This window comes from Rutilus rutilus (assembly GCF_951802725.1).
Source record: "Rutilus rutilus genome assembly, chromosome: 5".
In the NCBI taxonomy this organism is placed as follows: Eukaryota; Metazoa; Chordata; class Actinopteri; order Cypriniformes; family Leuciscidae; genus Rutilus; species Rutilus rutilus.
The window spans coordinates 24,571,094-24,643,182 of NC_140213.1; the positions used below are offsets into that span (position 1 = coordinate 24,571,094).

General features: G+C 37.1%; 5 protein-coding genes across 5 annotated transcripts; 1 reads left to right on the forward strand and 4 right to left on the reverse strand.

Moving 5' to 3' along the window:
• Positions 1-15,678: 15,678 nt before the first annotated feature.
• LOC311291109 (extracellular calcium-sensing receptor-like) lies at positions 15,679-19,168 on the reverse strand (the record flags this gene model as incomplete). The annotated part of the gene is made up of 6 exons (XM_084409983.1): positions 15,679-16,592; positions 16,800-16,923; positions 17,010-17,231; positions 17,464-18,249; positions 18,415-18,709; positions 18,945-19,168. 6 exons carry the CDS (start codon positions 19,166-19,168, stop codon positions 15,679-15,681), a joined length of 2,565 nt encoding a protein of 854 aa, XP_084266109.1.
• A 1,633-nt stretch (positions 19,169-20,801) lies between these two features.
• olfcv3 (olfactory receptor C family, v3) lies at positions 20,802-24,266 on the reverse strand (the record flags this gene model as incomplete). Its single annotated transcript, XM_084408867.1, has 6 exons — positions 20,802-21,700; positions 21,781-21,904; positions 22,218-22,442; positions 22,534-23,349; positions 23,581-23,869; positions 24,040-24,266. 6 exons carry the CDS (start codon positions 24,264-24,266, stop codon positions 20,802-20,804), a joined length of 2,580 nt encoding a protein of 859 aa, XP_084264993.1.
• A 574-nt stretch (positions 24,267-24,840) lies between these two features.
• On the reverse strand, positions 24,841-36,560 carry LOC311290416 (extracellular calcium-sensing receptor-like; the record flags this gene model as incomplete). Its single annotated transcript, XM_084408870.1, has 6 exons — positions 36,390-36,560; positions 35,920-36,208; positions 26,587-27,396; positions 26,227-26,451; positions 25,934-26,057; positions 24,841-25,742 (listed from the first exon to the last, which is right to left on the reverse strand). Exons 1-6 carry the CDS (start codon positions 36,494-36,496, stop codon positions 24,841-24,843), a joined length of 2,457 nt encoding a protein of 818 aa, XP_084264996.1. The 5' UTR covers positions 36,497-36,560.
• Positions 36,561-37,808: 1,248 nt separating this feature from the next.
• LOC311291110 (extracellular calcium-sensing receptor-like) lies at positions 37,809-41,614 on the forward strand (the record flags this gene model as incomplete). The annotated part of the gene is made up of 6 exons (XM_084409984.1): positions 37,809-38,032; positions 38,160-38,457; positions 38,630-39,463; positions 39,641-39,862; positions 40,440-40,563; positions 40,719-41,614. 6 exons carry the CDS (start codon positions 37,809-37,811, stop codon positions 41,612-41,614), a joined length of 2,598 nt encoding a protein of 865 aa, XP_084266110.1.
• A 3,161-nt stretch (positions 41,615-44,775) lies between these two features.
• LOC311290411 (extracellular calcium-sensing receptor-like) lies at positions 44,776-49,386 on the reverse strand (the record flags this gene model as incomplete). The annotated part of the gene is made up of 6 exons (XM_084408866.1): positions 44,776-45,671; positions 45,767-45,890; positions 47,150-47,371; positions 47,582-48,415; positions 48,707-49,004; positions 49,160-49,386. The coding sequence occupies 6 exons, from the start codon at positions 49,384-49,386 to the stop codon at positions 44,776-44,778; spliced, it is 2,601 nt and encodes an 866-aa protein (XP_084264992.1).
• Positions 49,387-72,089: the final 22,703 nt, after the last annotated feature.

Sequence of the window (72,089 nt, forward strand, 5' to 3'; positions counted from 1 at the left end):
GCACCAACAAAGTACTACTGGGTGGCACGAATACTGGATATCTAGACGGTACGGGCGAGAGTGGCGCAGACACGGGTTTCTCGTCGACCTCCTTCGGCGTAGAAGCTTTTGTCTCTATACCACTCATTCCCGACTCATCAGGCAATATCCACAGCATGATCAATTCCTAGTGCAATACTTTTTTTACTTCTTTCTTATGGCGCTTTTCCATTACCAGTACCAGCTCGACTCGGCTCGGCTCGCTTTTCGCTCCGTTTTCCATTGCAGATAGTACCTCCACAATAGTACCTGGCCGTCATAGCGACGCCGCAGGAAACTGCCGTGACTTAATCATCTACGCAACACACACCCGCTACCCACACACACATGACAATGGAGGAAATCGAGTGTATGCTGTTTTTGGATGTTTTTGTTTTTGTTTTTGTTGTTTTTTATTCAGGATACTCCGTCTGGCGGAGTTCTCTGACCAATCAGCAGTCTGCCGTGTTTTCACGTCACATTTTAGTATCGCCTCAGCTCGCCTCAGCTCGCTTAGAACCTCGCCGGAGGTGATACGAAAAAAAGTACCTGGAAGCAGGTACAGGTACAACTTTTACACAGTGGAAAACCAAACAAAGGCGAGTCGAGGCGAGGCGAGCCGAGCCGAGGCGAGCTGGTACTGTGTAGTGGAAAAGCGTCATAAGAAGCACTATGCGGTACCACAATTAAAAAAAATATCTGATATTGATATCCTATCAAAGAAAAACCGTTTACAGAAAACTTTACAAAAGAAATGAGAAAAGAACAACAAACCAGGAAGGGTAAGGTGAGAGGAAAATAAAGAACACAGTAGGTCTATTTATAAAAGTCAGAGTTAATTCTCTTTCCAACAACAGTTTCAACGACAGCGCTATGAACAACATTCCTCTCTTCTTAATCCACGTCTCATCCTCTTTTTAAAAGACGCGCAGTCCCATCTTGACCAACCATGGGGCACATTACCGACACGTTCAATTATAATTACTGATATAATTGATATAATTATCAATTACTATATTATAATATAATATAATGGTAAACGTAGTGTAGAAATAAAATTGCAAAAACTACATGATATAAGGCATGAACATTTTCTCATATACACAAATTTACAGATGTAACATGAGGAACAATTTATAAGCTTTAAAGGGATAGTTCACCCAAAAATGAAAATTCTGTCAGTAATTACTCACCCTCATGTTGTTCCAACCCCGTAAGACCTTCGTTCATCTTCGGAACTCAAATTAAGATATTTTTGATTAAATCTGAGAGTTGTCTCACTCCTCCATAGGCTTCTAAGGGACTGAAACTTGAAAAGAAAATGTATTAAAGACATCGTTAATATAGTCCAAGTGACTCCAGTGGCTCAATCTTAAGTTTATAAAGCGACGAGAATACTTTTTGTGCGCAAAAACAAACAACTTTATTCCACTTTTCATTTCCTTCTCTCTGGGCCTCGGGTCTTTTCGCGTAGTGTTTAAGTGTAGCGCGTCTGTGTTGCACGTCACCACGTATCACACATGACCAGCGTCGGCCAATAAAATCGAAAATGTATTCCCAAAATCGTGCAGCCCTATAGTTTCTCTTGATATCAGCATGTTCACAGGTGTTTATTTTTATTTTTTTATACAGGGACCAGATGCCCCACTGATGAGTCCTGCTGACTTCAACATTCACATGAGTCTCTGTACATGAACATGGTAAATTAAAAATCAAACACCTTGGAAATGACAGGTATGTACTATGTTTCATGAATGGCACAAAGGTGTGTGACTGTTCAAGTCTCTGTCTTTAGATCAGTGTGTACAATAATGTGGGTTTTTTTGTCCTCTGTGTATTTTTGGATTATGTTATGTTGTAAATAAATCCAAACAATCAAAAAGCCATTCTTTTTTTAAATCTCCTCATTCTTTGTGCAAGGTTGCTCAGAATGATAGGGCCTGATAGCACCTGATAGGGCCATTATGGGATGGGTCTTTGTCTTTCTGGTGTGAAAGACATTAATATTCATGATAAAGCTCGCATAAAACTTTCTTACACAAAACATGTGTACACGATATATTGTTTTATCTGAATGAGTTGTCAGGATGATTTTCACATAGGTTTGGAGCAAATATTCTAGGCTATACGTGATACAATTTTCAAAAGATCTTGTGAAGAAATAATCAGTATGGGTTTCATAACCTTATTTCAGTGACAATATTTTTTTGTTTTTTCACAAACCACGCATAAACGTCATTATCTCAAACTACAAACTATTACATACACGCTGCTGACATATTATTGTAGCAGAGTTTGTGCTGAATACAGTGTAATCAGACTTTAGCCATGAAAATGTGACAAGTAACAGAAATAAGTACCAATGTCAGAGCATGTCAGAACACCTCCAGGGCCCAGAAAACACCTCAGACCCCAGAGGGTTAACCGCTAGAACGCTAAAAGTTACAGTGTACCTATAAATGCGTGTACCCTATTGATTGTACACTTTTGTTTTAAAGGCAGTGGTTATGTCTATTCTTTAAAAAAAACTGGGGTGCTTTTCCCAAAAGCATCGTTAGCCAACTATGTTCGTAAGTTCTGTCGTTATCAGCATAGTTCATCGAATCAGTGTTTCCCGAAACCTTCGTTCTAACGAACATTCGCAAACAGCATCGCAAAGTTGTGTAGTTGGAATGACAGCTCTCGACCTGTGGTTAGAAGCATAGTTTCTAGTTTGCATGACATGTGGACTTAATAAATCCTTATCTTGAGCAAAATAAGCAAGCTGACATTCAGTACAACCTGTGTCTTTTATTTAGAATACATACAAATATCATTTACGTCTTTTAGTTTGTCAAGAGATTTAAAGCACCGTTTTTGAAGAGTGCGCATGTGCGAACATGCTCTACTATGTAAGAAGAAGCCTATGATTGAATCTGGAAATAAAGCAAAATAACTGAGAAAAATGAGAAATAGTCCTCAGATGTCATGTCTGTAATTTATAGCAAAACATCTAGCATTAATTCGATCTCAAACAGATTCATTAAAGGACAAGTTCGGTATTTTACACTTAAAGCCCTGTTTACAGATTGTTTCTGATGAAATAGAACGGTTAAGATTAAAATTTGGACACATGCTGCTGTCCCGAGAATTTTAGGTTTATTTCGCTTTCCCCCCCACCTACACAATGGCAGCCTATGGGCACTGGAACAATCCTTCATAAAACGCATTAAACTTTCGTTTACAAAGACGTGAAACTCACCGAGTGGTCAGGGGTGTTCACTGATATGCTCACACAAAAATCGCTGCTAAAGATGCTTTCCAACAGGTTTTATCATAGTTTTTGTCCAACTCCATTGACTTGTATTGGACGAGCTGTGTGAGGTACGGTATTACTCCGCCGCTTCTTCTTCTGCTTCTTCTTCTGTGTATTCAATTCAATGCCAGTGGTTTGCTTGCAATTGGCAAAGGTGCATTATCGCCACCAACTTGGCTGGAGTGTCTATTATTCAAGCTCTCAACGGAAGAATCTACGGGTGTGAGACGTTTGGAAAAATAGATCCACAGTTTAACAACTAATGGTAAAACACCTGTTGGAAAGCATCTTTTGCAGCGAATTTTTTTTTTTATTTTTTTTATTTTTTTTTTTTTTTTGTGAGCATATCAGTGAACACCCCTGACCACTCGGTGAGTTTCACGTCTTTGTAAACGAAAGTTTAATGCGTTTTATGAAGGATTGTTCCAGTGCCCATAGGCTGCCATTGTGTAGGTGGGGGGAAAGCGAAATAAACCTAAAATTCTCGGGACAGCAGCATGTGTCCAAATTTTAATCTTAACCGTTCTATTTCATCAGAAACGATCTGTAAACAGGGCTTTAAGTGTAAAATACCGAACTTGTCCTTTAAAAGTTATTACTCCTGCACGTGCGTGACATCATAAACCAACGTGGTTGAATGACCACTTTGCGACAAATACAGTTTCGGGAAACAGTCCATAGTACATCAGGAAACTATGTATAAACAAATACATAGACAGTAAAATAAATGGACACAGCGGATTGGATTCAATGGAGAAAAGTGAAGTCAATTAGAAGCACTCACTTCCTGATGGCTGACCGTACTGCACAGACTCAAACTGAGCTTGACGACGTAGATGTGACGTGAGCAACTCGTCTGTCTTCTAGTAGCTGTGCCAAGAGAAATCTGAATCATTCCCTTCCGAAACTTGCAGAGACGGAGATCGTGAGTAGGAGGTGTCCATGAGCTAGGAGCAGGAGAAACTTTTGCTAAGTATTCTGATTAATTATTTTGTCATTTTGCCTCCACGTCCCCCCGATTGCCTGCGAGCTTCTCCTCCTGTCCATACGGTAATCTCTCTACTGTGCGACAGAGAGTCGCGTGGTTATGACGCAATTGTTAGCCTATTTTTACAAAAACGGCTTCTACGGGGCCATAACGTAAGATACAAGGTAATGGAGCCTTTTATACATTTTCGTGTTTCTTTAGAAATAAATAATGGACAAATGGAGTCTTTAAACGCCTCAGATGTAAAGTTATTCGCTGTCAAAGTGACGCCAAAATGAATGGGAGTCAATGGAATGCTAACAGCAGGTGATGGTCTGCTAATCAATGGCGGCGCCCGGGGAAGCTTCAATGTTTTCCGGATCATTGCCCCCCTGGTCGTGACTAGCTAGTTGATTTCTTCAACGATGCATCGTACTATGGTAGTTAAGCAGCGAGTTATGTCGTTGTTCGGGAAACGCACCCCTGGTAGCTTCAATGTGATTTAATGACATTTAATGAAAATCTGCTTGTGTATTACAGGTGCTGTTAGAAAGAGCCATCCCAGCAAACACATTTGCGTTGTGGCAACGTCTGTGGCACGTTGCATTTCTGCTATGGCAACGTCGCTGTCTACGTGTTCGCAACATTGTAACAACGTAGAATTGTAAGACGCGCCAGGGCTGTAGCAACGTTGCTGTAGCAAAAAAAAAAAAAAAAAAAAAATGGCCAGAACGTCGTCTCTCAGTTGCTGAATGTCACATTCTTTTCTTTTTTTTTTATGCTAGATATAGATATCCCCCATTTAGCATGTTTTGTGGTTCATTTTTAATTAGACACCCTAGGCACAACCTTAAGCAATGGCCCTCCCAGCAAACACAGAAAGCCCTCCCAGTTGGCACAACGTACCCAACCTTCTAACAACGTTTTAACAACATGGCCAAAAGGTTGCTATAACTACGTTGTGTGGTGAAGGTTGTTACAGCGTTGTCACAATGTTGACATTGAACCACCATTCAGGGCCATTGCTTAAGGTTGTGCCTAGGGTGTCGGGACAACTACTGGACGACATATGTACTCGTCACTGAACTGAAGCGCAAAAATCAGACTTTTCAACTGGCCATTGGGCCGTCTCTCATTCTTCAGCGAGCAATCCATACGTGAGAATTGCGTTTAATTTACCTCAGCTAAATAAGATACGTAATTATTCAAACACAACCTACAACTTCCCTTCCTTCCTTTCTAATGTGACATTTATCTGAACATCTTCTGGTCAGGTATGACAAATATTTAATAACTTTATGCCAAAAGTATGAAGCCAAAATGACTTAAATGATGAGTAATTGATTTCAGCGCGTAGCCTACTTGTTGCACGTTAATGCTTTTTTCCTTCTTTTTTTTTTTTTTTGAAAAATTTTTTTTAACTGCTCGCACAACTGTTTATTTTTTCCTTTCATTTGTCATCTCATTCGTTTCTTTGCTAAATTTTCTCATGTCTGCACATGCTAGTTAACGTTAATCCACTCCCTGTTTTGTTTTCTCACAAATGTATGACTTTTGGAAGTGCAATTTGATTATCATATGCAGTTTTAATAAAGTTGAATTAGGTAACCTTCTATGTCATTTTTACTCTTCAAAGTGTACACTTGCAGATGTTGATTATAATGAATTTACTGTTAGGCCCATAAATAATAATAGGGATAAACAATATTTAAAAAGTTTTTTTTATTTAATTTTTTTTACATATGACTAATTAAAAAGTAACCACAAAACATGCTAAATGGGGGATATAGCATAAAAAAAAAAAAAAATGGCCAGAACGTCGTCTCTCAGTTGTTGAATGTCGCGCAGCAACGTTGCTACAGCCCTGGCGCGGCTTACAATTCTACGTTGTTACAATGTTGCGAGCACGTAGACAGACAGCGACGTTGCCATAGCAGAAATGCAACGTGGCACAGACGTTCCCACAACGCAAATGTGTTTGCAGGGCTGAACGGTGGTTCAATGTCAACATTGTGACAATGCTGTAACAAACTTTATCACACAACGTAGTTATAGCAACCTTTTGGCCATGTTGTTAAAACGTTGTTAGAAGGTGTGCCAACGTTCTGTGTTTGCTGGGATATCTCCCCTGCCGCCACCGATGAAGAGATTACAAAGCATGTAATACGGTGGTTCAACAACCTGGCAACAGATAGGGGAAGCTCGAGGAGCCGTCGATAATATCCTGACGAATATATCAATATCCTGACCCAACAGTAGTGACTTTTTTTTTTTTAGTGAAATGTTTTTCATTAAATAAAACGATGTTCTTGGTACAATTTATGGTTGAATTTCATTTTTCTGTAATGCCTATTCAATGTATACATAAATAAAAATAGTAAAAAAAAAAAGTAAATACATTTATAGTCTGTAATTACCTATCTTTTATAGTTTTATTGTTACTGGCTAAAAATTATGGTTTTCAAGTGTTTAATGATTGCATGTTTTATTAATATTAATAAAGGCAGACACATTAATAACTATTCAAGATTTTATAGAGCAATCCAGTCTCTCTAATGTTGGTCCACCATTAGATTTGAAATATTTCTGTAGTTAGTTTTGGCCAGATTAGTATGAATGAGGAATCTGAAAGGTTTCCAGACCGAAATGAACAGGTCCAGATCGGATCCTCTCCAATAATAACCAACTGCAGAACCGCAGAACCATACGTCATAACAGTGTGAGTACGACAGCTCCAGCCTGACAGTCTGATGCCGGAAGTGGGCGGGGTCAAAGTCTGATGCCGGAAGTGGACGGAGTTCATGTTTAACACGGTAGAACAAGGAAAAGTAAAGTTAAAGTAAAGCTAAAAATAAGTTATATCTTTGTTGGATACAACATACTTAACATTACGCTTATACAAAACGGCTCTAAGTATTTTGTAAGTTAATATTCAACAATACTATTGATCTGTCATTGACACCATTATATGAGAACTGAACTAAGCTGGATGATAACATCACAGTTTTCTCCAGAATGGCTAACGTAATGTTATATAGATTAATTAACTGAATGAATAACTTTTTTACAACAGAAATGAATCAACACTGAACCTATTAAGCTGGATTATGACACTATTTTGTTCTAGATCTGCCGAGACAAACTTTGTTGCATTATTTTCCTATGATCCGTGTAAAGCTGCTTTGAAACAATCTGTATTGTAAAAAGTGCTATATAAATAAAGGTGACTTGACTTAATAAATGTGACTAAGTGAGAATTGTGACGATGGCACTGCATAACTTTTATAAGATTTATTTTCTTTGGTTTGATTTTATTTTGTATAACTTATTTATTATTTAGTTCGATTTTGTATTTTTATTTAATTACTATTATTTATTTGGAGCAATTAAATCAAATGTTCAAACGCTCAACCTTTGTTTTCATATCATAATTTTTTTGTTTTAACAAAATAATTTTATTTTGTATAACTTATTTATTATTTAGTTCGATTTTGTATTTTTATTTAATTACTATTATTTATTTGGAGCAATTAAATCAAATGTTCAAACGCTCAACCTTTGTTTTCATATCATAATTTTTTTGTTTTAAGCTTTGTTCAATTTATATCGTTAATCATTTGACTCAACAAAACAAATGGATAAAGTATAATTTTAACTTTTAAAAAACTAGTAACATTTGTTAATAGTAGTATATTGTATTTTGTTAATAGGACAAAACATAATTCTTATATTTGATCATATTTGAGATATAACATTTTCAATTAAATCGTTTAAATGCCTTGCTGCGCCCACTTCCGGCTTCAGACTGTCAGGCTGGCGCTGTTGTCCTCACACTGCTATGACGTATGGTTCTGCGGCTTTATCAGTGGATACGGGTAGGGTCTATACCTCGGATCTGGGGTGCGTTTCCCAAAAGCATCGTTAGTCAACTATGGTTGCAAGTTCCGTCGTTATCAGCATAGTTTAACGACTCAGTGTTTCCTGAAACCATTGTTCCAACGAACATGCGCAAACAGCATCGGAAAGTTGTGTGGTTGGAACGACAGCTTTGACCTGTGGTTAGAAGCATATTTTCATGACATGTGGACTTAATAAATCCTTGTCTTAAGCTAAATACGCAAGCAGCTGACATGCATTACAATCTGTATCTTTTATTTAGATTACCTACAAATGTAATTTATGTCTTTTAGTTTGTCAAGAGATTTAAAGCACCATTTTTGAAGAGTGGCATGTGTGAAAGAGCTCTGCTACGAAAGAACGAGCCTATGATTGAATCTGGAAATAAAGCAAAATAACTGAGAAAAATGAGAAATAGTTTTCAGATGCCATGTTCGTAATTTAGGCTATAGCAAAACAGGCTGAATTCGATTTCAAACAGATTCATTAAAATAAGTTATTACCCCACCACCTGTGTGACATCATTAACCAACTTGGTTGAACGACCAATTTGCGACAATACGGTTTCGGGAAACAGTCGTGACTGGCTAGTTGATTTCTTCAACGATGCATCGTACTATGGTAGTGAACTAGTTACGTCGTTGTACGGGAAACGTCGTTGACGTCTGGATCAGCAATCCTTATCTTTTCCGGATTCGTTGCGCTGTGCAAGTGGACTTTCCGTCTTTCATTTAACACAATTTGCTGTATCGCTGCCATAGTTTGAGCAATCATTCACAATCATTCGTTTTAAATAGACTCCTAAAAGCGTTACTGCCTAATGGTTTGCCAGCAATTGTATTCTGTGCATGAAAACACTTGAATTCGCCTTATTAACCCTCTGGGCTTCTTCGTAAATGGGTCACACTTAGCTTCCTCCCGGTCAAAAACGGACGAAGCCTTAAAATTTAACTTTATTTTTTCCCAGGATAACCAATCAAATATATTTTTGTTCTATAATATTTTCTGATTATTATTCAGAATTTTTAGAGTTTTTTATGATACTTTGCATTAATTATATAATTTTTATGAGCTATTTTTTCCATTAGAATTAATATATATATTTTTATTTTATATTTATTTATTTTTTTCAATAAATGCAACATTTCACATCAAAATAGAGTGTAGGCCTAAAAAAAAAAAAATTCAAGTGAGAAGAGCGCCATCTAGTGGCTTCAAAATATATAAATATGTGTCATGTCCTATAACCGCCTATAGGCTGCCTATAGCTTTTTTTTTTATATTTTTATTTTTATTTTTTTTATTCCCATTCGGAAAGAAAAAAAATAATTACTAAGCAACCACTGAATGGAACAACACAAATTATATATAATTTTAAAGCTTAGGATCTCAGCTTTTTAATGCATCTAATTACATTTATTAACTCCTAACGAGTGCTGAGTAATCCCTCTAAAACTGAGTGTACCGCCAGCAGGCGCCGCCTAGCTGCAAAAATATGAATTACCATATTTTTCAAAAATCTTGCCTTGAATAACACAAAGTTGATGTCATTTGAAAGCTTAGAGTCTGAACTTTACAGTGAATGTATCCACTTTGAAAAACGCTTAAGTATTGCTGAGTTATTTGCTGATAAATAGAATTTCTTTTTTTTCATAATCTATAAAATAATGTACTGCAATATGTCAAAAACATCATACAGCTCATAAAACATTCACAGATCATTGAAAATGGCACTTCATTTTTTACAGCATATTATTACAATTAAAATGAGCCCAAAATTAACAATCTATTGCTTTTATGACAAGATATTCTTCATGGAGAAAGAATTTCCCATGAGGGGCTGTCAAAGACTGTACAAAAAGGCTATCTCTTTTCCAAATGCTGTAACTTTTGATTCCTTTATCTTCACTAAAAAAGAATTTTCCTCCTACCTTATTTCCTTCCTGAGTTATTCCATGACAAATAAGAAAGATATGCAAAATCATAATACAAATTATATATATATTTTTGTCTTTTATCAGCCGTTTCTCGGCAGGACAATGTCCAAATGTAATCTAATTAATATTTCAATTTTTTTTAAAAGAGTTCTTTCAAATGATACCTACCTTTTGACTCTCCTTGCTACAGGTTTAGAGTTATGATTATATAGTTTTTATATAGTTTGGAGCATCATTTGTTGTGTGTTTGTGTGTGTGGGTGTGGGTGTGTGTGTGTGTCTGTGTGTGTGTGTGTGGGGGGGGGGTCATATTTGCACTCTTGATGTTTTAGAGTGTCACCCCTTTATTGCTGTGCACTTTTTTTCTGCACAGTGGCTGATTTGTAGTTTGTACCACCAAAAGTTTCTCTGCGTTTTCGTATTTTTTCGTATTTCCCATTCATTTCCTATGTCGCCCGTTTTTGACCGGGAGGAAGCTAAGTGTGACTATTTTTTTTACGACCCTTTAACATATCAGAATCATCTCCTTGATTTTTTTTGTGTGTTCATATAGGTAATACAACAAAAGTCACCAAGTTTCACCCCCATCCGATGAAGCAAAAAAATGTAACAATTCGAAACGTTCAAGTTTTCGGTCGTTTTCAGACGAAGAAGCCCAGAGGGTTAAACACTGGGTGTATTTACTTGTATTTACTTCGTATACTGAGATGTAAAGATGTTTTTTTTTTTTTTTTTTTTAACAGAAGGTTCTGGTATACGTTTCGGGAAACACGTATTAACGATAAGGTACAGCTTAAAGGTGCAATGTGTGATATTTCTGAGGATCTATTGACAGAAATGCAATATAAGATCCATAACTATGTTTTCAGTGGTGTATAAAGAGCATACTTAATGAACCGTTATGTTTTTATTACCTTAGAATGAGTCATTTATATACATAACCGCGGCCACTCCCTTCTATGAAGGTCGACATATCGCGACGTCATGTTTCTACCGTAGCCGACAGCGAACAAACAGCGCTACAGAGCGCGTTTCGTCACTAACTTGAATGAGAAGCAGCAGAAAAAGACGCAGCAGAATACTCAGGTTGTCCCTGACTCTGCAAACGTGGAAAAAAACATGCTGTCTGAACGACGACTCGGACATCGTAACGTTAGCTATTTCCCCTTACCTAGCTGCTTTGATGCTCTTATCCATAGCTCTTATCTTATACTAACTAGCATGGAAACAGGCTATGGTAAAGCCAGTGAACAAAAGACTAACACAATGATGAACAAGTAAAAATAACAATCGCAATAACATGTGGTTTTACTGAATAATTAAGTAAATATAATATAAAGAAACCTCATTGCTTGACTTGCTACTCTCTGCTGACTAAGACTCAGACGACGATCTTCCGATCCTACGTCGGCCGCCGTAGCTTCTCATTCGAGTTTTCAATTGGAGGGATACGCAGTGAGTAACTGACTGTTTGCAATTCGCAAATCTCACCACTAGATGCCGCTAAAAATCACACACTGCACCTTTAAGGTATAACTTAAGAATGACGTAGCGTCGGGAAACGCAGTCATGGAACATTTTGCTCAACTTACAGTTTTAATGACTACTTCAGTGAAAATGTGCCACCACCAAAACAAGATGATTGTGGACATTAATATAGCAAATCTTGAACAATGGTTGGGCATGGACACAATATGAAACTGTCATGACTGTTTTAAAAAATTCAGATTCACATTTATTAGTCCCCAAGGGGGCAATTCAGTTTTACAGCCAACCCATCCCTTAAAGGTAGGGTAGGTAATCCTGTTCAGAAATCCTGTTCTTTTTTTTATACTGGGTGAAATGGTCCTTCCATCCTGAGAGTAGTCAATACATTATGTGTTCAGAAAAAGGAATGAAAAAAATCAGACCTCTGTAGCAGCTGCAGGACAGTAAAAACTCTGACCAATCACTGCCATTCGGTGCGAATGTAAAGAACCAATCAGATGCCTTCATGTCTCGTGCCCGAGCCCCACTGCGTGCGCTGCCCTGCGTGCACTCATCACATGTCACCGTTCCCGGAAATATTCAGCTCAAAGCACCTGCATATGCAGTCAGCGAAGGCAAACAAGGCAAAAACTACTTCCTCGGACCCTGCCCGCACTCTTGAACAACCTCCTCTGCTTCGCCCTCAACCCCGGACCTGTCCTCGAACCGACGATGCGGTACTTGTCTCCGGACTCGGAGTGTACGTTAGTCTTCATTAGAGTCAACAATGTTTTCATCATGGAAACTCTTACATGCAAAACACCGTATATGTTATGAATCTTACACGAAATTCACCTTCATCACAGTGTAACTGATGGTAATGGAAAAACGTGTATCAATGCAACCTGTTTTTAGTTTTGCCTTATAAATATAGCTCGTTACCGAATTAAACTTTACCATTATCGATATGCTAGCTTGATAGTGAGTACTAAAAGAAATCTTATTTGTTTATATTCATAGTGATAAAGTTAGGTATTTTATTACATGTGATTCTGACATGATGTCACTGTATGTACTGCGCTCCTTCCTCTCCACTCGTCTCAGGTAATAAATGCGTCTTCCAGCTGAGCCTGAGCGTTTGGCGTCGCGCGTTCATGTGTTTTGGGGGCGTCGCTTTGGAAGGAGCTCAGAAGGGAGGGGGTGGGAGTGAATGGAAATAATGAGCTGTGTTTATTGCAGATTAAAAGGTCTACAGTCACTCGATTTTTATATTTTCTTTTTCAGAGTACTTACATTTTAATTATGTATTGGTATATAAAGACAGTTTAAACAAATTTGGAATGTTTTTTTTTTAGAAAAATCCTACCTACCCTGCCTTTAAGGGTTAAAGTTAAAAAGTGCATTAGCACACAATGTATATAATGTAATGTTAAAAATAAAACAAAATAAACAATAAATAATTAAGTACTACAGCTGTCATACATCCCCCTGTATACAGATGATTCTCTCTCTCCCATAACATCCACACATGTACACATAATCCAATCATTACACACACCCACACCCACACATACATTCACATTCACCTGCCAGTGACGGAATAGAGCAGCGGAGTGCAAGAACCAGTTTTGTTGTAGTTATGTGTTTTCATTTAACAGTCTTGTATGTTGTTCATTTAACAGTCTTATAGCAGAGGGAATGAATGAGTTGGCATAGCGGTTAGTTTTCTGAATTGGCACATAATACCGCCTACCTGACTGCATAATAACAAATCCATTACTGAGTACATGATCTGGTTGGCACAATATTCTGTCTGCTTTCTGGACAACTCGTGTTTTCCAGAGAGAACAGAGATCTCTTAACTAGGTACCAGCATAGGCGGAAATCGCGGGGGGGTCGGGGCCCCCCCTATCTGAGGGTTGTCCCCTCCTAAAAATAGAATTAAAATACGTGTATTGTAAATAATATAATGATATATACTTAAAATAATTGTTTAAGTAGTAAAACAATAAAAATGCAAACGGGGCAATAACAAAAAAAACTTTTTCAAATTTTGAGTCCCCCTCCCTTGCCTCACAGTGCTTTGGTCCACTGCCAGCTCCTCTTTTACCTCATCACAAACAAAGTGAAGTGGGAGAGAACAAGTTTTTTCAGTTGTGAAACTCCAGTAAGTCAAGGCTATTTTATTCAATTTAAACCTCGGATGAAGTGATTATTTTCTCTTTAATACAGATTATGCTGCGTCATTAATAAATCATGTCAAAAAAATTCATGATAACCAATGCACTTTTGTCACCGATGTAACTTAGTCCGCCTCGCTATGTTGGCGATTATAACCTTGTTTTATACAGTCTGTGCGTTTACCTAGATTGTTTAAAACCGTTCCCTCACACACACCCAGAGTGTACGCATACACTATGTGTCTTGTAGATTACACAAGGGTGCGCATTTAGATTTTCACACTTTCACTGTGTGATTTAGTCAGTTTATATAATTTAATATAGTTAATCTAATATAATATCACACAAAGAGTGCAGTTTTTCTCCAGATATTAACATGATAATAAATGTGATTTAATAAATTGATTATTGAAAAGTTTGTTTTTAGACACCATATTGCCTGTTTTAACTCTATTTTGCCAACGAAAATAGTTGAAAACTAAGCCAAAGCACTGTATTTGCGTCTCTGAGAAACACACGAGGTATTTCCTTACTGAATTATGAATCAGTTTTTTGAACGAATCAGTTGAATCTCAATGACTCACTCATTGACAATGAATTGCTGCCACCTACTGGCGGTTTTAATTTCACTAAAGTATCTTTTAATGTTTTAAAACATTTTTTATATATCAATATTCAACGTTTTATTTTTTAAACAAAACATTATGTCTGTGTAAAATCTAAATGCCATTTTTTGCCAATTTCGCACACCAATGAAGAATATTTTGGTCAATTTAGTCAGCTTTTTCAATGAACCAGAGAGAAACTTTGAGAAGAAGGATAATGGCACGGTCTCCATGCTAGCTACACTAATAATAGTAGTAAGGCTTTCCTCTGTGTACACATATCCATAGAAAGTACAATTTTGCCTGTATTATTGGTGTCCCCTTCAAAAATTGCTCTTGAGGAATGTTATGTTTATTGTCCCCCCCCAACATTTAGATGAAATTTACGCCCCTGCTTGCACCCTGCGTTAGATGTTAAAATAGGGCCCAAAGAATTGTGAGAAAATAGTAAGTGTTAGATCATTGTCATGTGTGTCAGTTCTTAAGGTGATAGCAGCCTAATAATCCTGCTGCTGTCCATATCATTAACGTTAATCAAAGAACACAAGACAAAGAGAAAATCACTCTCTGCTCTTGATTGAATAACTTTTGCAAATTTAATATTTAATTAAATTTAACTTTAATAAATCTGTATTCAATTTATAATTTATGCAGTGAAGACTGTTTGATTATTCAATTACTTTACCTGTTAGACCTAACTGAAAATCTTAAAAGGTTAGTAAATAAAAGATATCAAAAAGTTGCAAAAACAAATTTTACTGAAAATTAACTTGTGATCACAACAAGAGAACACTGAAAAAATAATGCATGACCTCATTGACTCCTTTCTATTTTTCTTTTATAAAAAAAAACAAAAAAGAAGCTTGTATTTACATTTTATGAAAGCTTATGGTATATGGCACAAAAGCCCGTTTCCATTTCTGTAATAATTTATTAGCTGATATTTCATATTAATAAATTTTTAGGTTACACAGTATAACTTCACAGATATTAGAATATTATAAAGCAATGTTTTATAAAATACTTTTTATTTGTATATCTGTATATTGTATAACTCAGAAACATGCTGAATCAAGTACACAAGATTATACATCTGTTCAGACAACAAGTGTAATTATAAAACTATATCAATGCAAATTTATCTTGAAATTCATTTTGATAAGTTTGCTGTTCTAAACTGTTTTTGTAACAATCATACAGTATAGCACAAACATGTGGAACAGTGATGTCAGTTGATGTCAAAGCTTACGCATTAAAATCACAGAATGTATTATATCTTATATTAAACAGTTGGTACGAGAGTTGTGTGTGTCTCAGAGGGCTTTTGATGGTACTTTACCCATTAAATGTTTTTTGGTATTCTGCTCTGGTCTAAAAATTATAATGAAACACTTAGGGGCAAAAATACAGAGAATCAGACCAAAGCTAGAAGCTAAAATTGCAAATATTTCCACAGCTACTGTAAATTTCCCTGGAGAACTGACATAAGCTGGAACAAATGTGATCCAAACAGCACAGAATATGAGCATACTGAATGTGATGAATTTAGCCTCATTAAAGTTATCAGGGAGCTTTCGGGCCAGAAAAGCTAAAATAAAGCAAAGGAAAGCTAGGAGGCCAATATAACCCAGTACAGCCCAGAAACCAATAGCTGATCCTAAACTGCATTCTAAAATGATCTTTTCTTTGTAGTGTTGCATATTGTTGTAAGGAAAAGGTGGAGATATTGTTAACCAAAGCACACATATAATGATCTGTACAAGAGTGAAACCAAAAACACTGAGTCTCTGTTGTGCAGGCCCAAACCATTTCATGACATTACTTCCTGGAAGTGTAGCCCTGAAGGCCATTAACACCACTATTGTTTTCCCCAGAACACAAGAGATACAGAGGACGAAAATGATCCCGAACGCTGTGTGACGCAACATACAGGACCACTCAGTGGGCTGACCAATAAAAGTAAGTGAACAGAGGAAACACAGAGCCAATGAGAAGAGCAGCAGAAAGCTCAGCTCTGAGTTGTTGGCTTTTACTATTGGAGATGTCCTGTTTTTATAAAACACTAAAGCCATGCTCAAAGCCACTAAAGCCCCGGCCATAGAAAAAACAGTGAGGATGATACCGAGGATCTCATCCCAAGACAGAAACTCCACTGGTTTAGGAAGACACTTGTCATTCTCATTGTTGGGCCAGGACTCCGGAGGGCATGGATAACAATCTACAGAATCTGGAAAATGAATTAATAGTTAAATTACACACAGATGTGTTGGCAATGCAATGGACACACACACAAAAGATGATAGAGAATACCATAATTTACTGTGGGTTAGAATGACTGGCCTTGAACAGAAAAGCAAGATATTTTCTTTTGGGGGCATACAAGATGCAAAGAAAATGGATTCTTTATTTAGCAGAATAAGCCTAAACAAAGTGCCTGTCTCATTGCTGATCCCTCCTTCAGCACAGTCAATGCAGTCATAACAACAGACAGGTCTTCCTTTTTGCACAGCCTTCCTAGTGCCTGGAGGACAGCTCTCACTGCACACAGACACAGGCACCTGCAGGAGACAAGAACACAGCACTCACAGATATTCACAGATATTCACAGTTAACTTACACATGAACAGAACAAAACAATGTATACCATTTCCCTGCCATCGTTCCAAATGATAGCTGTGCTCAAACTGAATTCTTGTCCTTTAGGCTGCGATGCATCATATTGACCAACTGTAACAAAATCAATTGAACCGTCTCCCTGAAGCTGCCAATTCACAAGTTCATAAGTGGCCACAGGGTCTCCATTGGTGTCAAATGAAACAGAATAATTATTTTTGGTGAAGTTGACTCGCTTGAGCTGATCAAAAACCTGCAGGGTAGACATTCAAAATTCAGATGTATTTATGACATTGTGTTGATTGAAATATAATTTGTTAAATTATCAATGCAGAAATACTGGGTAAGATTCTGAATATAGACAGTGTATATATATATATATATATATATATATATATATATATATATATATATATATATTGTTGTTGTTGTTGTTTTCTTTCTCTCATTTACAATCAGTTAGATTTTTTTATTTGAAAACGTACCTGCTGGGGCTCAGCTTTTATGTTTTTGTCACAATGCTTTTCCTTACATACAATGCCATGTAGGGCATGAGCTATAGCATATGTGGCTTTGTACACCATGTTAGTGATCCTCAACTGGGACGTGTCTGTGTACGGGTTCTGTAATGCGCGCAGGTCCTCTGTGCCATCACATGCTGGCATACCAGTAGAAGAACCTGTCTGCTGTTTTAGACTACAGCTAAATGAGCTTTCCCAGAATTCTGTCAGCAGGGGAAATTTCAGCACCTGCTCTGGAGACAGGTCAAGTAAAAAGTTACGAAATCCCGGGATAACAGACCGCGGGATTCCAAAGCCTACAGCACCAATACACAAATTAAACCGCAGCATTTCTGGGTCTGTAACCCACGCCTCGCTGCCAATCCACTGCATCGGAGGAGGAGGCTGCTGACTCAGCTCTTCTAAGAGGATTCTCATGTCACCTGAGGCCAGGAAGGCAACTATTACACGAGCCGTTGATCTGCGAATGACATCAGCGACTCTTTTCAGTTTACTGCGTGGCTGGGTCCTGTAGTAGGCCTCAGAATACTCCACACAGATTCCCTCCTCCTCCGCAGCTTTCAGGAATGATGCCATGCCATTGTTCCCGTAGTCTGAATCACTGCGCACAGCCCCGATCCACGTCCATCCGAAGTGATTGACCATCCGTGCCAGTGCGGCCGCTTGATGGTGATCACTGGGGATGGTCCTGAAGAAAGTAGGATACTGCCGCTTGTCACTGAGACATGCGCATGTTGCGTAATGACTTACCTAGTTTACCGTTAAGGGAAAGTGAAAAAGTAAGCAACCGAACAAAAAATCAATTACATACATTTTATTGGTCGTTCTTTGTATAAATGGAGTAAAAGATCTATATCTAAACTACATTTGCATTTATTTTTAAAATGACATGAAGTAATCATATTGAACCCGCACCTGTGGAATTCCAAATGGACCGAGAAGTCTTGAAATGCTTATAGATGGCGTGGAGCCAGATTCTGCGACTACTGCTGTAACAGCTGCAGATTTTACACAGGAATCAGTGTCGTTAAATATGAGATCTAGTCCGTTGGCAAGCTGAAAGGCTACTTTGATTGCCATTGGCACAGAAGCACAAGAGTCATATATATGATACCCTAAAGTTACGCCTGGCAAGAGATCGGAGCTGTTGTTGATCTCATTTATGGCGAACTCAAAGGCACGAACAAAGCGCATCTCTCTAAAACCCACGCTGTTGAGATAAACACAATAAATAAATAAAAATACAATAGAAAAATAAATATACTTTTACATGAAAACAGTTACACATATGAATTCTCATAACTTTATCACATGCTTATAAACATCAGATAATATTTTTATGAATATATGAACATTCATATTTTATTGATATCAAATTATAATTTGAACAATTTCAATATCAACATGTTATATTAAGAGTGATATTCCATACTATATATGCTAACCTCCCACTGCACTCTAGTGGTTGTGGCCATCTAGTGTAGAGGTGCTTCTCTGTCCTCAGATAGTCATGAATAGAGAAAACCCCTCCAATAACAAAGTCTCCATCCTTTAAGAGGGCAGGTGGCTGAGGGTCACATTGCAGGATGCAGATGCCTAAATTAACCCCAAACACAGCAGGACAAAGTCTGCCAATGCAAAGTACTGTAACAGTTAATAAAACATTCATTCTCTTGTTAGGACAGTGAGCTCTCCAAATATCAGGTGAGCATTGCACCATGTTTAAATAGCCAAGATTGTTCTCTGTGGCAATGAATTTGCAAGGGGAAATGTAAGAGGGTGTGGTTAATATATTTGAATGCTGAGTCATACATAATGTCATTATGTGCTGTGGGTGTTCATAAAGTTTCTAAACTTCAAAAACAGGACCTACCTTCTTTAAAGTCCCCCCACCCCCTGTCAATCCCATGATGAATGTTTCACATTCAAAATTAATTGTTATATTTGGTTTTCTCACCATCCTACTTATTTTGACAAGTTTACAATGAGATCTGTCCTTAACTTTTTTTCATATCATATCACATATTTTAGTAATCATCATAAATTAGGAATCAGTCATTCGAAAGCTTATGAACACAAAGTTCATCCTGTGAAAACTGTTTTGAAATTGGATGGCATTGCGTTACCATGGAAACGGTACTCTAAATTCTTGGGTACCTCCCCTAGTGGGCGGTGTCAAGTTTCATATTGCAAAATGTATTTTAACTACTTTATAATCAAAACCTTTTCTAATCTTGACAAAACACATGCTTTCAGAAAGGTCTGAGTCTCAATGTTCCATATTTTGTGATAGAAGTGATATTTGGACAGAAATGTATTAATTTGTTACTGGAGAAAAAAAAAAGAAAAGAAAATCAATGGGATGTGGGTGACACCCGGTGGCTATTTTTGGGACATTGCCTAAACAAAATCTCATTGGAACTTTTTTGTGCAATTTTTGTGATATCAACTTCAAATTTGGAACACAACTTGGATAGACATATTGATTTGATTTTTTAGTCATTCTAGAGTAAAAATTATTTTGCAAAATATTTATTTATATAAAATAGAAATATTTAGTACAGTACATTTGGTTTACAGTATATTTAAACTTACATAATTTTTTTATACTTTCATTATTTGAAGTGCAATAATCTGCTGAGTGTCTTCTTTAAAACAAGACCAAATGTAGGTCTATATTCCAAAGCATTCTTGAATTACAACCATTCACAAGTGCATTTTCACGACTATTCTCAAAAAGGGGGTGACAGTTAAGGGGTTAACTAACAGTTGTCTCACATTCTCAGTCTCTAGCCTGAACTTCTTGTTTTTTAGTTATTATTATTATTATTATTATTATTATTATTATTATTATTTGTAAAGGGTATGCATGGCTGTAGTATCCCTGTAGAAGTGTAGGTCTGAGTTTGATTGTTACATAATAGTCCTTTATAGTTTGTTGTTTGTAGTGTCCAGTAAATTGATATACTCTTACAAATACCCATTCTTGAAGCATTGTGTTATTACTGTATGGTTGATTTACATGCCTCAATGTGTACACTTGTTAACAATTAGACATCAAGTACCACTCATAGTACAATCTAAAAAAAAATGCAGTAATATGTATTCAGATTAATAAAGTAAGCAATATATATATATATATATATATATATATATATATATATATATATATATATATATATATATATATATATAAATAAAGTGTTTATTCAATTACTGTTAATTTGCTATTTTTGGTTATTTATTTCATATTATTTCTATTTCTTTCACTTTGTACTGGACTCAAAACATGATCAGTTGTATTATTTGTCTTTTCCCATTAGATGTTGCTTGGTGTTTTTCTCAGGCTTTAGTAAAATAATATAAACCTTGGGGGTGAATAAGCAGAGGAGCAGGCCAAAACTAGATGCTAAAATGGCAAAAATTTCCACAGCAGTAGTAAATTTACCAGGTGAACTGACATATGCAGGTACAAATGCCAGCCACACTGCACAAAATATAAGCATGCTGAAGGTTATGTATTTGGCCTCATTAAAATTGCCTGGCAACTTTCGCGCTAAAAATGCCAGAAAAAAGCAGACACAAGCCAAAAGGCCTATGTATCCCAACACACACCAGAAGGCCAGATCAGAGCCCACACTGCAATCCAAGATGATCTTGGACTGTTGATATTTAGTGTTTCTATTGGGGAAAGGTGGGGACGATACAAGCCAGACAGTACATATGACCACCTGAACTAGAGTGCAGCAGAAGATGATGATTCTCTGCTGTATTGGGCCCAACCATTTCATTATATTGTTTCCTGGTCGGGTAGCTGTAAAAGCTGCCAGCACCACTAAAGTCTTGCCCAGGATGCAGGATATGCAGAGGGAGAAGGTGATGCTGAAGGCAGTGTGTCGTAGCATGCAGGACCAGGATGTGGGTTCCCCAATAAACACCAAAGCGCATAGAAAACATAGAGTCAGTGATAACAAGATGAAGAAACTGAGCTCTGAGTTATTTATGCGTACAACAGGAGTGTTTCTGTAATAGAGAAATACAGCAAACACAGCTAAAGTGAGGCAGGCCCCCACTACAGCTATTACTGTTAGGGTCATTCCCATTGCATCATGGGATAGGAATTCAACCACTTTTGGAATACACACTGTTCCATCAGCATTTGACCAGTAATCTTCAGAACAGGCCATACATTCTAATGAATCTAAAGAGAGGGAAAGACTATAAAAATTAGGATAAAGGTCACAGTTTTTTTTTATTGAATTATTGAAGTTGTTCTCCAACCTGTCTTATTACTGATTTTGCCACTGTCACAAGATACACAATCAAAGCAACACAGAGGCTGGCCACGACGGACAGCCTGCCTGAATCCCGGAGTGCAGCTGTTGCTGCACACAGACACCAGCACCTGCTTAACAACACAGCCACACATATATTAGTAATGTATACAAGTGTATATTAATAATGTTCCTATAGGTCAATAGCATTATTAATTATTTGACAAGAAACTAATTTTCTACTAACTAACCTGGATATATAATGATAATAGTATATTTAGTATAGTTAATTTTGCCTTTTGCATTTCCTTCCCACAGACAGATCTTCCATCTTCAGAATAACAATTCTTTCATGTTTCAAATTGATACTTACCTCCATTTGAAACTACAGAACTTCAGAACATGGAATCTCATGTACTGGAATACACTGTGAGAACAGCTTGCCTCAGTCTGATGTCCGGGCCACATGATAGCCTTCTCTTGGATAACCAGTTCTTGGCCAGATTCTTGTGCACCATCGAACATCCCCACATTAACAAACTCAATATTTCCTGCTGAGCCCTGCTGCCAGTTTATGAGGTCATAAGATGGGATAGAATCGCCTTTCATGTCAAAGTTCACTGTCTCTCCTGAAATAGTGAATGACACTTCTTGGAGATACTGCTGTAACTGCGTTTAGAAGATAAAAGACTGTTCAAGTCACAACTTTGTGCAGAGTTAATTTAGCATTAATCATTTAAGCACTCATTATTTTGAGTACCTGCCATGGGTAGACATTATGTTCACTTGCACATGTGGAGTTTTTGAACGGCCCTTTCCCAGGTGTACAGTGAAGAAGGTTGTGCAGGGAATGAGCAATGGCATACACTCCTTTATAAACATTATAGGAAATGCGGGGGCTAGAAGTATTAAAATAGGCAGAGTGCTGCACCCTAACAGTCTCCTGCCCTGTACAGGAGGGCAGATGATTATTTAAGCTGGAACTGTTGGGCGAACAGTCATATAAAGCCCCCCACAGCTCGTGAACCAGAGGATTTGAGAGGTACGTTTGTGGGTTCACGCTTGTGAGATACTCACTTAACCCAGGAATTTGGCCCTGTCGTATGCCAAATCCAATGGTCCCTCCAAGGAAAGGGTAATATTCACTTCCTGTGAACACAGAGGCTGTAACCCATGCCTCACTAGCAATCCACTGTATCCCAGTGACATTCTGTTCCATGTAGTCTCTTAAGAATGGTGTGAGCTCCCCTTCAGCTGAGAATACCACTACAACCCGAGCAGTGGAGTGGCTCATGACTCGAATGATTTCCAGTGCCCTCTGACGTTCGTATAACAGAGGAATCATCTCCTGATAAGCAACACATATGCCTGTATCCTCTAACTCCTTCAGTAAGCCCTGAAGGGCATAGCGACCATACTCGTGATCTCCTCGTACCACTCCCACCCAGGTCCAGTTAAAATGCAGCAGGAGTTTTGCAATGGCCTTTACTTGATAGGCATCACTAGGGATTACTCTGAAGAATGTAGGGAATTCTCTCCTATCACTAAGACATGCACATGATGAAAAATAACTGATCTGTCAAGAGAAGAAAAAAAAAAAAATTCTGTAACAAGAATATTATTAGATCTTAGGTTGCACTGCATGGTTTTAATTTACACAGCTAAGACTGTGTACATGGTTAACTCTCCATTACTGAACATTTACTTTTCGCAATTTAATTATTTTCTCACAAAAAAAGCATACACAAACCACAACACACTTTAAATTAACACAAAAATAATTGAAAATGTTTATTTTTAGACTCACCATTGGTATCCTGAAAGGCTGCAAAAGTCTTGAAACTACAATAGACTGAGCTGACCCGGATTCTCCTATGATAGCAAGCAGTGGACCAGGACCTGCACACATGGGGCTTAATTGCTCATTTGGCCCATTTAGAACAGCTACTGCTGATCTTTGCCCAGTCAGAGGGTATGCACAAGAGTCAAAGATTTTGTAACCCAGAGTGTATTCAGGTAGAAGATCGACTCGCTTGTTTATTTCCTCTACAGCAAATTTCATTGTAAGGGCCCAGCGGAAAGCTCTCGGATCAAATCTGCATATGAAGTAAACAGAAAGAATGAAATAAAAGGCATCCAAACTTAAGTTGTACACGTTTAAATATTTCTATCAAAACACCCATTTAAGATATTTATACCATACAAATATTATATTCTCTAGGCAGTTTAGAAAAAAAAGGAAAAAAAAAACATTTTTGTTACTCACCCATTACATTTGACTGGCCCCGGTTTGTAAGTACAGTTGAGATCTGGCATTTCCTGATTGTAGTGCAAAGGAAAAATGCCACCTATTTGAAAATCTCCATTAGCCATGAGGCCTGGCTCAAAGTCACTTTGCAGGACACATTTAGAAGCATCTCCAGGAGTGAGTGCACTGAGATGGTAAACCAGAAGCCACAGGAGAAGGACAGTCATGCTCTCTAATGGCTGCATCCCTCAGCATGACTACAGTGGGCAGGACACCCTGTTATATATATCAGACACAGATCTTCATGCATCTCATTATGTGTCATGGTCATATGCCATCAGAAGGATTCAAAATACTGATATTCATAAATGTGCTTTATTAATATGATTCCTTTTTACAACAGTAGCGCAACCCATGACCATATACAAACCCTTTCCAAAAAATTAGAATATCATGGAAAAGTTTATTTATTTCCATAATTCCTTTCAAAACGTTAAACGTTTATATTATAGATTATAGATTCAGGGCCCACAACTTAAACAATTTCAGGTATTTAGTTGTTTATTTGTACATAATTTGGGCTTCCAGCTCATAAAACCCACGAAAACACGATTTCAAAAAATTTGAATATTACATGAAATCACACAGTAATTACACAGTGATACCATGGTCATTGAACCAGGTTTTGGTTATTTTGGCAGTGTGGGCAGGTGCAAATCCTGCTATAATAATTATATATTATTATATTAATTTATGGAAAAATGATATTTAAATTCAATATTTTTTAGATACTTATTCCACATTCAACATCCCATTGCATCATTTAATAACTTTTCCCATGAGATGTTGCTTGGTGTTCTTTTCAGGCTTCAGTAAAATAATGTAACATTTGGGGGCAAATAAGCAGAGGAGCAGGCCAAAACTAGAAGCTAAAATAGCAAAAATTTCCACAGCAGTTGTAAATTTACCAGGCTGGCTGACATATGCAGGTACAAATGCCAGCCACACTGCACAAAATATAAGCATGCTGAATGTGATGTATTTGGCCTCATTAAAATTGCCTGGCAACTTCCGTGCTAAAAATGCCAGAAAAAAGCAGACACAAGCCAAAAACCCAATATATCCAAGCACACACCAGAATGCCAGATCAGAGCCCACACTGCAATCCAAGATGATCTTGGACTGTTGATATTTAGTGTTTCTATAGGGGAAAGGTGGGGACGCTACAAGCCAGACAGTACATATGACCACTTGAACTAGAGTGCAGCAGAAGATGATGATTCTCTGCTGTATTGGGCCCAACCATTTCATTATATTGTTTCCTGGTCGGGTAGCTGTAAAAGCTGCCAGCACCACTAAAGTCTTGCCCAGGATGCAGGATATGCAGAGGGAGAAGGTGATGCTGAAGGCAGTGTGTCGTAGCATGCAGGACCAGGATGTGGGTTCCCCAATGAACACCAAAGCACATAGAAAACACAGAGTCAAGGACAACAGGATGAAGAAACTGAGTTCTGAGTTATTCACACGGACTATAGGGGTTCCTCTGTTGTACAGAAATATCCCCAGCACTGTGACAGTCAGAAAGGCTCCCACTATAGCTATCACAGTCAGCGTGATTCCCATTGCATCATGGGAGAGAAACTCAACTACTTTCGGGACACACACTGTTCCGTTTGCATTGGACCAGTAGTCCTCAGGGCATGACAGACAATCTACTGAATCTAAAAAAAATATATATATATAATAATAATAATAATAATAATAATAATAATAATAATAATCACAGTGCATGTGAGAGATTTAGAATTTAAACAATTACATGAATGACAGTATAAATAAATGCAAGTAAATATTTATACATAATACACAATTATAAATATTTATCACTCAACATGCAGTAAGGTGCATCTACCTGTTTGATTACTGATCTTGCCACTCTCACATGGAACACAGTCAAAGCAGCACAGAGGTTGCCCACGACGGGCAGCCGTCCTGAACCCTGGGACACAGCTATTACTGCACACAGAGACAGGTACCTACGAAAAAAAAGTAAATATAATCACAAATTTCAATGTATTTTCTGTATGTTTTCCTCTGTTATACGCAGCATACATTAGCAAATGTTTTTGATTGAAAGCAGCTCAAGGACACAATAGTGAGATATTTAAAAGAACAACAGATTGCAGTGCACAGTTAACACCTTGCCTTGTTCTGTTGTTTAAACCACATAATGGCATGTTTCTCAATCACCAGTTCTCTCCCAGAATGCTGAGCACCATCATACAGGCCCACTTTCACAAACTGAATATCCCCACTTGAGTGTCTTTGCCAGTTTATCAAATCATAATATGGAATTGAGTCTCCTTTATTATCAAAGTTAACATTTTCTCCGGATACTGAGAAGGAAACATCCTCAAGATAATGCTGAAGCTTTAGAGTAAAAAAATAAATAAAATTAATAATAATATTGTTTAAAAGACCAGATAAATTACACAATTACATTTGCTATGAAAAAAGTCACCGAAATTGAAAATGTTCCAAGTATAAAGCCTAAAACAGTTTTACCTGCAATGGGAACACATTGCTGAGGTTTGCACATGAGAAATTCTCAAATGGACCATTTCCAGGCCTGCAGTGAATGAGGTTATGTAGAGAATGAGCAAAGGCATACACTGCTTTATACACATTGTAGGTCACACGGGGGCTGGACGTGTTCATGTAGGCAGAGTGTTCTTGTCTGAGAGTTTCTTTCCCGGTGCAGGAGGGCAAATGACTGTTCAAGCTGGATGTGGAGGGGGAACAACCATACAGAGCCTCCCACAACTCCTGAACTTGGGGGTTTGAAGGGTACCTTTCTGGGGTCACTGTTTTGAGGTAACCCTGAAGACCTGGAATGTGTCCTTGACGTATTGCAAACCCAATTGTGCCATCTAAGAATGGGTATGTTTCTGCTAACAGTGAAGCTGTTACCCAAGCCTCACTTGCAATCCACTGAATTCCTGTGATATTTTGAGTCACAAACTCTCTCAAGAAAGGGTAAAATTCCCCTTCTACTGAAAAAACAACAACTACCTTAGCTGTGGATTCCTTCATTACTTTAAGAATCTTTAGGACTTTTTCTTGGGTGTAGTCTTTTGGGATCATTTCATGATAGGCCAAACAAATGTTAGTATTTTCAATTTCTCGCTTTAAGCCTTGTAAAGCAAATCTGCCATAGTCATGGTCTTCAGTGACCACACCAATCCATGTCCAGCCAAACCTTTTTAACAGCTGTGCAATAGCTTTGACCTGATAATCATCATTGGGAACCACTCTGAAAAATGTTGGGAACTGTTTCCGATTACTTAGACAAGAGCAGGTTGAGAAATAGCTTATCTATAAAACAGAAGAAAAAAAAAGAATTACCATAAAATACATTAAAATAATATATGCATATTGAGCTTATGTTTCCAAGATACAGAACATAAACAGAACAGAAATAACTTATTACCATGGGTATTTGGAAGGGTTGCACAGTTCTGGAGAGAACAATGGATTGTGAAGATCCAGATTCCCCGATTAATCCTAATAAAGGGCCAGCCCCAGAGCACGTTGAACTCTGAACAACATCCTGCCCATTCAGTACGGCTAGGACTGCTTTCTGAGCCGTTACAGGAGTAGAGCAAGAGTCAAAAATCCTGTAAGCCAGTGTATGATTTGAAAGGAGATCTTTTCTACTGTTTATCTCCTCCACAGCAAGCTTCATAGAAAGAGCCCAGCGGAAAGCTCTTGGATCAAACCTACATTTAAAGCCACAAAAATAACTTTGTAAAATTGCTTTTAGAACATTGGTTTACCATCTTATTTTTTGATTTTGGCAAACGGAATACAAATTATACAGCAGGCAAAATATTGAATTGCCCAGAAATTATTGGAAAATAGCAAATATCCTTACCCTTGACACTGTGCTGATAAAGGTCTCTTTATGTAGTCTGTTGATGGAAGTTCTACTCTATAATGTAAAGGAAAAATTCCTCCTATTGTGAGGTCTCCACCAGACAAGAACACTGGAAGATCAAAGTCATCCTGTGGAGAGCAGGTTGAAGTCACAGCTGTACTAGAAAGGTGAAATACAGAGACAAAAATGTAAATCATTGTTCTATCAAGCTCCAAAAAACAAAGAGAGCTAAGAGATGTTTCTATGTCCCAAATATTTTATATGGTTAGCTACCTTGCATATCATTATGTATGATGTCTCCATGGGTTACATAATTTGCCAAATTAGGTGGCGTGTAATAGCAACCATGCAGCAAATAAATATGTCAAATCTAATTTAAATACGACGCCTCGTAAAAAATTAAAGCTATATTATCGAACTTTTTGAGTAAAATTTAAATAGTGAATATCATAAAACCATTTTCCAAATCATGTGTTTGCCTTACCCTAGAGCACTGCACGGGCCTCAAATCTAGGCCCGAGCCCGGCCCTGGCCCGAGACGCTCAGGCCCTAGCCCGACCCGTGTCTGACAGCTCATCAGAATTATCAGCCCGAGTCCGACCCGAGCCCTTTTTTTTTTTTTTTTTATTACACAGCGGCAGCCTGCCCTATTTGCAGCCATTAAAATAGGTCAGTTTTGTTAGTTATGTTTCTTTTCATTTCTTTATTAAGATAATTTAGACAAATGTTTGGAGCATTTTCTTTTAAATGACGACCAAGCAGCCGAGCCGACGGCAAGTAAAACATGTGATCAATGTAGCCTCTCAAATCAACGCTAATATTTTACTTGGCTACAATAAAATCCATAGATATAAAACACTTCAAGCATATCACACAGACAGTAAGTTTAATAAATGTATATTTATTAAACCACAGTGAGTAAAACAAAAAAAAATTAAATACTGAGGCAGGCTCAGGCTGCTCGCAACAGCGCTCGCAAACGAAATGAGCAATAGCCAATCTAAACAAATTAAATTAAATAAATTAAAAACAAACTTGCAGGTTATCTTACCTCAAAAATGCACCACAGAACATGGCCATTCTTTTTTCCAGTAGTTTCCAACAGTACATGTCAAAATTCTGTTGAACCCCCTCAGAGTAACATCTTTAAAAGAAAGGAGGTGTTACAAAGTTGGCCATCTGCGAATATATATATATATATATATATATATATATATATATATATAATTATAATTTTTATTTTATTTTTATTTTTTTCTCTCTTAATATTCTCCATTATTTGCACATGAGGTGAATCGTGGGTCGCGCTGACGGGAAACCTTCTGTGTGCGTGCGTGAGACTGTCATGTCAGTGTAATTATAAGATTATGAAAGTTATGAAATGTCTTTCTATGTTTGTTTTTCTATCGTCGACGTCAACTTCTCATATTTTTTTTAATTAATGTCTAAAAATATAAAACGAAGGATAACCCCCAAAAAAAGCCTGAGGCCCGGCCCGCATGTGAACCATGACGTGAAAATTGGCCCGAAGCCCGGGCCTAGGGGCGTAAATAAGTCGGGGCCCATCGGGCTCGGGCTGAAATGCAGGGCTCTACCCTAAATCTCCATAAGCCTATGATAATTATTTATATTTTAGAGTTGTCAGGACAGATTTCAGGAAACTGCACTTCATCATTCGTCTATGCCATATCCGTAAATGAAAAAAGGTCAGGCTACTACTACATGCAGTGGAAGTAGCTTAGCCACAACAACGAAACCTCAGACCGAAAAGGTTTTGTAGGCAAAAAGGGAAAGAGACATAGGCTACTCGTAATAAAACACAAATCAACATAATTTGCATAGCATCACACTTGCTGTGCATTCACTAGGTTCACAAACCGATGTTTATGTTGGTAACAATGCCAATCCCTAAACCAGTTACTACTTTTTTCTAATTTGCCTTTAAATAACCTTGTTAAGTTATAACATCTTTATACCAGGTGTAAACAGCGCTTATAGGTGAATTGTGGTTATTCAATCAGAAATACTTTCCTTGGAAGATTGGGTAATGAATCCAGAATAACTGGGTCAGATAGGCTTTGATGATTGCATAATAGTCCTCTGTGAATGATCTAGGCCATTTAGAGAGTCCTTGCCCGTCATAGCACTTCAGTGCCCAGAGAGTAAGGGCGTGTTCACACTTAGCATGTATGGTTCGATTAAAATGATCCCTGGTGCTATTGCTCTGTTAGTGCTGTTCATTTGAATAAGTGTGATAGCTGTCATCCGAACCCTGGTGCACACCAAACAAGTAGGCCGAGACCGATGAAAAGATGGGTCTCGGTCCGCTTCCAAACAAACTCGATTCGAATGGAATATGAATGCAACATGGACCAAAGACATGTAAACGAACCAAAAACGGGACATGATGTCACAAAATGCGACCTTAAAAAGGACAGAATGCTCAAGCATACCTGTTTTTTCTCGCCATAGTCGCGATGTTGCCCATCACAGTTCGGTACAGTCATCAGAACCACGTCCCCTCGCAGCAGATCTTTGTTTGATTCCTGCCACTGTTTTGACTCCTTTACACATTTTATAAGCTCTTCGCGAGTTCTCAGCTGGTCAAAATACCATCATATGTAGGCTACGCACATACAATGAGCACATTTAACCCAGCACACCGCATTGTTTTGGATGACCGGTAAGTTCCATCATGAAATATATGTAATAAAAGCTGACCAATTAGGTTGTGAACATATCCCTATGCCTTTAGGTTCGGTGTTAAAATGCAAATGTGAACGCTAAGCAGACCAGGACTAAATGTTGTTGTTTTTTTGGTCTGGACCAAATAAACCAAGTGAACTGAACTACAAGTGTGAACACACCTTAAATGACCAGTTCACAATGGTCTGCCCTATAACAAGATCCATATCATTGAGAAGGTATCTCCTCTCTAAGTGGTTAGTTCAGAATAGGCAGCAATGGACCAGACCTTATGTCAGTAGCCAATAATCTAACTCTAGAAAAATAGAAGTGGAATAAGTGATACTGACATACAGTTATGTCTGTATTCCCTAGCCTGAGGACAAATTGCAGGCCTCTTCTTGTTCTTTTTTTTTTTTATGTCAAACACAGGTTTTTATGTTATTTGTCCACAAAGTCCCAAATGAAATACATGACATATATACAGGCTTTATTTTAATAGCATTTTGCAACAGCAGGATAGCAGTTTTAAATGGACACTTTTAAATGTATATATTCCACTGCATTACATAAAAATATATGTCATCTGCAAGGAAATCATGCTAGATCTTTTCTTTATTGTTTAATGAGTCATTTTTGCTGTTATATTACCCAATGTCACAATGTATTTTATTGCATTTTATTGCATGTGCAAATCAGTTAACCTTTCAACTGTCTATTATTTAGTCATTCTAAACAAACAATTGTGAAAAGTGTGTTTATGTTATCTTTTAGAACAAACATCACATGGTTGATTTTTTTTTAAAGTATCGGTAAAATGATCAAGTACTTTTGAAAGCATTATATTATTAAATACACTTTTATGTGAGAACTGAACTGAGCAGGGCTGCGTTTCCAGATAACGATGGATCTTAGCACTTACGAGGATTTTCTGTGAGCGACTTTACGAACGTTCGTGTTCATTTCAGGTGCGTTTCACAAAAATGCACTTAGCACGATCGTTCGCAGCTGTGCTTTAAGTGCTACTTAAGTTACGATGCTTTTGGGAAACAGACCGTAATATTAAGATCAGTCGTAAGATCGTTTATACGATCTACTTAAGCTTACGATGCTTTTGGGAAACGCAGCCCTGGACGATGACATAGACAATGACATTTTCTCCAGAGCGGCTCTATATATAAATTAACTAAATTAATAACTTTTTTTACAACTAAAATGAACCATCACTGAACTTACTTAACCTGTACTTTAACGCTATTTTCTTCTAGATCTGCTGTACAGCCGAAACAAACTTTGTTGCATTATTTTCCTGTTCTCTCTGTAAAGCTACTTTGAAACAATCTGTATTGTAAAAAGCACTATGTAAATAAAGCTGACTTGACTTGACTTAAAGACAATATTTTTTTAAAGACGTCTACATGCATTTTGTAAATATGTTATTTATTGTAAAAAACATATATTAACATTTAAAATATCATAAATGTATAATCTAATTTTATTATTGTAATATTGAAATATTGCAGATTTGGTTTTCACAGTTATTTATAGCTATAATTTCCTTAATATATCTTCTTGAAATCTGTTGTATTACAGATGTTGTCACAAAAAAATTTATCCATACAATAAGACAAAATGGTTTTATTTTGTAACTTTTCCCATTAAATGCTGCTTAGTGTTCTTTTCAGGCTTTAATAAAATAATGTAACATTTGGGGGCAAATAAGCAGAGGAGCAGGCCAAAACTAGAAGCTAAAATAGCAAAAATTTCCACAGCAGTTGTAAATTTACCAGGTGAACTGACATATGCAGGTACAAATGCCAGCCACACTGCACAAAATATAAGCATGCTGAAGGTTATGTATTTGGCCTCATTAAAATTGCCTGGTAACTTCCGTGCTAAAAATGCCAGAAAAAAGCAGACACAAGCCAAAAGGCCTATGTATCCCAACACACACCAGAATGCCAGATCAGAGCCCACACTGCAATCCAAGATGATCTTGGACTGTTGATATTTAGTGTTTCTATAGGGGAAAGGTGGGGACGCTACAAGCCAGACAGTACATATGACCACCTGAACTAGAGTGCAGCAGAAGATGATGATTCTCTGCTGTATTGGGCCCAACCATTTCATTATATTGTTTCCTGGTCGGGTAGCTGTAAAAGCTGCCAGCACCACTAAAGTCTTGCCCAGGATGCAGGATATGCAGAGGGAGAAGGTGATGCTGAAGGCAGTGTGTCGTAGCATGCAGGACCAGGATGTGGGTTCCCCAATAAACACCAAAGCGCATAGAAAACATAGAGTCAGTGATAACAAGATGAAGAAACTGAGCTCTGAGTTATTCACACGGACTATAGGGGTTCCTCTGTTGTACAGAAATATCCCCAGCACTGTGACAGTCAGAAAGGCTCCCACTATAGCTATCACAGTCAGGCTGATTCCCATTGCATCATGGGAGAGAAACTCAACTACCTTCAGGACACACACTGTTCCATTTTCATTGGACCAATAATCTTCAGGGCATGACAGACAATCTATTGAATCTATATATATAAAAAGAAGAAATAAAATAACTAAATCAAATGATGGAGGCTTTATATTTTATTGTCAATAGGAAAACATACATCACCTGTCTGATTACTGATCTTGCCAATATCACATGGGACACAATCAAAGCAGCACAGAGGTTGCCCACGACGGACAGCCTTTCTGAATCCTGGAGTACAGCCGTTACTGCATACAGACACCGGTACCTACAGTATATCACAATTATTTTTTTATAAAGTAAAAAAAAAATGCATTGACTCATTTAACAACTGTCACCGTCCCACAGGTGGGACGTTTGCCCATATATATTTAGAACAATAATATCTTAGTAAAAACCTAAAGTAATATTGACAAACTATATATCATTTGAAAGCTTACAATCTCGTTTCATATTTGGTGGCTGTTTTTTAAAATAAATTACAGAGGAGCAGTAATTTATCAATTTGCAACAAGAATATTTCATATTCATTAGGCGTGTTTAGGCCTTTATTTTGAAATAGAAATAAACATGAAAAATCATGAAAGATTGGTAGAAACCTCAGTTTGTTTTCATGCCAAGAGTTCAAAAGATTAAATGTTATGAGAAAAAAAGGTCTGAAAATGTTTAGAATATAAAGAAAAATATTATGGATTCTCGATTTGTGATGCGGCACGCAGCAGCAGCGAGCTATAATGCACATATGTGCTCTTTTTATGTTTATTAGAGGTTGAAATCAAATCAAATACTGCCAAAACACCCATACTATTTCTGAATAGGATGTATACTTCATAAATTGTATGAAATTATGGAAATAAATGGTTCAGATCACTCAAAACATATATGAAAATGGAGACGCCCTTATATGGTCAGTAAGGAAGCTGGCTGTCCATCTAGTGAAAAAGTTTGGTACTGCGCCCAAATAAAATCTTACTGAAAGCTCATTTTTTGAGATATCAACCTAAAATTTGGAACACAACTTGTTTAGATTTTTGGCTTTAATTTTCTAGCAGTTTTAGAGTAAAATATATTTTGTAATATATATATTTTATATAAAATATTAATAATTATATTTTTACATTATATATTTTCATAAACTTTTTTTCTGTGTCACTTTCATAATTTATTTCACTTCTACAATAATCTGGCAAATGTCTTCTTAAAAACAAGACCAACCATATGTCTATATTCCAAAGCATTCTTGAACTACAACCATTTAAATTTGTATAGTGATTTTTTTGTCTATGCGAAAAAAGGGGGGGTGACAGTTAAAGGGTTAAATTACACTGAAGCATAAACAAGTTTTTTTTTAAAATCCCTTATCATACTCAATGTTTTTATATTAATAGGGGCTCAAGGATCACATAGTGACTTTTTTTTAAAAGAACAACAGATGGCAGTGCAGTGCACAGTCAACACCTTGCCTTGTTCTGTTGTTTAGACCACATAATGGCCTGTTCCTCAATCACCAGTTCTCTCCCAGAATGCTGAGCACCATCATACAGGCCCACTTTCACAAACTGAATATCTCCACTTGAGTTTCTTTGCCAGTTTATCATATCATATGATGGGATTGAATCTCCCTTGATATCAAAGTTAACTTCCTCTCCAGAAACAGAAAAGGAGATTTCCTGTAAATAATGCTGAAGCTTTGGAGTATAACAAAGCAACAAGAAGAGGGGGGCAGTTTAGTAAGAAGAAATACACTTCATCTCATACAATATAATTGCTATTCTGTCTGAAAACCAGTTCTAATCAAACCCTAAGGTACTTTTACCTGCGATGGAAACACATTGCTGAGGTTTGCACATGATAAATTCTCAAATGGTCCATTTCCAGGCCTGCAGTGAATGAGGTTATGTAGAGAATGAGCAAAGGCATACACTGCTTTATACACATTGTAGGTCACACGAGGGCTGGAAGTGTTCATGTAGGCAGAGTGTTCTTGTCTGAGAGTTTCTTTCCCAGTGCAGGAGGGCAAATGACTGTTCAAGTTGGATGTGGAGGGGGAACAACCATACAGAGCCTCCCACAACTCCTGAACTTGGGGGTTTGAAGGGTACCTTTCTGGGGTCACCGTTTTGAGGTAATCCTGGAGACCTGGGATGTGTCCTTGACGTATTGCAAACCCAATTGTGCCATCTAAGAATGGATAAGTTTCTGCTAAAATTGAAGCTGTAATCCAAGCCTCACTTGCAATCCACTGAATTCCTGTGATATTTTGAGCAACAAACTCTCTTAAGAAAGGGTAAAATTCACCCTCTCCTGAAAAAACAATGACCACATTAGCTGTGGATTCCTTCATTACTTTAAGAATATTCAGGACTTGTTCCTGGGTGTAGTCTTTAGGTATCATTTCATGATAGGCCAGACAAATGTTAGTATTTTCAATTTCTCGCTTTAAGCCTTGTAAAGCAAACCTGCCATAGTCATGGTCTTCAGTTACCACACCAATCCATGTCCAGCCAAACCTTTCTAGCAGCTGTGCAATAGCTTTGACCTGGTAATCATCATTGGGGACCACTCTGAAAAATGTTGGGAACTGCTTCCGATCACTTAGACAAGAGCAGGTTGAGAAATAACTTATCTATAAATTTAACAAAAAATAGAAAAAGAAAGAAAAAGAAAAAGCAACAACTCTTAGCCAACTTTGTACATATATAACAGAAAAATGTATAGACAATATAAAAATCTCTCAAGAGTAGTTAACACACTTTCATTATAAGACATCATTATAAGTCATATATATATTTACCATGGGAATTCTGAAAGTCTCCAGAGTTCTGGAGACAACGATGGATTGTGAGGATCCAGATTCCCCTACAATTCCTAATAAAGGACTAGCTCCAGAACACATAAAACTTTGAACAGCATCCTGCCCATTCAGTACTGCCAGGACTGCTTTCTGAGCCGTTACAGGAGTGGCACAAGAGTCAAAGATACTATAAGCCAGAGTATGGTTTAGTAAAAGGTCTTTTCTGTTGTTAATTTCCTCCACAGCAAGCTTCATAGTGAGAGCCCATCGGAAAGCTCTTGGATCAAACCTGCATAAAAATTAACTAAAAACATCTTAGTTGAAAATCTTGTAAGACAATGGATTGGTTTCTCAGAATTATTTATTGGAGAAATAATAAAGTAAACAGTAAACAATAGATTTTTTTAAATTACAGGTTAGGAAAGACAAAAAAAAAAAAAAAAAAAAAAAAACCTAAGACATGTCCTTACCCTCGACACTGTGCTGCCAAAGGTCTCTTTATGTAGTCTGTTGGTGGAAGCTCTACTCTATAATGCAAAGGAAAAATTCCTCCTATTGTGAAGTCTCCACTAGTCATGAACACTGGCAGATTAAAGTCACCCTGTGGGTTGCAGCTTGAAGTCACAGCTGCACTGGAAAGGTGAAATACAGAGACAAAAATATGAATCATTATCCTGTTAACCTCCATGAGAAGAAAAAAAATGCAAAGTGATGCTTCTCTTACCTTCGGTTTTATATGTTAGTCATGCATATGATTATGCATGACGTCTTCCTGAGTTATATTGAATCAGAATTATGCATAAAATCATAAAACGCAACTGCCAAATGCTTAACCTAGAAGTTTATATAAATGTTATTATATTATGTTGCGTTTTCAGATAATTGATGGTATATCATTACTGTACCATGTAAATCAAGGCCGTAACCATGTCTTGAAAATTGGGGGGAGGGGGTGTTATTGGTATTTTTATTTAAAGAAATTAAATGATTACAAGAGATTTAAGGGAATAAAGAAAAATAAATAAGAACACTGAAAGTTCCAGGTATATTGTAGTTATGAAGGAATCAAAAACTATTTCCAAAGAATATTTTATTGCAATATTGTGTGCAATTCACTCTTATTTGTATATTTCTAATGTGTTAAAAATGCGAATCATTTCTTGTCTCGTCACATTCCGTATTGCATTGCATGAATCATGTAAATTATAGCATATTTTCAATTCAAACCTGTGAAATTTCATGAAAAAAAGTTGAGTAGTTTGCATCACACTGTCGGTCGTTTAACGTTTATATCGTAAATTTATCGTAAAAATTGTCAAAAATTTACCTACACTTACATCTTACCACACTCTCTTTCAATGCAAAAAATAAAGCGTTCACACTCGTCTTCTGTAAGTAACAGTAAGTCCCACCTTCTTTGATGTGATTGGCCATCTCAAACATTTTGACATTGACAAGCAGACTGGAGTGCAACAGAGCAGCATCAAGAATATCAAATATTGAGGGAGACAATTTGGCCTTTTCTAATTATTGCAGGGGACTTAAATGCATTGATATATATATATATATATATATAGAGAAAATAACACATTTAAAGTTGTTATGCGACCACTTTATTAAACCAGAATTGCATTAAAGATTACAAACGTTCTAATCCTTTTTAATTGAATGTTTAAAGGTTGTCTCGTGGTTGAATGTGTATCAGGCGTGCATTATAATTGGTTAAAAGAAGTGATTAAATTCACAAGGGCTTGGTACATTAAAGATTGACAGCAGGAGGGGCCTATGCTTTTGGTTTGCTTGTCTTCAGGTGAAAAGTTAAATCCATCCCTCAATCGCAGATTATCTATATATGCTGTACCCATTAGATTAATTTCTCTTTGTCAGTTATGGCATGGCTTTATGCAATGTTGCTTACATTTTGGCCTCTGTGTATTGGTTTGCAGAGTCAGCTTAAAAGCAAGGACAACTGTGTCTTTCAGGGAGACGAGGATAAATACAGCTTTTACCAGGGGGGAGATGTGGTTTTGGGAGGGATTTTTCCTTTGCATTCCAGCCCTATATCGTCATTGTTTTCTTTCAGGACCAAACCTAAACCAACCAAGTATAAATTGTGTGTCATGCTTTCATTGTGTAAATTGTGTAAAACAATTTAAATGTTTAGAAATTGTTTTAATTTTCTTTGTCGTATTGCAATTATGCAATGCATTCAATACATGTGTTTGTGAAATCTGCTGCAGCTTTACCCCTCGAGCACTAAGGTGGATGCAGACGATGATCTTTGCTGTAAGAGAAATAAACCAGCGGCAAGACCTTTTGCCAACCCTATCTCTGGGCTACCACATCAGAGACAGCGGTGATGACATACCTGTATCTGTCAAGAGGTCTCTTCTCGTTGTCAATGGACAGCCAGAGAGGGACAGTGGACAAAGCTGTAAAGAGACACAAAAGCAGCCTAGCCCTGTAATTGTGGGAGATGCTGCATCAGGAGTCTCCATGGCTGTTCTGAGAACTCTAGGCTCATTCAAAATACCCTTGGTAAAACATTTAACATTATTCATTTTTGCATTTCTTTCTTCGTTATGAAGGCTGTAATATTGTATTGATTTAATGCTATCATGTTTGACAGATAGATTAATATTACTTAATTGATTTCAAGAAGATTAAAATTAGACTTTTAATCTTACTGAAATGTGTTTTTATATTTTAGGTGAGCTACTTTGCATCCTGTTCCTGTCTCAGTAACAAGAGAGAGTTTCCAGCATTCATGCGGACTATGCCGAGTGATCTATTTCAGATTAAAGCTTTGGTAAAACTTGTATATTATTTTCAATGGACATGGGTCGGGGTGATCGGTGTGGATTCAGACTATGCTCGGTTTGCCATCCAGCTCTTCCTGAAAGAATCAGAAAGATTTAACGTTTGTCCTGCTTATGTCCACTTTTATCCTGTTGCACTGACACAAGATGCAGTGGAGGAGCTTGTGAACATTTTAAAAGCCTCATCTGCTATAGTAACAGTAAACTTCTCTGGGGAATCAGAACTACATAGTATACTAAAAGAGTGCAGACGCCAAAATGTTACTCATCTTCAGTGGATTGCCAGTGAGGCCTGGGCCACATCAAAAGTCCTCTGGGAGGATTTTGGTGATCTGTTAAAGGGAACATTGGGGTTTGCCATACGGAGAGCTGATATTCCACATCTTGGCAGTTACCTCAGAAGAATAAATTTTTCTGTTGCTGAGACGTCCCATTTTCTCTCTGAGTTTTGGGAAGAGACTTTCCGTTGTCAGCTGAATGGGTCCTTAAACACCCATGTACATGGAGAAGCAGCACAGAACTGGACACCTTGCAATGGCAGTGAGAGTTTGGATGATGTGTACACTCCTTATTCAGATGTGTCACAACTCAGAGTGTCCTACAATGTTTATAAGGCTGTGTATCTCATAGCACATGCACTACATGACATGAGCACATGTGTCCCAGGAAAGGGCCCCTTTCAGAATGGGACGTGTGGGAGTCTGTATAAAATTCTGCCATGGCAGGTGTGTGTTACTCACCATTTTACGTTCTCTGCATTTATAGCACTGATAAGGAATTATCAAGCAGTGTACAAGTTTTAAAGCAACATTTAAATATAACATCTATGTATCTAAATATTTCCATCCATGCATTTGAATGTTTTTGCTCTGCATCATCCTTTCTCCCAACCTTCATCTAAGCTCCTGCACTACATGAAACAAACACATTTCACAACATTAGGGGAAGAGGTCAGATTTGATGACAGCGGTGATCCAGTTGCATCCTACGATCTGATGAACTGGCAAAGAGGGTCTGACGGCTCCCTTCAGCTAGTGAGGGTGGGATTCTATGATGCCTCCCTTGAAGAAGACAAGGACCTAATAATAGATGAGCCAGTAATTATGTGGCACAGAGGAGAGAAGGTGTGTGCCATCCCACTTGTCACCAGATATTGTTTACTATGTTTGTTTTGCCTTCAAATCTTCCCAATGATTATGGCTGAACTTAATAAAATCCAGTTTTGTAACTTTACATGGCAATGCACTATTGATTTCATTTTGTACTAAACATTTGTACATAAAATTTGGGTCACACTGTAGTTTAGGGTCCAATTCTCACGATTAACTTACTATTAACTATGACTTTTGCCTCAATAAACTCCTAATTACTGCTTATTAATAGTTAGTAAGGTAGTTGTTAAGTTTAGGTATTGGGTAGGATTAAGGGATGTAGAATATGGTCATGCAGAATAAGGCATTCATATGTGCTTTATAAGTACTAAATTACAGCAACTAACTAGTTGACAGTGAGAATTGTACACTAAACTAAAGTGTTTCCAAAATATGTTAAATGTAAATAATCCGGCTACATTTTTTATTTATAAGGTTGCATAAGTTGCAGGTTTTAAGTTGCATATTTCTTTATGCAATGAAAGTATGTGGTGAAACTCTCATTGAGTTCAGACTACATTTCTACTGCTTGTTCTGTTGTGGTTATTAGGAACCAGAATCATTGTGCAGTCAAAGCTGTCTGCCAGGCACCAGGAAGGCCATGCAAAAAGGAAAGCCAGTTTGCTGCTTTGACTGCATACCGTGTGCTGAAGGAGAGATCAGTAATGAAACAGGTGTGAATTTCTTCACAGCTCCTCACTTAATGGAATTTTGAAAAATAATACTAATAAATAAATATACAAAACATAGACGTCAATCAATCAATAAATGTAAAACAATTATATATATATACATTTTATGCTCCCCCTTTTCACAAATTTTTCCACAGACTCAACTGATTGCCTGACTTGTTCAAAGGAAACATGGCCAAACCAAGCTCGAGACAAGTGCATTCCAAAAACATTAGAGTTTTTGTCCTTTCAGGAGCCCTTGGGAATAATCCTGTGGGCATTTTCAGCATTCGGGGCCTGTGCAGCATTAGCAGTGCTTGGTGTGTTTATAATGTACAGGAAAACACCAGTCATACGAGGAAACAATATGGAGTTAAGTTTCCTTCTCCTCCTGTTCCTCTGCGCATGCTTTCTGATTGGCCTGACATTTATAGGGAAGCCCACTGACTGGTTATGCTGGACTCGGTATCCAGCCTTTGGAATCAGCTTTACTCTCTGTATTTCATGCATCTTGGCAAAAACTGTAGTAGTTTTAATGGCATTCAGGGCCACCCTCCCTGGCAGTAATGTCATGAAGTGGTTTGGCCCTGCTAAACAAAGATCAAGTGTAATCGTGTGCACTTTTGTGCAAGCACTTATTTGCATCGTATGGTTAACAACTAAGTCTCCTGTTGCTGCATATAACACCAAGTTCATGAGTGCAACAATAATTGTTGAATGTGCTGTAGGATCTGAAATTGGTTTTTGGTGTGTGTTAGGATATATTGGCCTCCTTGCTTCTTTGTGTTTCTTATTAGCATTTTTGGCCAGAAAACTACCAGACAACTTTAATGAGGCTAAATTTATCACATTCAGCATGCTTATATTTTTTGCTGTGTGGATAACATTCATTCCAGTTTATGTGAGCTCTCGTGGAAAGTATATGGTTGCTGTCCATGTCTTTGCTATTCTAGCTTCTGCCTTTGGTCTCTTGTTGTGTATATTTGCTCCTAAATGTTATATTGTACTTCTGAAACCTGAGAAAAATGACAAAAAACATATGATGAAAAAATAAAATAAATACATTTAAAAAAAGTGTTACAAAGTGTACAGTAAAAAATGCATGAATAGCCAAACATGTTCCTCAGCAGAAATTACCTATACAAGTTATCCAGTAAATAAAATTACATTTAAATCCATTTTGTTGTTGGTATTATTTATATTTGACTTCTGACATTCAATTTCATTTAGACTTGCCATTATGTTCACCAACAAATGCACTGAGCACAGATGGACGAAAATTCTGATAATTATTATTATTATTATTTTACTGTGCACATACTAAACACTGTAAATGTAGACTTTTTTTGGTAATAAAAAAAATATTTGTATGTTATATCATTGACACTGTAGCTATTATGTATTTACAGTGCAATTATGTAAATTTCATATTATATAGAAATTACAAGTCTGCTTATTAGCCATACAACCATGACTCAAAATCCCATAGTGCCTCTTACTTTCACAGTACAATAGATCACAGTGCAGAGCTTTCCTTGTTGTTATGGCTTACACTAGTGGCATGGACAAACCTTTTCATAGGAAGGGTCAGAAATATATAAAAAGTAAACTAAATTACTCTGTAATTTAAAATAGCGAGTAGTAGTTTCATCAACATAATATTTGCTAACTCATTGTTTCTTTATATTTTTATATATGGTTTGTTTGCCTTCTTTTAAAATGTATTTGTTTAGCATCAAACAAACAATATAATAGGCCTACTTGTTCACAGTAATAAAACATCAAATTTTGCATCAAGTAAGGGGTTTGCGATATACCGGTAGACACATTTAAACATTAGAAATGTGTCAACTGGTAGATATTTTGGAATGTCGCCTCTATTGTGGTTATGCTCATGTGACGTTTCTGTGCTGCCCTGTCATGAAAGCTTATCATTTGCATGGAATATTTTTTTTAACCACTGCGGTTTAAAAACAAGTGATTTTAAACCGTTGAAGCGCAGTAAGCAGCAAAAGAGAACTCCTTTCGCAATATGCATGCACTGTCTGAGGGGCCGTTTACACGACACCGTTTTCAACTGCATTGGGCCTTTCATTTACATTTCATTTTGGGAGCCTGAAAATGCAAACTTTTGAAACCGGGATTCAAAGTGCAAGTTTTGAAAACGTTACTGTTATCGTCTCCGTGTAAACTACAAAAACGCACATTTGTGAATTTACATTTTACATATATTTAAGACTAAAATCCTTTTCCAAAAATAGATTTCATTGTCTGACCTTGGCTTTCACCTTTTTTTAGGGTGCCATCAGCTGACTTTGTCCTATTAGGGTAAATTATTTTTGGCAAATTGTCTGAAACCTCATACACATTCAGATGCATTTTCAATATCTGAAATGTAGTGAAAAGCTCTTAGAGTTTAAAAAAAAAAAAAAAAAAAAAAAAAAAAAAGCTTTATTATAATTCCATTTCATTTTGTGCTACTATATTTAATTTAGAACTTGCATGTGAAAATGTCAAAAACTTGACACAGATTAATACTGCACATTGGTGGTGGTTGAGGAGGTTACTCCAGACATGAGGCATATACAAATGTTTATGGATATTATATTTGTTTGTTTGGGAATGAAGACTAACACAATTTAATCCACAGCATGCATATCTCAACATTATCCTACTTAACGATATAGAATAGCAAATACTTCCAGTGTCCTCTCTGCATATATGGTATTTTTACATGTGCCCCATGCAGCAATTTTTTATTTTCATATTTTTTAATTACTTATGTATAAAGCAGTTTAAAATGACCCAAACCCATACAGGACCTTTATTATACAATTTTTAGACAAAATGCCAGATGATAACAGTTTCCAAGATAGGATTGGTTAATAAAATGTTTAAGGTGGGGCTTAGCAAAAGTGTATTTGCATGCAATGTTGCATGCATTAGGCAGTTGTGGCCTATTTGTTAGAGAGTCGAACTTGTAACCCGAAGGTCACAGGTTTGAGTCTCAGTACCGGCAGGAAATGTAGGTGAGGGGAGTGAATGAACGGTGCTCTCTTCCACTCTCTATACCCACTCTTGTTGAATGTAACTCTCATAACCCCGGGTGTCGCAGAAAAAAAGGTTGCCCATTGCTCTGAGTGTGTGTTCACTGTGAGAGTGTTTGTTCAGTACTCAATGCTCTGTGTGTGTGTGTGCACTTGGATGGGTGAAATGCAGAGCACAAATTCTAAGAATGGACACCATACTTGGCTACAGTCACATCACTTTCAGGGTTTTTTTTTTGTTTTTGTTTTTCACTTTCATGTTTCATGCAAGAAATTTTGACCAGCAAGAATGTTAATTCCAGATATCTACATTGAATTTCTTCCCAGTCACAAAGTTAAATGCAAATATCTTCAGAGAAAGGTCTTTCTAGTCAAAAATCAGACTGAGATATACAAATTTTAATTTGACTAGGTAGAATTCCAATTCAGTATATCTCTTATTAAGTTTTGCCTAGTCAAAACTCCAATTTAAGTTATCTACAATTGTAACTTAAGTAGTAATAAATTACTTTCAGATCTAAACATGTATTTTGGATCTTTAAAGAAGATAAATTGAAGATATCTTTGAGTTATGATCTTTGATATTTCAGTTATGACTAGTCAATCACCAGTTAGCGCTATTTTGAATTATATTTTTACTATTGGTAATTCAATTACAGATATCTTTAATAAAATGATGCCTAGTACAAAATCAATTATAGATAGTAATTTAAATTAAAAGTTGAAAATTGTCAAAATATAAATGCTTATGTGTAATGCATAACTTATATAAAATAAATATAATAAATAATTAGCAGCAAAAGCTGGGCAATTTTGTTACTAAAATGCTTTCACTGTGAAGTGCTTTAATTTTGAGCAAGAAATAAAGGGAAAGTGGCTTTATTGCATCAGATATGTAACATTTCCTTATGTCTGAGGTTTAGTTTAGGTTTGTGATCTCTTCCCAAGAATAAAACCTACTCCGGAGCATGTTAGTACAATTCTTAGCACAATTCTTAGGTTTAATAACTGGTCAACTTATATGGGTTATATTAATATTTTTGCTAAGGAACAACTGTGGACTATCCCTATAAGTAAGAGCATGGCTTGAGTGAATTTTGCACACATACGTTCAGCCCTGTAAGCATTAATCCTGTAACCTGATGAACTAGACTTGAATAAAAAAGTACTATTTCTTCATCATATGCTTTTTGTCATTTCTCTCAGGTTTCAGAAGTACAATATAACACTTAGGAGCAAATATACACAGCAAGAGACCAAAGGCAGAAGCTAGAATAGCAAAGACATGGACAGCAACCATATACTTTCCACGAGAGCTCACATAAACTGGAATGAACGTTATCCACACAGCAAAAAATATAAGCATGCTAAATGTGATGAATTTAGCCTCATTAAAATTGTCTGGTAGTTTTCTGGCCAAAAATGCTAATACGAAACACAAAGAAGCAAGGAGGCCAATATATCCTAACACACACCAAAAACCAATTTCAGATCCTACAGCACATTCAACAATTATTGTTGCACTCATGAACTTGGTGTTATATGCAGCAACAGGAGACTTAGTTGTTAACCATACGATGCAAATAAGTGCTTGCACAAAAGTGCACAAGATTACACTTGATCTTTGTTTAGCAGGGCCAAACCACTTCATGACATTACTGCCAGGGAGGGTGGCCCTGAATGCCATTAAAACTACTACAGTTTTTGCCAAGATGCATGAAATACAGAGAGTAAAGCTGATTCCAAAGGCTGGATACCGAGTCCGGCATAACCAGTCAGTGGGCTTCCCTACAAATGTCAGGCCAATCAGAAAGCATGCGCAGAGGAACAGGAGGAGAAGGAAACTTAACTCCATATTGTTTCCTCGTATGACTGGTGTTTTCCTGTACATTATAAACACACCAAGCACTGCTAATGCTGCACAGGCCCCGAATGCTGAAACTGCCCATAAGATTATTCCCAAAGGCTCCTGAAAGGACAAAAACTCTAATGTTTTGGGAATGCACTGGTCTTGGGCTTGGTTTGGCCATGTTTCCTTTGAACATGTCAGGCAATCATTTGAGTCTGTGGAAAATTTGGAGGAAAGGGGAAGCATAAAACACAGATTCTTCCTTCTTCTCAGAAAACCATTAAGTGAGGAACTGTGAAAAACTTCACACCTGTTTCATTACTGATCTCTCCTTCAGCACACGGTATGCAGTCAAAGCAGCAAACTGGCTTTCCTTTTTGCCTGGCCTTCCTGGAGCCTGGCAGACAGCTTTGACTGCACAATGATTCTGGTTCCTAATAACCACAACAGAACAAGCAGTAGAACAACGCTACATTTACTTAACTCTTTGTGTAGGGACATTTTGACAGATAAACATAATTTATGCACAATTTTCTAAATAACTTAAAATGTTGCAGGATAATCTAAATCAGGGGTGTCAAATTATGCTGCTGGAGGTTTCTAGCGAGTCAGAAGTCCTTGGGCCTGCCCCAATACCTGTACTTGCAGTCTTTGCAGTTGAGCACTTGTCTACTTTCATAATACTATTTCCTGTATTTGGCCCAGTTGTTCAAGTGACATGAAGACTGCAGTGTTGCAAAAATACAAGCTTTTTTAAAAGAGCTTAATTTACACATTTTTATTTTAAATGGGTCCTTTTATGCTTATCACTTTTTCAACTTTAGTTAGTGTGTAATGTTGCTGTTTGAGCATAAAAAAGATTTGCAAGCTCAAAGTTCACTCCAAAGGGAGATATTTTATTTAAAAACAAACCTGTGGTGAAAATCAAGTTTTTAATGCTGTTTATATGACTAGTGGTGTTTTTAATATGGTTTAAGACAAACTATGTGTAAATTCATAAGTCAACACCATTGATGAGTATTTTCTCCTTAAAACTGCAGTGAACCAAAGACAGTCTCAAAAACGCGGTTTGAAATCGCTGGTGTTTCTGACGTCACAAACTACCTTGTAACCAATCACGTCAATGTGTGGTCCTCAACGGGTGGATCTGTGAGCTGGTGTGAGTGAGTGGAGGCGGGGCTAATATTTAAATAATCTCTGCCCATCTCCAATTTTAAGAGCATACAAGTTCTTGAACATGATGCATGATGTGATATGCTTAGCATCAAAGCGGTATTAGAGATACTGTGGATATAGTGTACATCAAGGGCACTGATCTTTGGCATTTACCAGACCTTGGACAGTCTTGCACACTTACTTCTTGTCATTGGCCAAAACTGCAAGTGTGGGTATTGGGCTAGATCCCTTGATTAGCTGGTTCAGGTGTGTTTAATTAGATGAGACTAAACTCATGGGACAGTGAGCCTCAAGGATCAGGATTGAACACCCCTGATCTAGATAAAACAATGAAAATGTACTCATGTATAATATATTAAAATGTGTATGTGTTCAGTATGAACAAAAAATCAACAGTGCATTTCCATTTAAAATGATGAAACTGGATGCTTCTTAGTTCAGCAATAAACATTAAGTAGAGATGAAGAAAAAGCAAACATAGTAAACAATATCTGGTGATGAGTGGGATGGCACACACCTTCTCTCCTCTGTGCCACATAATTACTGGCTCATCTATTAATAGGTCCTTGTCTTCTTCAAGGGAAGCATCATAGAATCCCACCCTCACTAGCTGAAGGGAGCCATCAGACCCTCTTTGCCAGTTCATCAGATCGTAGGATGCAACTGGATCACCGCTGTCATCAAATCTGACCTCTTCCTCTAATGTTGTGAAATGTGTTCGTTTCATGTAGTGCAGGAGCTAAGGTGAAGGTTGGGAGAAAGGATAATGCAAAGTAATGAACACATTAAAATACATAAATCTATATATGTATATTTTAGAGTTTTTTCTCTTATTTTTGTATAATTTAGCCATTACTTAAATACTTGCACAATAATAATTAATTAGTAACACATTATAGGAGGAGAATGTAAAATATAAAGTAACACACACACACACACACACACACACCTGCCATGGCAGAATTTGATACAGACTCCCACATGTCCCATTTTGAAAGGGGCCCTTTCCTGGGACACATGTGCTCATGTCATGTAGTGCATGTGCTATGAGATACACAGCCTTATAAACATTGTAGGACACTCTGAGTTGTGACACATCTGAATAAAGAGTGTACACATCATCCAAACTCTCATTGCCATTGCAGGGTGGCCAGTTCTGTGCTGCTTCTCCATGTACATGGGTTTTTAAGGACCCATTCAGCCGACAACGGAAAGTCTCTTCCCAAAACTCAAATAGGAAATGGGACGTCTGAGCAACAGAAACACTTACTCTTCTGAGGTAACTGCCAAAATGTGGGATATCAGCTCTCCGTATGGCAAACCCCAATGTTCCCTTTAACAGATCACCAAAATCCTCCCAGAGGGCTTTTGATGTGACCCAGGCCTCACTGGCAATCCACTGTAGATGAGTAACATTTTGCCGTCTGCACTCTTTCAGGATACCATGCAGATATGAATCCACAGAGAAGCTTATTATGACAGTGGCAGAAGAAGATTTTAAAATGTTCACGAGTTCCTCTGCTGCATCTTGCGTCAGTGCAACAGGATAAAGGTTGACATAAGCAGGACAAATATTAAATTTTTCTGACTCTTTCAGGAAGAGCTGGATGGCAAACCGAGCATAGTCTGTATCCACACCGATCAACCCGACCCATGTCCACTGAAAATAATGAACAAGTTTTACCAAAGCTTTAATTTGAAATAAATCACTTGGCATTGTTCGCATGAATGCTGGAAACTCTCTCTTGTTACTGAGACAGGAACAGGATGCAAAGTAGCTCACCTAAAATATGAAAACATTAAGATTAGCAGTGCAGTAGCAGTACAATGAAACATCTTTATCAACATAACATTGTATATGGACCAAAATGATCAATATTTACACATAATAAATTATAAAAACATGCAAATGTATGCACGTTAATCTAAATGATACAGCATCATGCATCATGCATCAATACATCATCACAATTTTCATTACCAAGACAAATAAATGATATTATTGTTAATAAAATAATATTTTAAATATGAATATATTTTGTATATTTTGTAAATTTAATATATTTTGTTTTACTAAAGGTATTTTGAAGGAGCTTAGACTTCTCAGAACAGCCATGGATATTCCTGATGATGCCTCTCCCACAATTACAGGGCTAGGCTGCTTTTGTGTGTCTTCACAGCTTTGTCCACTGTCCCTCTTTGGCTGTCCATTGACCAGGAGAAGAGACCTCTTGACAGATACAGGTATGTCATCACCGCTGTCTCTGATGTGGTAGCCCAGAGATAGGTTAGGCAAAATGTCTTGCCGCTGGTTTATTTCTCTCACAGCAAAGATCATTGTCTGCATCCACCTCAGTGCTCGAGGGGTAAAGCTGCAACAGATTTCAAAAACACTGAATCAATTAAACAACTGCAATGCAGCAAACAAAAATGCATTTTCTTTTAGTTCAGAGAGACTAAGAACAATTTTTAACAATTGTATTCTTTCACAGATCATCTATAAGAAGAAATATAAAACACAACACACAATTTATACGTAGTAGGTTTAGGTTTGGTCCTAAAAGAAGAAACCAATGATACAGGACTGAAATGCAAAGGAAATAGCCCTCCCAAAACCACATCCCCCCCCTGGTAAAATGTGTATGTATCGTCATCTCCCTGATAGATGCACCTATCTTTATTTTTATACTGACTCTGCACACCAATACACAACAGAAACCAAAGTGTGAGGAGGGTGACATAAAATAGTGCCATAACTGAATTATAATCAGGTGTTTACAGAATTTATAAACAATTTGTGATTGAGGGATGGCCTTAAGCTTGGTATTTTGTATTTTCGTTAATTTCATTGTAGCTACTGCTCATGTATAAAACATTTTGCATGGAATACAGTGTAATATAAGATTCAATTGTAACTGTGCAAGGAGCATACTATAAGTAACAGCAATGACCAACTTATATAATTATTATATCTACCATATGTTATTTGTAATGCAATTATTTTTGAATAATATCTGATATGTGTAACTTGTCACTAATAAGGCAAGGCAAGGCAAGGCAAGTTTATTTATATAGCACATTTCATACACAATGGCAATTCAAAGTGCTTTACATAGAAGAAATTAAAATAATAAAAAGAAATAAGAATAATTAAAACAGTTTAGAAGAATACAAAATAAAATACAGTACAAACAGTCGGACGAACATTGGCACAGTGCTCATTCAGTAAATGCATAGTTAAACAGATGTGTTTTGAGTCTGGATTTGAATGTGACTACAGTAGGAGCACATCTGATCTCCTCTGGAAGCTGGTTCCAGCTGTGGCTGGCATAATAGCTAAAAGCGGACTCGCCATGCTTAGAGTGAACCCTTGGTATTTCAAGCTGATATGATCCTAATGATCTGAGTGATCTGTTGGGTTTATATTCAGTGAGCATATCTGCAATGTATTTAGGTCCTAGGCCATTGAATGATTTATATACCAGTAATAATACTTTAAAATCAATCCTAAATTTAACTGGGAGCCAGTGTAAAGACCTGAGGACTGGTGTGATATGTTCATATTTTCTGGTTCTGCTCAGAATCCTGGCGGCAGCGTTCTGTATGAGCTGCAACTGTCTTATGGTCTTTTTGGGAAGGCCAGTGAGGAGTCCATTACAGTAATCCACCCTGCTGGTGATGAAAGCATGAACAAGTTTCTCTAAGTCTTGTCTGGAAACAAAGCATCTTATTCTTGCTATATTTTTCAGATGATAGTATGCTGATTTAGTTATTGCTTTGACATGACTACTGAAACTAAGGTCTGACTCTAGTGTCACACCAAGATTCCTGACTTGATGTTTAGTTGTTTGACCCCTAGAGTGAAGGTATGCGTTCACCTTGAGAACTTCATCTTTGTTTCCAAACGCAATGACTTCAGTTTTGTCTTTGTTTAACTGAAGAAAGTTTTGACACATCCAACTGTTAACTTCATCAATGCATTGGCACAGGGAGTCAATGGGGCTGTAATCGTTAGGCGATAGGGCTAAGTAGAGCTGTGTGTCGTCTGCATAGCTGTGGTAAGCAATTTGGTTCTTTCTCATTATTTGGCTCATTGGGAGCATATACAGGTTGAACATGAGTGGTGCAAGAATTGAGCCTTGAGGGACTCCGCATGTCATGGATGTCCACTCAGACTTATGGTCTCCTATACTCACATAATAACCTCTCCCATCTAAGTATGACCTGAACCATTTTAGGACTATCCCAGAAAGCCCCACCCAGTTTTCCAGCCTGTCCAGAAGTATGTTGTGATCGACAGTGTCAAATGCAGCACTGAGGTCGAGTAGTACCAGCACTGATAATTTGCCTGAGTCAGTATTTAAGCGAATATCGTTTATTATCTTTAAGTGTTTCCATCTGGGATATTTTATTAGTTTATTTTCTCACCTCTCTAATGCAGTGGTTTCTTCAGACCACTAAGCACAAGGTGACTTTGAGCTGCCAGTGTCAATCAACCGGAGACTTCATAATATGAGTTGTTAGGACATGACATTTATACTCCTTTAAAGTAACTCCTAGTTGTTTGATTTGATGTAATATTGGAGCCTGTTCTTTGAATTGTCATTTACTGTGTCACAGCAACTGCCTTATTTGATGTAAACAGAATTAGATTGTAGATTTACAAGTGGAGGTGTTACTGGTATTTCCCAGGTGATGCTCCTTTCTTACAAGAACAAAGAGTTTAACATGGGAAAAAAATAACATAATAATTTACTGTATATTTTTTTATAAAGTGAACTCTTCCTAACATTTCTACAAACAAATTAACTAAAATCTTGACAACACTTTAGTTGCTATCAACACAGTGACCATCAAGAGATAAATGTAATTATATTAGGTTAATACCTTAGAGGTGCAAAGCATATGTAGGTGCCTGTATTTGCGGTTATAAATGTTCATTGTAAACATCCATGATAAGGACTCACCTAGCTATCATCACAGAACATGTGTCTGTTCCCCGAATTTGGAAATCCAAAAAACGTTTCAACCCATCTAAGGTTAAAAATGTAATTGATGTTCAACAAATAAAAACCAGCTATAATACAGATGAGCAAATTATAAAGCTTGGGTTGCTGAATATTCGATCCCTTACTTCAAAAGCACTTATTGTTAATGATATGATTACTGACTATAATCTAGATGTGCTGTGTTTGACAGAAACCTGGCTAAAACCAAACGATTACATTACTTTAACCCTTGTGTGGTGTTCAAAACCCTATAACCCCCGGGATCTTCCCGGTCAAAAATGACCAGACTATAATGTTGTGGAAAAATTCATCTTTTCTTTGTATTTTATTTTCAACGATTTAACAAACGAATGCCATGCGTTCTTTGGCTGTATTTTGAGTTTCTTTTATGATATTGATACAGCTGCAGGGTGTGTGTGTGTGAGATTTCAGAGGTAAGGAGATTCCCGTGCTGGGGAGGGGTCAAGGGGGGTCCCTTTTGTTCCTTGTGCTGTGAAGGGTTCAAGGGGGGGTCCCTTTTGTTATTTTGTTTAGTGGGGGCTGTAGGAGATAGCTTTTGAATAGAACACTATAAAGTAGCTGGTCAACCTCTGCTCTGGGTCTCACTCCGCCTGCAGCTGGACTGTGGATGGACTGGGAACATTCTTGCAAGAATAAATATCTTTTAAGGACAATTTGAATCCTGATGTCTCTTATGCCTGATGCTATTTTGTTAGTTACTTGTTTTTGCCTCAACAAGTTGGTGTCAGAAGTGGGATCCATGAGGTTTCTTCTGGCCCTGAGAAAGCGTATTGACGGATTGATCACCCTAAAGCACAAAAGGCTTTAGTCTTACCTCGCCGAATTGAGAGAGAAGAGCCAAAACTGCTATCAGGGCCAGGAGGAACCCACTGGATTCAGAAAGAACTCGGAGGCAGTAAAAGCATCTCGGGTAAGAGACAGTTAAATTATTTTGATAATTGTGAGTGAACGTGAACCATATTGGCTGAGTTTTGCTTTTGGTACGAGCGAAAAGGTGATTCAGATAATCACACATTTTTTGGGGAAGAAATTGATCTGACAGATTCGGATCGCTATCTACCACACTTAAGCTCGTTGGTGGACGGAAGTGCCACAGGTGATTCAGATAATCACAATTGCTGATTAATTAGTTTTACTCAAAAACTCTGTAACCTGAGGAAATCTCGTACAAGTGGACGGAAGAGCCACATCAAATCAATCGTACAAGTGGACGGAAGAGCCACATCGTACAAGTGGACGGAAGAGCCACATCAAATCAATTAAGTGAATCAGAAATTAATCGAGCGCTAGAAAGTGCCTATGGGAAGATTTTGAGTAGAACGTAATTACAGAAACCCGACCGATTTTGGGTAATGAAAAAAAATTGGGTCTGTTGAAGACGTTTGACAGATACTGTAAGACACGTGTCGAAATTGTGAAATCCAGAAGGGAGATTCAGCCAAAATGGGGTCATCTAACAGTAAAGTAGATCATTTTTATACACCAATTTTCTGTCAAAAGAGAAATAATGATGGTGGTAAATGTAAATGTATTTCCCCGAGGTGGGAACCTTGAGTAAGATAAGACTCAATGTCGTAAAAGAATCAATAGAAAAGAACGAGGGAAAACAGAATGGTTGTTATGTGTGTGTTAAACATGTGTGTAAAGGACGCACACACGAATGCATACGCTGATTTACTTTCTGCTACCTGCAATGAAAAAAAAAAAAAAAAAAAAACGGTTGGAAATCTTTATGTGTGGCTGATGAAACTTTGAGCAAAGCTATGACTGATGATTTGAGCAGTGTTGTGAATGCTGAGCATATGAGATTGTACAAAGGTAGCCTACAGGGTTTTCTGAAATGCTAACTTATCCGTTACTAGTCAGAAAGGGTTGTTGAAGTTTGTTCATGAGTGTAAAACTGTGAACGGACAGTGAATTGTTGGATGGGAAAGAAGCAGATAAAAGAGAACAGAGTCGATGCAGAAGGAACTGACATGTAGGGAACGATAGAGTTCATGGAACTATTTATGAACGCCTGATTAAGTCAAATTAAGTTGAAATGGTACGAAAAGTGAGTTTTAGATGGAAATGGGGCGTTGAGTATGATTAACAGGGATTGGCATGATATAAGGATAAGGAATGTTTCATTAAGTAAAACGATTGTCTTTTGAACCTAAAGGGTCCAGCTATGCTGGGAGTACAGCAACAGCGCTTGCTTGTTCAAACCAGCTTCTGAATGTTAAATGTATACTTGTTTTGTAATCAGTGTTGTTGATGATAATATCAAATTAGAAAATGTCCAGAGATTGGATATTTTGTTGATATTAAGCCATTTAAGGAAATATATTGTTTTATAAAGGAAATTATGGGTTGGAGATAATTTCCCCAGACACGTGTGACTAAAGTTAATCAGAAACTTTGTGAAACCCGTTTAGAATATTTAGATTTTCCGTGTCGCTTATGAAAATTAATGTTCTGCCAATAATGACGATGTGAATGCTTTATTGTATTAATGTTATGAAAACAAGGGTATTGAAGAATAGATTGCCATATTTTTGTAACAAGTGTTGAAGGTGCAAGCGGCTAAGATAGCTGTCTGTGTAATTTAGAGACTGAGAAGATTTAGAGAATCTTGTGTTTTCTGTGAAACAGTAGAGATAAGTAGGACTGAATAATTATAATACAATCTTGTGATTTATGTTGAATCTGCAAATTAACCATTTGATAGAAGAATAAGCTTTTAAAACCAGTGTTGATGAAATTAATGACACGTTAAAGTTTTATTACTGTATGAAGAGTAACTGAACAGTCCTGATAAATAGTGAGATAAAAGAGAGCAAATGCTGTAAGCAGTTCTGCTCATGCTCTGAAGAGATTTGCAGATGATGTTTTGTAAAAGTTTGATTGTGATTGGAAAGATAAACAATAACTTAATTGGCTCCAAACAAAGAAAGTGCCAAAATGACACAAATTTAGAGAAAAGTCTGTGTTAATATGGGTTAGAAAGTAGATCAATGTTAATATGATGAAGATTGTTTCAGCTATTGAAATTGAATTTGCAACTGTAAAAGAAAAGACAGAGAACTGCTTATCAATGGCTCTGTTGCATCAAAGTGCAAAATAGGGTGAAGCTGTTAGAAAGATAAAAGGCAGAATAACAGAGAGTGTTTTATTGCAGTCAGCTGGGTCATTCAGTGACTGTATGCGCACTGTATGACTGTAAAAGTAAATGAGGGAGAAATAAAGTTGATAGTTGGAACTTTTGAAAGTTGTAAGAAGATTGAAAGATTTAAGTGTAAGGAATTCCTTTTGAAAGGAAAGAACTATAAAAAGTACCGGTTGACATAAAATTACAGATAAGACTAAATGAGTTGCAAAATATTTTAAAAGTACCGGTCACTAAAAGGATGATTGTGTTTTGAATGAAATGCTTTGATAAGGTTTTAGATGATATGGAGAGACAAATCTAATGAATGATTTATAATGATAATCAAAAAAATGTATCACAAGCAGGGAGCGCAGCCTCAAAAGTTGAATCATAGAAGCAGATTGATAAACTCCTAGAGAAAACATTGAAGTCAGGTATTAAATTATGGCAATTGAAAACCTGAAAACCTGAAAATTTAAATGAAATTTTAAACGTTATTAAGAACTAGAATAATTCTTATTATTTCTTTAAGATAAAATAAACAGAAGCAGTGTTACAGGATTAACAGTTGCTAAATGTAAAATGTGTAAAAGGCATTTGATTAAACAAAGGCTTGTTAATGTTGATTTTAAAAGATAAGAATGTGATTTGGCCAAAACAGGTTTGCTTATCTGAATCTGGCATGTGCTGTGACTGAAACTGCCACAGTTTCAGTGCAACAGAGACTCATTCTGAGTGGATATTTGTAATGTCTAAATTACAATACATGTAATTTATGGAAAAGATGCCTTAAGATGAGCTACAGTTGAAAAAGATGGTAGATAAAGTCTGAAGTTAAAAGTTTATGAGAATGCAGTGTACCAGTCCTGATGCCTCAAGAGTCTCTCTCTCTCATTCAATGTCAGCTGAAAGCTGTTTTCTGAGGCTGTGTAAAGCACAGTGTTTCAGTTGAACAGATTCATAGATGCGGAAAAGCTAAAACAAATCATGCTACAGGCAGTTCAGATTTGACAAATTTAGAGGACAATTTGTAAATGTTTTAGAAGTAAACCTGAATGACTTTAGAAGTCTTTACAATAACACTGTTTAGGACTTGCTTATTTTAGGTCCAGAGACTTTTAGCTCTCATTTTAGCTTCCACCATAAAACAGGGTCGATGGCTCCGGCTACAGAAGTAACAGTACACTGAATGTACGATTGTGATCTAAATTCACTGACTATAATCTAAGCAGGTTGCTACCTTTAAGATGATTAATGAATTTAAGTGATTAAATACTGTTGTTATTAACCTGTCTCCCTGTGAACACTATTAGGTCCGAATGGCTCTGATGACTCTTGAATGCGCCTTTTCCTAAGCTCCAGAAAACAACAGATTATGTTGAAGAAAACGGTCACAGATTCTGTGATGGGAAAAAGCGGTTACCAGTGTGTACGAGTGATTACTTCAACGACGGGTACGATCTTTTAGGCCAAAAGGACAACCTAAGACAGAGGGGTCACGCAAAAACACTGGGCATTTCCTGATGGAGGTGTTTTTTTTTATGTGAGAAAGGTATTAGAGTTGAGCGGTGACTGTGAGGCCAGCAGCATCAGCAAACCATTGAGAGGCGAGATGAGCTGTAAGAAGTTACGGCCGTCTGACCCAGAAAATGTGAGTTCCTCTATATACCACTCACCAGAAACCGCGTTGATTGAATGGCTTGTTTTTCTGACAAGTGTCTGCAACTATGCCAGGGGACAACACCCTGAAGAAAAGACAATTATAGGTTAAGAGCTGATCTGAATGGGCATTCAGGAGCCAGCAGAGACCATTGAACTAATGGTTATCTGTTGTGGAGACAGTTAAAAAAAAAAAAAAAAAAAAAAAATTGTAATGTTAGTTGCCTGATGAGCAAGGAAAACACAGAGATTTGTGTCGATGCTGAACTAATGTGTCAGTTCTGACTCCTGTAGATCATTTAGACATGACAAAGGACCACTATAAGACATGGTGGTGGCTAAAGATGACTAAAGATTCTGGAAAACAAAGGTTAGGTAAATTGAGTATTTAAACTAAAGATAACCTTAGAAAAGATCATAGAACGATTGAATATGACTATGATTATTTTAGTTACAGTCCTAGGAGGCTGTTGAAAAGATTATTTGCTTATAGTGAGAGAGAAAGAGACTGCTTGGGATGGTACTCTGTCTGTTCTTCTGTTATCAGTCAGCCAAAGAAAGCTGAAGCAAAGTAATAATTATGCACCAAAACAATCCAGCTGACTTTTCTAAAATCAGATGAATAATGAACAGACATGCTTTGAAACTGGTTAAGAGGCCATAAAAACATTAGATAAAAGATACAGGAAAATTTAAGGTTAAAATGTCATTTAAAATTTAAATCTTTTTAGAGAAAAGATATGAATAAGAAATATGAGCAGTTCATAGTCAGGGATGAGTGTGAGTGTTAATTCATGTTTTGTACAGTATGTGTTAGTTTAGGACAACTGTTCTGTCTGAATAGTGTGTATAAATTTGTCATTAACCTCTGGAAAGAGTGTTTTAGCATTATAGATGGGTTAAGGCGAATGACAAATTTGAAAGTAAGCTGAGGATTGTGAGTCAATCTGATGAGAAGGCAACACAGAACAGGGTGAGCTTTAAGTTGATTGATCATCGAGCTCTGTCTGTTAATTATTATTTTGGTCATTCATGATGTGCAGTAGATTTGAATTACTTTCTGGACAGGTTTAAGTATTGATAAATTAGAATTGTGAAGTCGTAGATAGCCGTCAGTCATGTTTTGAGAAAAAGTTATAAATTTGACAGCAACAAACACGTACAGTAGGCTAAGTAAATATCAGATTATCCAGAAAGCCCTTAACAGTTATGTATTGTAAAAAGGGGAAGATTGTTATTCGACTGACGTTGACGAAGTGTACTGACGTTGACAAAGTGTACACGACCTGACCTGACCAATTGATGACCTGGAGAATGTTCGTAGATGACAGTTGATTAAGAGACCAAACAATAGGCCTGAAAATCAAGAAAAGCTGTGAGACTAGGGGCCGTTGCCTTAAAAAACAATTTGATAAGAAGATGAAATTGTGGCTTTAAGTAATATTTTTATTTCAGAGGCAGAGAAAGATGGGAAATTTGGCTGAAGGACAACGTTTGGGTTAGCAAACTTTATCCAAACAAATGTTACCAAATAAATATGAACAAATATTGCAGTTTTCTATAGCTCAAACAGTAGAGCATTAGCGCTTGTAACGCCAAAGTCATGGGTTCAATTTCCGAGGGAAAGCAAGAACTGATAAGAATGTAAATGTGTACTTTGAAATGGAAGTCACTATGGATAAAAGCGTCTGATAAAAGTAAGAGAATTTTATTATGTTAAATTTATGCACGAGATGGTGTCGTGCATCAAGAGGAGGATGAATATGCTCATGGCGGGAACAAGAGAACGCACAGTAAAACAAGTGGTCAGATGAGTCTTTGAACTTTTTAGTATGGATAATTTGTATTCAGGCCACAAACAAAGACATTTCGGCCTCACAGGTGGGAAAACAGTAAATCCAGGGGGGGAGGGCTAAACCCATTGTCTTCACAGCAGGCTGAGAGGTTATCTAGCTTTGACCTCATCGGTATATGAGGACAGTAAAAGTCCAGGAGGGGTTTATTTGAAGAACTTTATTTGTATTAACCAGCTAGATCTGGTTTACTAAGGGGTTCACATTTGCTGAAAGCCATCGCACAGGTGGGAAGATAAATGTTGGGAGGACATTGGGTTTAATTGTGTGTATTGTTTGTATTTTAAGTGTGCTAATAACAAGAATTGTTTTGACAGGAAACGCCGGAGCAGATGTGGCAGTACAGCAGACAAAAGAAAACTATGTGACAATAACCTCAACATTTGTTTTTCTTTACAGAAGATGCAGACTTTTGCGCATGGCATGAGCAAAGTGAAGAAACAGTGCCTAACCCTGTGTAATGCCTAACTTAAAATTTTCATTTTGCAGGATGTCAGGATGGATTGAACCAAACAGAACTGATTCTGTATTGTTTTGTTAACATGAACAACATGGGTTGAATGTTTTTTTCAGGGGAACAAGGACCCTGAGTGCTATTCAATGAGCAAGAAATTATCCGGTGATATGTTTCAGGTTGAAAATTTCACAGGTCACACCAAAGGGACGACAAGACACGCGCTCACTAACAAAATCACTTAAGGCCTCCATTCGCAGGTGACAGTAGACAGTAAATGACTCATTCCAGTGGGGGTGCGATCGTGATCTAAGGGAAAATCTTGTAAGGATTTGAAAATGATTGAAGGATGTTAGACCTGGGTCCAAGCATCTGACCTAAACTATACCAACCAACATCAACAACCTCACACGCCAGCGCAAAGAATAAAGTAGGGGATCAATGATATGTGCTAGAAACATATCTCCCCTGCCAACGTTGGAAAGAAAAAAATCCTCTCTACGGCATGCAAAGTGTCATATTGGTGAAGATGGAACGTCCATGAGGCAACGAGATGATCAACATATCTGGAGAAAATGTTGACCAATTAATGGTTGAAGAAAAGTTTTGCGATTTTATTTGATTGAATCAAATTAGGGCTTAGTATTGATATACATGAAGGGTATAACTGTTCTTGAATTAAGACTTGAATTAATTCTATTCTTAAAGATTTAATAGTATAATGGGTTTGATTAGAAAACAAGAGTGAATTTTTTCTATGTTGTTTATCAGAGAATGATAAAGAGGAGGAAATGTTGTGGAAAAATTCATCTTTTCTTTGTATTTTATTTTCAACGATTTAACAAACGAATGCCATGCGTTCTTTGGCTGTATTTTGAGTTTCTTTTATGATATTGATACAGCTGCAGGGTGTGTGTGTGTGTGTGAGATTTCAGAGGTAAGGAGATTCCCGTGCTGGGGAGGGGTCAAGGGGGGTCCCTTTTGTTCCTTGTGCTGTGAAGGGTTCAAGGGGGGGTCCCTTTTGTTATTTTGTTTAGTGGGGGCTGTAGGAGATAGCTTTTGAATAGAACACTATAAAGTAGCTGGTCAACCTCTGCTCTGGGTCTCACTCCGCCTGCAGCTGGACTGTGGATGGACTGGGAACATTCTTGCAAGAATAAATATCTTTTAAGGACAATTTGAATCCTGATGTCTCTTATGCCTGATGCTATTTTGTTAGTTACTTGTTTTTGCCTCAACAATAAAAAATAGCTTATAAATCTCTCATTATACTATATTTTCACCCAATATTGGATTCAATCTTTTTGTCAACTTGTTCTCTTTCAATTAGGACTGGTTTTATATTTCTATTTGCATCTAATTAATCGTAGGCCTCATTTATTTGACAGTAGGGATCTCATTTTTTGAGTAAAAAAAACATTATTTTTGAATAATTTTGGAAATATTAAATAAAATCTGAAGAAAATTGGCACTGTTTATCACACTAGTCTACTTTAATTTTTCACCAGGAATTTTGTTTTGAAAAACTTTTATTTTGTACAATATGGCACATTGTCACACTTGTGGTCTTCCCGGTCAAAAATGACCGGCCTACAAAAAATTGCTTATAAATCACTCGTTACGCAATATTATCACCCAATTTTGGATTCTATATTTTTGTCAACTTGTTTTCTTTCAATTAGAACTGGTTTTATATTTCTATTTGCATCTGAATAATCGAAGGCCTCATTTATTTGACAGTAGGGATCTCATTTTTTGAGTAAAAAAAAACATTATATTTGAATAATTTTGGAAATATTAAATAAAATCTGAAGAAAATTGGCACTGTTTATCAGACTAGTCTACTTTAATTTTTCACCAGGAATTTTGTTTTGAAAAACTTTTATTTTGTACAAAATGGCACATTGTCACACTTGTGGTCTTCCCGGTCAAAAATGACCGGCCTACAAAAAATTGCTTATAAATCACTCGTTATGCAATATTATCACCCAATTTTGGATTCAATCGTTTTGTCAACTTGTTTTCTTTCAATTAGGACTGGTTTTATATTTCTATTTGCATCTGAATAATCATAGGCCTCATTTATTTGACAGTAGGCATCTAATTTTTTGAGTAAAAAAAACAATATTTTTGAATAATTTTGGAAATATTAAATAAAATCTGAAGAAAATTGGCACTGTTGATCACACTAGTCTACTTTAATATTTCACCAGGAATTTTGTTTTGAAAAACTTTTATTTTGTACAAAATGGCACATTGTCACACTTGTGGTCTTCCCGGTCAAAAATGACCGGACTACACAAAATAGCTTATAAATCACTTGTTATGTTGTATTATCACCCAATATTGGATTCAATCTTTTTGTCAACTTGTTCTCTTTCAATTAGGGCTGGTTTTATATTTCTATTTGCATCTGATTAACCGTAGGCCTCATTTATTTGAGAGTAGGCATCTCATTTTTTGAGTAAAAAAAACATTATTTTTGAATAATTTTGGAAATATTAAATAAAATCTGAAGAAAATTGGCACTGTTGATCACACTAGTCTACTTTAATTTTTCACCAGGAATTTGATTTTGAAAAACTTTTATTTTGTACAAAATGGCACAGAGTTACACTTGTGGTGTTCCACTGGGCCATTGAGGGCCATTGTTTCAATGGGCCATTGAAAGTGAATGGGAGAGACTGAAAAGTTTTCAGGAGCATGTTCATTGTTTATGTACACATATGTGCATGTGATGGATTATGGTGAGTTTGGGCTCTTTTTAATCTTAACAATCTCATGTAAATAATGATGTGCCATTTTTCACAATTTATGCATGCTTCATTGAGTTATGAGTTAAAACGCGACATAAGTGCTAGGCTACATCTATATTCAAGGCTCTGTGAGCGCCTGTGGGGGTTTGTGTGTTACAACTCCATTAGGAATATCTTTAGATCTGAGTGATGGATTATGCTGAGTTTGGGCTCTTTTTAATTGTGATAGTCTACTCAAAATAATGATGTACATTTTTCTACGATCTGTGCATGCTTTGTGAAGTTATGAGCGAAAACCAAACGTGAGAGCTTCATGAGTATATACTTGGCTAGGTGCGTCTGTGGTATTTTTTGTGTTAAAACGCCATGAGGAATATCTTTAGATCTGAGTGATGGATTATGCTGAGTTTGGGCTCTTTTTAATCGTGAGCTCCTGCTGTAAATAACCATGTTTCATTTTTCATGATCGATGTATGTTTCATGAATATACGAGTAAAAAGGCCAAGTCTAAGCTACCTTGCTTGGCTATGTGAGTCTGTGTGTCTGTGGTATTTTTTGTGTTAGAACTCCATGAGGAATATATTTAGTTCTGTGTGATGGATTATGTTGAGTTTGGACTCATTTTAATTGTAAGCATCTGCTGTAAATAATGATGTGTCATTTTCCACAATCGGAGCATGTTTCATGAAGTTACGAGCGGAAATGTGTCTAAAATTCCATCATCCATATATGGTTTACACATGGGTCTCTTGAAGGGCTTCTTTTACAAAAACCTCGCTCAAGTTTAATAAAAAGCCTGAAACAATTATGCTTGCTGTATTCTACTCATTGAGACCTTTCAAATGACATATGACACAGGACTATCTGAGCTGTATGATGTATTTGACATATTGCTGAATGTAGTACAAAAAAGTAGTTTATAAATTATGAATTTGTTTTTTTTTATTTATCAGCAAATAACTCAGCACTACTTAGGAGTTTATCAAATTGGCTACATTCATTGTAAATGTCAGACTCTAAGCTTTCAAATGACACCTATTTTAAGTTGATCAAGGTAAAAGTTTTGAAAAATATTATGATTATTTATTTCGCAGCTAGGTGGCGCCTGCGGGTGGTACACTCTGTTTTAGAGAGATAACTCGGCTCTCGTTAGGAGTTGATCAAAGTGATTAGATGCATTAAAAAGCTGAGATTCTAAGCTTTAAAATGATACCTATTTTGTGTTGTTCCATTCATTGTTTGCATTGGTCTCTCCCATTCACTTTCAATGGCCCATTGAAACAATGGCCCACAATGGCCCTCAATGGCCCAGTGGAACACCACAATTGTAACTCTGTGCCATATTGTAAAAAATAAAAGTTTTTCAAAACCAAATTCCTGGTGAAAAATTAAAGTACACTAGTGTGATCAACAGTGCCAATTTTCTTCAGATTTTATTTTATTTTCCCAAAATTATTCAAAAATATAAAAAAATTTTACTCAAAAATTGAGATGCCTACTCTCAAATAAATGAGGCCTACAATTAATCAGATGCAAATAGAAATATAAAACCAGTCCTAATTGAAAGAGAACAAGTTGACAAAAAGATTGAATCCAATATTGGGTGATAATATTGCATAAAGAGTGATTTATAAGCAATTTTTTGTAGGCCGGTCATTTTTGACCGGGAAGACCACAAGTGTGACAATGTGCCATTTTGTACAAAATAAAAGTTTTTCAAAACAAAATTCCTGGTGAAATATTAAAGTAGACTAGTGTGATCAACAGTGCCAATTTTCTTCAGATTTTATTTAAAATTTCCAAAATTATTCAAAAATAATGTTTTTTTTACTCAAAAAATGAGATGCCTACTGTCAAATAAATGAGGCCTACGATTAATCAGATGCAAATAGAAATATAAAACCAGCCCTAATTGAAAGAGAACAAGTTGACAAAACGATTGAATCCAATATTGGGTGATAATATTGCATAACAAGTGATTTCTAAGCAATTTCTTGTAGTCCGGTCATTTTTGACCGGGAAGACCACAAGTGTAACAAGGTGAAAAAATCCCCCCTAAAAAAGTAAGAAAATTGTCAAAAAACATTTGAGAAGTAGTTATACCATCTGTGAATAAAGTCACTAAGTTTCAGTCCAAAGCGATAACATTAACTAGTATTTTGGGGTAAAAGAAAATTCTCTCCGGGTCAAAATGACCCGAACACCACACAAGGGTTAAATGAGTCCACCCGCAAGATTACTGTTATAAACATGAACCTCGTCTGAAAGGCAGAGGGGGAGGTGTTGCTGTAATTTATAGTAATATTTTCAAAATCACTAAGAAATCTAGTTTTAAATATACTTCTTTTGAAGTGTTGGTGCTTAATGTAAAAATATCTAGTGTAAATGACAAATCACGTTTGAGATTTGTGCTGGCTACTGTATACAGGCCACCAGGGCACCATAAAGATTTTATCAAAGAATTTGCTGACTTTCTATCAGAGTTAGTACTGGCTGCAGATAAAGTACTAATTGTTGGTGATTTTAAAATACATATAGATAAAGAAAAAGAGGCATTGGGATTGGCATTTAAAGACATTCTGAACTCTATTGGAGTTAGACAACACATGTCAGGACCTACTCATTTTCGTAATCATACTCTAGATCTAATATTATCACACGGAATAAATGTTGATGCCGTTGAATTTCTGCAGCAGAGCGATGACATCTCAGATCATTATCTAGTCTTGTGTAAATTACATTTAGCCAAGGCTGCAAAGCCGACTCCGTGTTACAAATATGTGAGACCTATCACTTCTGCCACTAAAGATTGCTTTATTAATAATCTTCCTAATCAGTTTCATCATCTCAGCATCCCGGATAGCTTAGAAGAACTCGATATTACAACAGAAACTGTTAACTCTCTCTTTTTCAGCACTTTAGACACAGTTGCTCCGTTGCGCTTAAAGAAGATGAAAGAAAATAGTCCAACGCCATGGTACAACGTGCACTTAAGAAAGCAGCCAGAAAAATGGAGCGTAACTGGAAGAAAATAAAACTAGTGGTATTTCGCATTTCATGGAAAGAGAGTTCGATTGCATACAGAGAGGCCTTAAAAGCTGCTAGATCTGCTTATTTTTCAACCCTATTAGAATAAAATAAACAAAACCCTAGGTATTTATTTGAAACAGTGGCTAAACTAACGAAAAAGAAAGCTTCAAGCCCAGAAATTTCCAAGCAACACAGCAGTAATGACTTTATGAACTTCTTCACTTATAAGATTGATAATATCAGGGCCAAAATTATAACTATGCAACCATCTACAACAGTATCACATCAGGGAGTGCAGTGTAGTCTCCCTAAGGAAAAATTTGACTCGTTAAATCATCTAAACCGACAACATGTATGTTAGACCCTATACCGACTCAGCTACTGAAAGAGATGCTTCCAGAGGTCATAGATCCTCTTCTTACTATCATCAATTCATCTTTGTCTCTAGGATAAGTACCAAAAACCTTTAAGCTGGCTATGATTAAACCGCTTGTTAAAAAAACACAACTTGATCCTACAGAATTAGTCAATTACAGGCCGATCTCGAATCTACCCTTTCTGTCAAAGATACTAGAAAAGGCAGTATCTTCACAACTATGTTACTTTTTAGAAAGAAATTATATCTGCGAGGATTTTCAGTCAGGATTTAGACCGTACCATAATACCGAGACAGCTCTCATTAGAGTCACAAATGATTTGCTCTTATCATCCGATCGTGGTTGTATCTCTCTATTGGTGTTACTCGATCTTAGTGCTGCATTTGACACTATTGACCACAACATTCTTTTAAATAGACTTGAAAATTATGTTGGCATTTGTGGAATTGCATTAGCATGGTTTAAATCACACTTATCTGACCGTTATCAGTTTGTAGCAGTAAATGAAGAGATGTCTTATCGATCACAAGTTCAGTATGGCGTACCACAAGGCTCAGTACTAGGACCACTGCTGTTCACTCTGTACATGCTACCATTAGGAGATATCATTAGGCAAGGTAAGGCAAGTTTATTTATATAGCACATTTCATACACAATGGCAATTCAAAGTGCTTTACATAGAAGAAATTAAAATAATAAAAAGAAATAAGAATAATTAAAACTGGTTCCAGCTGCGGCTGGCAAAATAGCTAAAAGTGGACTCGCCATGCTTAGAGTGGACCCTTGGTATTTCTAGCTGATATGATCCTAATGATCTGAGTGATCTGTTGGGTTTATATTCAGTGAGCATATCTGCAATGTATTGAGGTCCTAGGCCATTGAATGATTTATATACCAGTAATAATACTTTAAAATCAATCCTAAATCTAACTGGGAGCCAGTGTAAAGACCTGAGGACTGGTGTGATATGTTCATATTTTCTGGTTCTGCTCAGAATCCTGGCGGCAGCGTTCTGTATGAGCTGCAACTGTCTTATGGTCTTTTTGGGAAGGCCAGTGAGGAGTCCATTACAATAATCCACCCTGCTGGTTATGAAAGCATGCACAAGTTTCTCTAAGTCTTGTCTGGAAACATCTAATTCTTGCAATATGTTTCAGATGATAGTACGCTGATTTAGTTATTGCTTTGACATGACTACTGAAACTAAGGTCTGACTCTAGTGTCACACCAAGATTCCTGATTTGATTTTTAGTTGTTTGACCCCTAGAGTGAAGGTATGCATTCACCTTGAGAACTTCATCTTTGTTTCCAAATGCAATAACTTCAGTTTTGTCTTTGTTTAACCCTCTGGGGTCTAAGGTGTTTTTGGGGCCCTTGGGATGTTTTGACATGCCCTGACATTTATGCTTTTTTCAGTTATTTATAAACATGATAATGGCAAAGGTGTAAATTCACTCTATATAGCACAAACAGGGCTACCATAATATGTGAGCAACATGAATGTAGATGTTTGTATTTTTAAGAGAATAATGTTTATGCGTGGTTATTGGAAAAAATAAAAATGAAAGTTGCTGAAATAAGACCACAAAACTCATACTAAATATGTGTCAATAAGACTTTTGACTAATGGATGTTGTCGCTTCGAGTTCTGGCTTCAAAATTATGTGAAAATAGTCTTGCTTTATCGTTCACATTAGGGGTGGCACGGTTCACAAAACCCACGGTTCGGTTCGTATCACGGTTTTAGGGTCACGGTTTTCGGTTCTGTACGGTTCATGTTGTTGTTTTTTCTTTTAATCTTTAACACTCCAAAAATTTACTTCAGCATATGATATATAGCTGAATTATCTAATTATTTATTTATTTATTTCATAAATGGGGTGTGTTTGCAAAACGCAGCTTCTCATTTCCCATTCTGAAGTAATATGAGTGAGCAGTCACCCTGAGGAAACTTTCAGTGGCCCTGGAGGTCCATCATCTGTAGAGCTACGTGGGCTGTGTTGGACCGTTATTTGTCAATTTATCCTCGTGTCTCGTCATCATAGGCGGGACATGTCCCCACCATTTTTTGCCAGGGTTGATATTATCTTGCAGCACGGGTGTACCAATACAAATAAATAAAACATTTCCAGTTAACTAGCAAAGTATTTGTTTCATTCGTTTGTTAAATAAGAAGCAATTTAGCGCTGAAATGTGTTTTTTTAATCAAGTGATCAAAGTGCTCGTTGCAGTTGCGATCAGTGGTGCTGATACAGTGTTCTCGTGGCTCGCGCACACACCGCAGCGGCCGCACATTCATCACTCGGACGCGCGCTTCAAGCCATTGAGGAGACTCAAGGCTACTCGTTCCGATTAAATAATAAAACAAAATTCATACAAATCGGTCCCTGCTTGATATACAACCGCTGATAAACATAATCGGTTTTGATAAAGAAAAAAATATATACGAGCGCAGATTAGAACTCAGAACCTTTGATACGCTTGGCAAGTTCTGCCACTGGACCATTAGGCTACGTGGAACAGTCGATCTATGTAGCCTATTTATTCACATGAAAAAAACAACATATAGTGGAGTAGATCTCATTAAATGTCTAGGTAAACTCAGTGTACTATATAAATCGATTGCTGGACATTGTAATGTAATTCTACATATGTCTGATTTATGATTTAGCATTGTATTAGCACGGGCACGAGGCTACATTGCGCATGCGTCGAACCGCGCGACGCACACGCGCACCGAACCGAGACAAGCGAACCGAACGGTTCGGATGTTTTTTCATGTACCGTGCCACCCCTAGTTCACATAAAACAATACATTGATTTAAATTGTGTAAAACAGGTTTTGCTTGGAAAGCCAATATGCGAGGGGGGCGTGAAGGAGGAGTAGTTTACACCTGAGAATACAATGTCCAACCCACTCTGCATAATGAGCCATTCATTCAGGTGTGACACTGACTGAGCCACAATGCAAGGACAAAAGATATATTTAGAAGAAGACTTATATTGACCATTTAAGATTTTACTTACATCTATCTTGTAAATATGTTTTGCTATTTTATTAAAAAGGTTACAATTACAACAATAATTACAATTTCAACAATATTTCAAGTGTACTCTTTCTTTGTAAAAAAATGATTATAGGCCTACATTTTATCATATGTATTCATTAGTTTGAATATAGCCAACATTGGAACAGCTAACATCTTAGTTGATGACTTTATTTTTGACAAAAATAGTATTTTATATATATATATATATATATAACATATGAGCAGAAATTGCTAAACAAAAGCTTATTTGATGTGGCAGTACAAACATCTACAGTAAAAACTGTACCCAAATCTAGTCAACAAAATGTTGTCTTTCATATTTTGCCTGACTGTAACGTTGTTTTTATGAAATATTAGGGCATATAAATGTTAATTTGCAGTTTAATACGTTGCTTATACAAATAGCCTACATTTTATTTCAACATATTTCAGTCGATTTTTACTCATCTCAGTATAGCAATACAGTTTGCTAAAACATCATCATTCATTAACACACAGAAAGCGATTTAAATTTAAACGGTCTTTTTGCGAGCTGTGGTAAACAGCGCGCATCTCTGCCGTTCATTCATTCACAAACAGAAACGCGATTCACTTGAGAAGGAAAAAAAACTTACTACAGTATTCCTCAGCTCAGTGGGATCCTTGCTCCTCGAAATACCCGCACTTCTGAGGTACATTTTCCATTATTATTATTCCTCACAGCGCTGCGAGACGGTGTAAACAAGTAATGATCTGAATAAACTTGTGTTTTCTCGAGCTGATATGGGGACGTTCACAGGTTTGTGTGGATTGCCTCATTCATTTGCGTTTGAATAGCGCGCGCTCTCCGTGGGCGGGGTCACATTAAAAATAATTAGATGAGATGAGAACGACTGACATCTCGCTCTTTTCTTACAGATTACATGAACTGAGAATATTTGTTTTTTATATAAATTACTTCATTTAAAAGAAGAGAATTCAAGCTTCATGCCTGTGTGTCTGTATGTCTGTTTGACTGAGTATTCGCTGAGTTATTGTTCATTTTCGGACGCGTTTCAGAATGGACTTCACTGACAGAGAGAAGGCAGAACTCGCTTCGTGTTTATTTTTCTTTATTTGGCAAAAAAGCACAACACTTTGTTTTTATTGTGAGTATACACAAAAATAATACACATTTAACAGAATCGATTGATGTATGAAACTTGTTTGTAATATCAAAGTCAACAGAGCAAAATGAATCTCTTTTGAACTGATAAAAAAAAAAAAGCGAGCTGGTATCGCCGGCGATACCGCCGACCCCAGGGGGTTAACTGAAGAAATTTTTGGCACATCCAACTGTTGACTTCATCAATGCATTGGCATAGGGAGTCAATGGGGCTGTAATCGTTAGGCGATAGGGCTAAGTAGATCTGTGTGTCGTCTGCATAGCTGTGGTAAGCAATTTGGTTCTTTCTCATTATTTTGCTCATTGGGAGCATATACAGGTTGAACAGGAGTGGCGCAAAAATCGAGCCTTGAGGGACTCCGCATGTCATGGATGTCCACTCAGACTTATGGTTTCCTATACTCACATAATAACCTCTCCCATCTAAGTATGACCTGAACCATTTTAGGACTATCCCAGAAAGCCCCACCCAGTTTTCCAGCCTGTCAAGAAGTATGTTATGATCGACAGTGTTAAATGCAGCACTGAGGTCGAGTAGTACCAGCACTGATAATTTGCCTGAATCAGTATTTAAGCGAATATCGTTTATTATCTTTATGAGCGCTGTCTCTGTGCTGTGATGCGGTCGGAAACCAGATTGAAAATCGTCAAAGTATCCATTCGAGCTTAAGAATTTGTTCAGCTGATTGAAGACAACTTTTTCAATGATCTTGCCTATGAAAGGAAGATTTGAGATCAGTCTATAGTTGCTTATGGTCTTATCCAGATTGTTCTTTTTCAGGAGGGGCTTGACAACTGCAGTTTTCAGGGAGTTTGTAAAACTCCCAGAGAGAAGTGAGGCATTTACCACTTCTAGAAGATCTGCTTCTAAACTGTTTAACACACTTTTGAAAAAAGATGTGGGAAGTGTGTCAAGAGCGCAGGTTGATGTTTTAAGGTGCTGTACGGTTTCTTCTAAAATTTTGCCATCAATTTCTTTGAAATCAGACATAGTAACTACTTTCTCAGGTGGTCTGATTTGTCTGACCCCAGAGCAACTCAAGGATGTGCTGATCACCTTTCTGATATTATTGATTTTCTCAGAGAAGAAAGAAGCAAACTCACTGTACTTGCTGTCTGATAGCATTTCACTGGGAATCTGGCTTGGAGGGTTTGTCAGTCTCTCTACAGTAGCAAAAAGAGTGTGTGTGTTGTTTAAATTGCAGTTTATAATATTTGAGAAGAAAGTCTGTCTAGCTTTGCCTCGTTCCATATTGAAAGCATGGATGCTGTCTTTGTAGATGTTATAATGGACTACCAGTTTTGTCTGCCGCCACATGCGCTCTGCTTTTCTACATTGTCTTTTCATATTTTGCACTGCTGTTGAGTTTCTCCAAGGTGCTTTTTGTCTGCCACTCTTCTTCCTGACTTTCACAGGAGCAATATCATCAATTACACTTTTAACTTTTGAGTTAAAAGAATCGAGGAGAAAATCAACAGAGTCAGTAGATATGCTTGGTGTTAAGGATATAGCCTTCATAAATAGTACACTATTGTTCTCATTTAAGCATCTCTTCTTGACAGACACAGATCTAGCTTCAATGGCAGGAGAGATCAATATATCAAAGAAAATACAGAAATGATCAGACAGTGCTACATCCTTAATAACAATCGATGAAATGTTTAGACCCTTATTGATAAGTAAATCTAGAGTGTGTCCACGATTGTGTGTGGGTCCATGTACATGCTGAGTCAGATCAAAAGTTTTGGTTTCACTTTATTTTGATGGTCCCTTTAAAGCTACAGTGTGTAATTTTTTTATTTGATTCTTAGCAAAAAACACTTAGTTCTTTCAAAAATATATGTGCTCATTAATGTATATTTACTTCTTTCAAGTAATAAAGTATTCTCGTAAATTTATAATCTGCCATTGAAAGTACATACGGGTGAGGGGTTAGAATGCCGGTCGCCATGTTGCCCCTCCATCTTGAAACTACATTCGCCAAAGAGGGACATACCTGTAAATTCAAGCTTCGCCTTTTGCGTTTTTCACTCAGTGACACTGTGACGAATGCGAGTGGGAGATTACTCGCGAGTCGCGACTGCCGGCAGATTTGAAAGATGTGTGTGTGTGTTCACTCACATTTGATTTTGAAAGAGAGAATTAAAACGTCAATGCGACAGGCAAATCAGCAAGACCAAAGTCAATAATACTCGCACTAACCGAAATCCTATGTGTCTTCCCCTGTGGGCCAGTGGCAGATTCACAGGTTTTCGCACGAGAGACCCGTGTTCGATCCCGGGTCTACTGGCAAATAAAATTATGCCGTCAATGCTCGCTCTGTCAGTTCCCCGAAGAGGCGACTGCAGATGTGTATTTTGCAGCCAACGAGTGCGTTGTACAACCCCCTCGCCTGCACCCAAACACCTTTTCTATGGTTTTCTGTGCGTCACTGGGAAAAGGAGAAAAGAGAGCGTTTATAGTCCCGCTGCGGCAGGACCGACTTCCATTTCTCATTCCCCTCTGAAGTTCAGGCGACTGGAAATGTCGATATTGTAGTGAAAGTCCCGCTGCGGCCGGAATTCCACCAAAGCTTGCCGCTCGTCCAGTTCCAAGAAATGTGACTGGTCCAGCGTATTTAGCAGCCAACAAGCCGGTTCCATTGCCCGCTTGCCTGCACAAAAAAGCCGTTTTTATGACTACCCAGATAAATCCCTTAACCCTCTGGGGACCAAAAACGCGCCTGCGCGTTTTGCTCGGTTTTTTTTTTTTAGCAATGAAAATAAACACTAAATGCTCTGTTAATTTTGATCTTTCATTTTCGTGTAATACATCAATCGATCCTGTTCAGTTTCTATTTTTTTTCTGTATACTCACAATAAAAATAAAGTGTTTTGCTTTTTGACAAATAAAGAAAAATTAACATGATGCGATTTCTGCCTTCTCTCTGTCAGTAAACTCCCATTTGAAACGCGTTCGAAAATGATCTATAAC